The sequence below is a fragment of the Anas platyrhynchos genome, chromosome 2 (assembly GCF_047663525.1).
Source record: "Anas platyrhynchos isolate ZD024472 breed Pekin duck chromosome 2, IASCAAS_PekinDuck_T2T, whole genome shotgun sequence".
NCBI lineage: Eukaryota > Metazoa > Chordata > Aves > Anseriformes > Anatidae > Anas > Anas platyrhynchos.
In genome coordinates, this window is record NC_092588.1 from 43,939,226 (window position 1) to 44,011,314 (window position 72,089).

Sequence of the window (72,089 nt, forward strand, 5' to 3'; positions counted from 1 at the left end):
ATAAAGTGTCAAGGACTAACTGCAGCCCCCGTTCCTCTGTTCTCCTGCATTGCTCGGAGGAGGAAGTGGAAGAGGGTAGATGACGGTGAAGGTGCTTTTAGTTTCTCTTGTTTCTCACTGCTCTATCTTGCTAGTAATAGGGAATACAATTTACTAATCTCCCAATGCTGAGTCTGTTTTGCCTGTGACAGTAATTGTAAAGTAATCTCCCTGTCCTTATCTTAACCCCTAATCCCTTTCCATCATATTTTCTCCCTCTTTCCATTTAACGAGGGGGAGTGAGAGTAGTTGTGGTGGAGCTCAGCTGCCCACCTGGGTAAAAACCCCTCAGTTGCCAATGCTAAATACCTACTTGTATTTTTTTTGTTGTTATTTTTGTTTTCAAAATTAATAGTTCATTCTCATCCAGCACTTCAGCTGGTTAATTTTTACTTATTAAAGATTCTGAAGAAACCTTTCTGTTTGCTTTCTGATGTTTGGAAAAACAAACATTTATCTTCTTTATCTCAAGGCCATGAATTCTATCAGTCTTGTTCCAAATTCGTTTTAGATTGTGTCTGAAAATATTCTACAACATCTAATTTTTTATTCTATTTTCCTTTTTTATTTTTTCATTTTATTCTCTCAAGAGATTCCAGCATTCCCAAAGTAACACTGGCAGATAGAATCGTATACTTTATTAATCAGCCTACCTTAAAAAAGAAATTTCTGGAAATTAGTATTGTCCAGGAAGATATTCATTTAATGGCTAAATTCTTACTGTCTTCTGAATTTCCCAGAGCATTTTGACCTCTGCATCTAAAAATATATAGAGCTATAAAAAAGAAATGCACAGATAGTGACATCTGCCCATTCCAATGATTTCCTGGTATGTTTGAGAACATTACAGTTGACCGAATGGAAATTCTGAGTTTATGTGAAAATGCAGTTGTCCCATTCATTTAATTTCCTTGGTCTATCGTCTCTTAAAACTTGAAAATTCTAAAATAGGTTTGTTGTTGTTTGTTTGCTTGTTTTGTGCTTTTTTAACCTGATTTTTGATGAAAGAGACTTAGGCAACAGCCAACATAGCTTAGAAGCTTAGAAGGCTGAAGAAAGGACAGTAGTGTTCAGATTATTTTAAATAATAGTGGTGTAATTCTTTTTCTCTCTATTCCGACAATCAGAAAATACAGTAGTTTTTCATCAGGTTGTTTTACACTATGAGTTACCTTACCGTACAGTCTCAGCTGGTTTATTGATGTTGTTTCCTTACCAAGTTAAACAGGTGTTTTAAAGAATAATTTGGATCTTTTAGTCCCCTAAATTTTGTCAACTGAGTTGGTCAGCAATTACATTGATGAGTAATAGTATCTGTGTAACACAATGCCATTGAAAGACGTTCCTCCTTTGTCCATGCTGGTGTAATATTTCCTCTTACCATCTTACAGGTGAGAAAGTGTCATGGTTCCGCTCGAGTGGGCAGCTGAGCTCCACCACAGCCACTCTCTCACTCCCCCTCCTCAAAGAGGAATGGGGAGAAAATACAATGAAAAGGGCTCAAAGGACGAGAAGATCATGCAGTAATTATTGTAATGGGCAAAACAGACTTGGCATAAGGAGATAGTAAGATCTACTGCTTATTGTCTGGCTCACCAGGGTTATGGTCAGCCTACAGCGCTTCTTCTCTGCCGCTCCTTCTCGGTCACTCTCGCCCCCTGTGCTGTGGGGTCCCTCCCAATGGATGCAGTCCTTGATGAACTGATCCAGCGTGGGCTTCCCACAGGCAGCAGCTCTTCCAGAACTGCTCCAGATATGGGTCCGTACCACGGGGTCCATCCCTCAGGAGAAAACTGCTCCAACCTGGCTCCCCTACGAGCAGCAGCTCCTGCCAGGTCACCTGCTCCTACATGGTCTCCTCTCCATGGCCTACGGGTCCAGCCTGGAATCTGCTCCGGCAGGGGTCTTCCACAGGCAGCAGCCTTCATCGGTGCAGGGCCACCTGCTCCACCGTGGTCTCCTCCACGGGCTGCAGCGTGGAACCCTGCTCCACCGTGGTACTCCATGGGCTGCAGGGGGACATCCTGCTTCACCATGGTCCTCACCACAGGCCGCAGGGGACTTCTGCTCCAGCGCCTGGAGCACCTCTCCCCCTCCTTCTTCACTGACCTTGGCACCTGCAAGGCTGTTCCTCACTCCTCTCACTCTCCCAGCTGCTGTGTGGTGCAGCGTTTTTTCCCTGTCTTAAATATGCTCTCACAGAGGCACAAAACAACATCGCTTATTGGCTCGGCTCTGGTCAGCAGTGGGGCCCTTACCAAACGTGGGGCAGATTCTAGATCCTTCTCACAGAAACCACTCCTATGGCCCCCTGCTACCAAAACCTTGCCACGTAAACCCACTACAGAAAGTGCTTCTGTAAATGTATTGATGAGGATAGAAAAGTCACATGATTGGGAAAGCTCCTCCACAGGACAAGATTCAGGAAAGCAAAGACTAGTGATGTTACTGAAGTCAGCATTTAACAGAGGTTTAAAGGAATGTTCGAAAATATTGTTTCTGTTCATTCTTCCTGCAGATATGAGAATAGCTGTTTTATTCATTAAATAGCTGTCTTATAAATATCCAAGAGGAAAGAAATAAAGAAACTTGCAAGTTCTTCTCCTTTTTTTAAAGGATTGTTTTCAGTAGCCAACGTATTAATCCATTAACTCTGGAATATTTGGGAATTTCACTTTTCAAGATGGCCAAAACATCAGAAAGAAAAATAAAGACAATTTCATGAGAAAGAAAACCATAAATCAGAAACATTTGTTTTCTAATTATTTTAAATTAAATGAGTAATACCTCTTATCCTTCAACATCATGTCTTAAAGGGTAGTATATTGGTAGAATCATGAGCTTTTCCAGTTTCATATGTAACTCAACATATATGCTTCAACAGCAAAGAAAATTAACAGCAACGTTACTTTTGCAGGAATTCACGTTCAGGTTCTATGTTACTATAACCCTCAAAAAAATCTAATGGAAAACAAAGAATGAAGCTTGTTCAACTTTCCTCTTTCATCTATGGTGCCATTGTGACTTTAGTAATACTTATTCCATGATGACATATGAAGCTAGCTGAGTGCTTCAGCATCAGGCACAGTAATTGTGAATATTAGCTAAAAGACAACAGAAGATGTGAAATCTCTGCAAAGGTCAATATAAGTTATTAGAGATCATACAAAACAGACTTCTTCATGCCACCAATTTCACATTTGAATCAAAATTAAAATTAATTTAGAAGGAACCTACATAAAAAAAAAAAAAAAAAAAAAAAAAAAAAAAAGCTTACTCAATTTACTCAATTCCTTTAATTTGCAGAACTATTCCATTCCATTAGGCAACTAATTTCTACCTGTCAGATACAGATTGAAAGTGGTCCCTCTCTGGAGGAATCTTCCTACTCTACTTGTAGTAATTAGGTATGAAGATCCTGGGAAGATGCCTATGCTTTGATAGTTGCCTGTGCTTTACTCTCAGAGCTCATCAATACATAGGTAAATGCAACTGAAATATCATCTTTAATGGTTTCATGCTACAGAAGGCTTGAGGTTACATATTTTGCAATTAAATAACAAAATTACTTTAATTTTTCCTATAAAATCGTGAAAGGTTACCTTTGTGAAATCCATGTATATGAATCCTTTTTGTTAATCTATAATCCTAATAAGCTTTAGAGACATTATGAAGAGGTCTCGATTAGAATTAGAAGACAAGAGCCAAGAGAATGCAAGTAGTGAACATGGAGGCAACAATAAACAACATGAAGCTAAGTGAACTGTGCAGACAAAATATAATTGTTCTTCCTGTAAATCTCTTTGGATTGCACCTCGATTTATCTCTTTACTTCTTCCCTAACAGTATGTACCAGAATATACGGGGAAAAAAGCAGATGTACAATTTTCTGGAGAAAATTTAACACCATACTTGTCACTAAAAATTACTTCCCTGTGCTTTTCTTTGTAGTTTTGCAAACACTGTGCAATTGTTAAGAAAATAAAAAAAGACATATTCATCAAAATTCATACTCTTTTCATTGTCTGTTTTAACATAAAAACAACCTATTACCAGATCAGATGGAGCTTGACTTGACCATTCATCAGGTTATTTCAGACAGTATTTTTCTCCTTTAAACCTATATATATATATATGTGATATATATATATATTATATATAAGGGCAAAAGGTGGAGGTTGAGGGAGAAATATTACACCGATTTATTACATTATTTCAACTTAAAGCAAGAAAATTGTGAAGTTTGTCATTTTAATAAGTCCAAATTTTAATAAACTGATTCTAGGGTGTATTGGTGAATTACGGTGAAGAAATTAATTGGAATGGAGGAACGACAGGACTTATAATTATCATTATTATTATTATTGTTATTATTTTATTTTACTTTATTTTTATTTTTTATTGTTTTGCCCTTGGAGTATCTTCATTTTCTAACAATCTGAACATTAAATGGATGCAAGTCCCTTTAGGGGCAAACACGAGCCTTACAAAGTTTAAGTAGGAAAATCTCAGTAAATTTCAGTTGATTAAGAAAACAAAGGCTACATCTTACTGTTTCCATATAAGAGGAGTAAGAAGAGGAATTATTTTTTTTTAATATGTATATATATATATTCCTGCAGAGTTTCTTTTATTAAATTGCATATTAAATTGCTTTTATTAAATATCTTGAAAATAAGTTGATATTAGATGAATGCACACACCAAGAATTCCACAGCATGTTTTCAAGAATGGCATATTTTGAAAACAGCAACCTTTTATTTTACATTTTCTGCAGTGCTTACAGTAATTTTGTTAACATTTTAAAATTTGTTGTATCAGTAGGGGGTTATGATCCCACAGCATCAAATTAGCATAAGCACAAGCCAGTTACATACTTTTGAGGACAGAAGGGGCTTGTTAGGAATTTATCTCAGTACAAAAACATTGTTTTGTCTTAGAGGGGAACAAATTCTAAAAAGTTCACCCTGGGTTAACAGGGAAAGTGAAGTTGCCTGAATTTTTACCTGAATTCCTGAATTTCAGATATTGATAGCTATAGATAGGATTAAAAGACTACACGGACTATATAAAAATAATCATTGATCTTGCATAAAACAAATTGGATTGCTAATGAGAAGGCTGGAAAAAAAAAAAAAAAAAACACCCACACAAAGTAGATTGCATACTCAATTCAGCTGGATTTTACATATAGTCATAGTCTTTATTCTACATGATTTTTTTAAAGATGTATGGGTGATCTTTTATTATAATATACATATAAATATATCTGCATCATATAACAGTGTTGAAAATGTCTTAATCATCACTTTCTTCTAAACCTTAGATTGCTAGAATGGAAAATACATTTATTTAAAAGGAATTGAGGTAATATTTTCTAGGCATGTAGTCTGGTCTTTCAGGGAAGTCTCCCAGTGTTTTCTTGCATTCTGGAAGACAAATGTAATGGGAAGGTCATCTCCACTGGAACAAGAAAAGGAAGTACTTTCCAGAAGTGGTTGAAAATATTTCAGCAATAGTTTTTCCTAAGGGAAAAAAAAAAAAAAAAAAAAGGTTTATGGAAATGACTATGTTTTAAGAGGATATTTCAATCTCCCTGAAGTTATTTCAAAGACAAGCCTCTAAAAAATAAATATAGCATTATTGCTTCTGATAGATATCAGTTTGAATTTGTTTACTTAACTTTTTAGTGACTTAACTGTCAGCTCCAGTTGTATGAAAATACTCATTTATGTGTTATATTGCATATTTCTATACTACAAACTGTATATCTTATTAAAACAATACATGGCTCCTAATAAAAATATGGAATTTCCCTTATGTGAAGAAAAATGTCAGTTGTTCATTTTGTCTTGAAACAAAAACAAATTTCAGCATGTTAGAAGATGAAGAAAGAAATGAAAAGGATAGCTGAGACACATCTTTCCTATCTCTTACAGATGACAGATATTAGCAATTTGGAAATACTCTTCACAAATCCTGAAAGTTGACTATATCACTATGCAAGATGATATGATGTACTCATACAAAACATACAAAATAATGAAAGGCACAAAAATATTAAAACTTATCTGTATATTTACTTTTGCTTATTTAAAATATTTTAATTTTAAAAAGGAATAGAAATTGATATTTAATTGCCACAAATTTAAATCAGACACGTGCAAATACTTCAAATTTTTTTATATGTTGATCCTCTGCAACCAGTGGATACCAGATGTCATGTGAAACAAGGAACTTCAAGTACTTCTTTAAATGCATGCACAAGTTATCAAAAAATATTGATATTAATTATCCTCCACAATGATCTCAGACTCAAGAAAACATCAGAAATAATGTTCATTTTGCCTCCAGGTAGGATAAATTTTGCTTAAAAATGTATCAGTAGAAAATAAACATTGGAAAAGGATAATGCAAACTTAATTTTTCAGATGATCAGCTAACCACTAAATTTAAGATTAGTTTTTTCCTCCCCTAAGATATTCAGAGTAGACTAGTAGTCTATTTTCCTATGTCTCCCACCTAACAATATAGCTGTGTAAATGATCAGTGATCTAGTCTCACCAATATCTTAGCACACTTTCTACTATTTTCATAACCTCTGTTTGCACCAAATAGAATAAAAACACAGATAAATTTCCATTTTATGTCTTCCGTGCGTATTTGTTTAAGTTAAATATATTCCAGTTAGGGTTATGGCAAGGAACAGCATGTCCATGTAAAATGATATGGACAGACCTCTTGACCTTCTCCACTAACTTCTCTGTTGCATTGGGGATTGCTTTGGTTGGCTAGCGGTTGGGCAGTTTAGAAAGCCAGCTACCACAGACAATCAGAAAAAAGAAAAAAAAAAAAAAGAAAAAAAAAAAAGACTAAAAATATTTTGCATTATTTATGTGAGAAAGTGGAAGGAGTGTGGGGGAAGATCTGTATTTCCCTCTATTTCCCTACTTGGGCCTTCCTCTACCTTGACTGGTAAGCCACACCCAGACATTATCTGTTGAAGCTGAATTGACTGTACCCATAATTGTGTATGTTTTGTTTATAAATGTGTATGGTTTTGATCAAATATATTTTTACCTCATAACTCCAATTAAAGATAAATAAATAAATAAAACACTGGATTATTTTTGGTAATGGCCATTCATCTTCCCAGTTAAATCTGTCTTTCTTAAACCTATTTTTCCCCATAGCTTTATTGCTCACACGAATAAGGTATTTATCATATGGATTGAATTTTCCTTCTGGGTTCTTCTGACTTCCTGTGTATGACAGGGAGAAACTTCCATATGTTTTTTTTTTAAATGCAAGAAATGGCTTGCCTTTTTGTGTTGCTAGCTTCTCAGTATTGGAGTAGAATAATAATTCAGTTAATCTTCCGGGCAGCTAAAACTCCTAGTGAAAGATGCATTGTTTTTGTCTCTGAAGCTTTCCTTTTTTAACGGTTTTGCAAAATGTTGCTAATTTAATACTCAAGAAAGAGAAAATCAAATGCTGTGATAAAAATTAAGGTTTCCTACAATAAAGAAAAGGTAGGTAAAGGCAAATGATAAGCCAAGGAAATGAATCAACTGCAAAATCTTAACATCTTCCCAGAGCCAAGTGTAACAGAATGCTTATTAAAAGCTCTGAATAAACAGCTTAACCTTATTAAAAGGTAGCTTAAAAACAGATTGTGTAGATAGTCTATGATTAAGTTACACATTATAAAACAAAGAGCTATTGACTTCAAGCCATATTTTGTTAGAGATCTCCTGACTAGGTCTTAGGAAAGTTAACTTCTGTGTACCTTAGTTTATTATTAAAAGGACTTAACATTGTGTGACATCGATGTTATGAACCAGGACATTAATGTCCTGGTTTCAGCTGCGATAGGGTTAATTTTATTTACAGTGGCTGGTATAGAATAATAAAATCATAGAATCGTTAAGGTTGAAAAAGACCTCCAAAATCATCTTGTCCAACCATGGTGCCATGTTCTGTATTTTGGAGGAAAATGATGCTGACAACATACTGATATTTCAGTTGTTAAAGAGTAATGCTTACACAGAGCCAACGACTTTTTATCTTCTTATTCTGTCCTGCCAGCAAAGATACTGGGGGTGCACAAGGAGCTGGCATGAGACAGAACCAGGACATCTTTTTTGTTTGTGTATTTGTAGTGTTCTCTTGTTCTCCTTTTCCTACTCCTCCTTCTCCTTCCATTTTCTTTCCTATTAAGCTGTTGTTATGTCAACCCACAAATTTTACTTCCTTTTTCCCAATTCCAATTTCCCAATTCCATTCCCACTCTGTGGGAATGAGCGAACATGGTGGAATGTGGTGTTGTGGTGCTTAGTTGCCTGCTGGGTTGAACCACAACAGAAGCTTTCTTTAATTCATTCAAAATTTCTAAAGAGTTCTTAGATGCAAGAGATGAAAAAGTGAAAAGGCAGGGATGTTTAAAGTTGATCTGCAACAGCAAGAACAGGAAGGATGTTCTCAATATTTGTGGCTAGCTATAAGGTATAAAAATCATTTTAAAGAAGAAAAATACCAATTAGATGTACATATTGCTGACCTATACGGGACTGACGGTTAAAAGCTAACATGAGATTCTCAATCTCTCTCTCTCAAAAAAAAAAAAAAAAAAAGTTAAATTTCAAATAAAATAACCCAGGTTCCCTGTGTATATATGCACTATTTCAGTCAGAAGCTGTATGAAGATTTTGCAAATTAGTAGTCATCTAGAATAATCTCAAGATTAAGATAAATATACAGAAATTAAACCAGATAGTGTTTTGATTTCAGTTGTGGTATTACTGGAGAAATAGCTACTTCAATCTTTAAAACACTTTAGAGCACTCTAATAATAATCCACGTTTTGTATATGAAACATTTTTTTCCAGAATACCTTGGTGCGCAATGTGTTTTATGTTGACACACGTTTTAGGCAAATTGTTCCTTAAGATCAATGTGATTATCTGATTGCTTAGTGTTAGTTAAAATGCATGATGAATGCATGACAAAAGGTCATAAAAAGTTGGTCCAAATATGATATTTTAAATCTTAGTTTCAGAAATGCTTGACTGCTAATATGCCATTTAGGCTTATGTGACAATCACAATTAACTGGAGATAGGACGTTTATACTCTGGGCTGTAATTAGCTTTCCTCTAATGAATCCTAGCTAACTTCAATATTTTAAATAAAAATAAAATTCTTCTCGGTCTAAGAGTAGTCTCATGTGATGTTTTGCCTTTTTTATAGGTTAATTGACCTAGGATTTGGGGAAATCTTTAAGTTTGGCAAATGAACTTGTGATATATGAAAACTTGTCCATTTTAAAATGCTTTAGGCATTAAACTACTTAGCATTAAGATTGCTCATGTAAGACAGTATCTTTGCATATGTTAGCTATAAGTTGTTCAAGTATAGATTTATACAAAATAGACTTCTCAATCCTTGAATAATTTGACAGCTCATGCTAAAATTCAAAAAGTTCTTATGAATCCTGCAGGTGACACTTGGGTGAATTCTTAAGGTCCTCAAGTGGTCTCAGTAAAAGGAAGAAAGATAAGAAAAGCTGTGGTGGTGAAAAAGCCATCTGTAAGTCTAGCAAATAGAATACTAAAAAAAAAAAAGCCAGTAATTGTCATGCACAGTCGAATGTAACATAACTAATGTATACATATTCAAAATTAAATAAATTGAATGGTTGTTTTACAAGTTTTTCTCTTATAATAATTAAAAATAATAAAGTTCCTAGAGAAATAATTGTAATATCAAATTTGACTGAATGTATTAAAATAGTACCTTATAAAAATGCATACTAAAAATAAAAATGTTTAGCATTTTCCAGGATTTTACTTAGAGAAAATGGAAAGACCACAGATAAAACTGCAGAGTGTTTTTAAAAGACATGAGATAGTAATTCTAAACTGGACACGCCCATTAGAGGGTATTTATACTAGTATCTATATCTAGAGGGTATCTATAGTCCTTATATATATACAAATATATTTTGCAGTTGGTTTTGAGAGCATCAGTAAAATGCTGGAAGGCTTCACTTCTTACTGACTTGTCAGGGGCATAACAGTGTTTCCAATATTATCACAATGATAGTGAGTACCAGGGGTATTATTTACATAGGAAAGCCTATTGCAAGGATTAATCAGGAGGAAAATAAATAAATAAATAATGTTTGCTGTTGCATGTAGTGTTGAGAGAGGTTTGTTTCACTAAAGTAAAGTGCCATGTTCAGGATCAAAGTGTAAAACACAGTTTTGCATTTTAATATGTATATACAAATATTCAACTAATCTAACAAGTAAACATTCACAGTGAACTGTGTCATTTGTGTTTTAACAAATATATGACATTCTTGGAATCTCCATACTATCTAAGAAGTGCCATCGGTGTTATGGGCAGCTCTCATATAAGTAAGTCATTCTGATTCCATGTTACTGTTGATTTTTCTATCTCATGATAAATGCAAAAGCATAACGCATAAAGTTAAATGTTTCAGTTTGCAAAGTGTTTCAAATATCGATTGAAAAATATGTAATACCACCAGCATAATCATCACCATCATGAATCTTATGATGGTTGCTGAATGCAGGTAACCTTTGATGGTTTAAGTGCAGTTACTGTGTTCTAACAGAATGTTCTCTGTAGATTATAGTGCAGCTCTCTTATTATTAACAAAAATTAAGAGTAAACTGCCAGTAACTGCTGTTTATTAAAAATCTTTCATGAAGAATGCTGTTGTATTATTACATAAATTAAAAATGGGTTTATAGAAACCTTATAAAGGCAATAAAGACTTCAAGTGAGTACTGCAGGTCTGGAATTTGTGTTGCAACCATTTTTATCTTTCCACCAAGTTGGTCCTGAGATTCCTGGGCAATGTCACATTTATTTCTTCTAGCTACTCTCCAACCATTTAACTTTGTCTTCTACTTTCTGGAAGCAAGTAGGCCTTGATGGTTTTAGAGCTATATGTCTATAAGATGCTGGTACAAAAAAGAATCTCCAGGTTGAGACCATGGAGAGCTGATTTACCCATCACTTTCAACTAGCTAATAGAAAACTGTTGACAAAAAAATATATTTCAGTGAAGAAAAAATCACAGGAGCATCTATGAAACATGCTTTCTACTTTTTGGCAAGATTTACTTCCATATTTCCTCATTGACATTCGCTGTTTACCAGGCTAGGCATTCAAGACTTTTTCTGTGAATAAACTGAATTTTAATAGCTCCCACAGGGAGACGTTGCGGAAATTGTCACACTATGTTTGATCACTATCTCCATCTGGGTCTCTATCTATGAGGAGTAGGAGACATACCTGCTACTTTAAAGAAAGATGAATCCTTTCTATGCCAGTATACACTATTGTGTAATTATTATCAGACCTGTTTGCATAGGAGTCATTCCCTAGAGCAACAAAAAGAATTTATGCTTTAAACTGTAAGATTAGATTCAGTTTTATCATTTTTTTTCTTTTTTTTTCTTTTTCCCAAAGCACAAAGATTATTAATAGACATAAAACTATTCTTTTTTTTTTTTTTTAATAAATATTTTCTTCAATGTCCACTGATTGTTGTGAATCCTGCAATGTAACAGGAGATTGCATAGGGAAATACAGGCATATCTAGGTCAGCAAGCAGTAGTACTTTTTCTATTAATGAAAACAAAAGGAAATGTGGCAGTTTATTTATCTTTATATTCCCTCCAAGCTCTCTAGCTTTAAACTGCAGAAAAAGAGTACTTTTTTCTTTCTTTTTTTTTTTTTTTTTTCTGTAATACAATATACAAATATATTGTCCCATAAAATTTATGCTTCAAGGCACAATAGCCCTGACAGGACTGATAGAGCTAGGAAGCTCATCAAATGATTCTTTAAATTTTTTAGATAGACAGATCCAAAGTACTTTAAAATATGGAGGAACGAGAGCAGGATTTTCTTACTGGTGTTTCAAATGCAGCTGGGCAATGAGACATTTCTCTCATGTGACTGTTGTCAATCTCCACACTCACCTATGCACTCATGAATATTTTACATCAGTAAAGTAAGGGCTCTTTTCAAAATAAACAGCAAAATTAATGTTCAAAAAGCAGGAAGGTATCAGGCCCTTTATCATAATTAAAACTCTTCAGGATAAAGGTGATTTTAGAAATCTAGTACGAATAAAGCTTTTCTTTACAATTCTCAAAAGAAAGCTACTCAGATTATAGACAAAATTATTAATAGCAATGCTGTAAATTCAAAAATGTAATTGAGACATCACAACTTAAAGAGTTCTCTACAGTGTTTTGTGTAATGATGACAAGGCTCTGAGACCATCTGTCCTGTCCAACTGTCAAGAAGGAAAAACTTCTATGCAAAGCATAACCAAAGACTAATATTATCTAGGATTTCGTTATGAACGACCTGAAATATCATGCCCCAGTTGCCTTAATTACACTGTAGTATTTGAACACTAACTTCACTGCATGCTGCAGAGCTCCTGCAGAGCTCTTCTGTAATTCTTTTCCTTGGAAGTTTAGCAGCTCCAAGGGATCCTGGCGCTCTCTCTGCTATGCTGCTAATGGCTGCTCTGGCTCCCACTGGCACAAGTGGCAGGTAGAGGCAGCCAGCATCTGCAACAGGGTGCTGGAGACTTTCTGAAATGAGCCTTACTGCCCTGCATTACCTAGGACTATTTGACACCTTTGTAGTACCATCCAGATGAGAGCAAGGAGTAAATATGGGTTTGATTGTTTGTTTTGTGTTGTTGATGTTTTGTGATGTTTTGTTTGCTTGTTTGTTTGTTAGTTTTCTGTAATGTTCCTTAACTCTGTGGAGGTGGAACTTCAGAAAATCTCCACAGGAGTTCTATCTGTGTGGAGCCTAATGTGTTGTAGAGGGCTGGCATTCCTGCTTGTCACAAACTCTCCTTCCTCCTCCTCCACTCCCCCCTTTTTTCCCTGTGTGTTTTTTTTTTGTTTGTTTGTTTGTTTTTTCTCCATGTGTTACATTTATGTAGACTTTGATGTAGGAATACATAAACAAAGGGATATAGATGATGTAGATAGGACAGAGAAGTGGTGAGCAGTTGGACACTCTGCAGACAACCCATGTCTCATCAAGCCTTGAGGATACACTAATTTGTCTGGTAAGCAGGTAAGACACACATCTGAGAGAACTTTTAAGAAAGTTCTTGTTACTTCAACTTCTGTTAGCTTGTTCTTGAATTTCAAACAAAGCAAACTTTTGTTGTTGTTGATATTTAGATTGTTGGGTCAAGTCATTCCAGAGTTTTACAAGAGGCAAAGTTAATTGTTCTACTGGGATTAGATGAATTTTCAGAACAGTTTAGTAGCAGTCACCTAATGCCTTAAGGTCTAGCTATTTACAGCCTGCACTATAAAAATTTGTTTTGAAAGGATTTCTGTTGAGTGCCAAAAGTTGAATATCCAGAATGAGGAATTACTGAGCTCTGGGAGAAGTGAAATTCTGTGTTGAGTTCCAGGCAGCCTGCCTTCTAGACTCTGGGGAGATGTAGAAGGGCTTGGGAAATTTGTCCCAACCCACACACATCATCTGAAATGGAAGAAAAAGAAAAGAAGCCAACAGCTGTTGCTTCATTGGCAAAGTCTGCATACACTTTTTTTTTTTGGTATGGGTTACCGAAAAACAGATGATTAGGAGATATAAAATAAGCAGCTGGCACAACTTAATTTATCACTCTGTGAGCATTTTGTCTAATACTTTTAACTGTCAGAAGAAAGACCATGTAGATTATAATTACCTGGAAAAAAAAAAAAGTTTAAATGGTGGCCACTGGAAAGTACAGTAAACTGAAAGGGTCACCTACGTTGTATGTTAGTAAATGAAGCAATGATCCTCTACCATTAAGTTCATTGTCTGATGAGCCATTACTTAGGAGGTTCAAAATGTCTGGCAGGTTAAGTTTATAGAAGCTACATCAAAGCAATTAGAGAATTATAAAGGGTATTCAGCACTTGAGCTTTATGACAAATGGTCTTACAACAACAATTGGTCAGTTTATCTCCTTTTCTGTCAAATATTCACCTTCAGTGAAAGCTTTGCATGCATTTTAATTTGTCTTAAATTTATGCATAACTAGATTAGTGGTTCCTGGCAATCATTTGTTTTGCTTTTCTGCTTTCAGCCATCTATTTTTTTATTTTTTTTTTTACCACCTGCTGTATTTGCCTTCTGCTCAGAATATGCTGTTGACACTTACTAATAATGCAGATTACATTTACTTACTATGACAGGCAAAACATTAAGTAAAAACAAAACAATAGAATCCCACATTCTTGTTCTCTAAGTAATGGCTTAAATGCCAATAACAGATTTATAAGAGCATTAATTCATTAACAAAGCAGGTGTCTTGTTGGGCTTAAATAAAGGCAGTGTGCAAATCTGACTAAAAGTTATCTCAAGCTTTTAAGCATTTATTTATATATATATATATGCCTTATAAATATATTCTCAGGTCAATTTTGAGTTCCTGGTATTCATGAACATTTTCTGCTATTCAAAATATAAATGTTCTTAAGGAATAAAAATTAGCTTGATTCAGATCCTATTTGGCTAAATCCCTACTTTTACTATTTATTTTCTATCTCTAAATTCTCTGTTGATAATTGTTAACTCTTTGCTTGTGATTTAAAACAAGCTAAAAAACAACACACACAAAAAAAAAAAAAAAAAAAAACCAACAAAAAAAACCACCACCAACAACAAAAAACTGTTTGTGGCCTTTAAACTATGGTGATCAAGCCCAGAGACAAGCTTCATTTATTATGCATCAAAGACACGGTTAGAGTGATAGCAGAAAAGTAGTAAACGACTGCCCTCTGAAACAATGTACCGTTGACAGACAGTATCCTCCACACAACAGCCTCCTAAACCTCCTGTGTGAATTGCAGCAGTCTGCTTTTTCCATGTATTTAAATTGGAAGATGCATGAATTACAATGATCATGCAGAAAAAAGAAAAAAAAATAAAAAAGAGTAGTGATCCATTCTGTATTACAACAGGATTGTTCCATAATTGGTATTGTTAATGGGTAAAGGTCTGTATTTTATTTTATTTTTTGGTGAAATCTAGGTCAAGACAGAATAAGTACATTAGCCCCCAGATACAAATATAAGGACTATTTTACATGGAAATAGGGATAATTCAGAGTATTACAGAAAAGGAAAAGGAAACCTTCAGAAAGACAAATTTTCATACAGACAAAAATGGTATGTTGAATATGTATAGGTAGCCAGTATTCATAATATAATGTAGTAAGTCAATAATGCAGAATTTCAAATTAACTGATGTACTTTTAAGGGAAAAAAATGCATGAATATAGAATTGAGTTGTTTAAAGATGTTATTTTTCTTTTCTTCTGAGGTCTTTCCAAAAAGCTATTGTTAAACATACAGATTGCAGTGCATAATATTTTACTGTAACTAGGGAAAGAGAATTTTTTTCCTGATGCATTAGACACCTAATTTGAGAACCTCAGATAACTGCTTAGGCTCTTTATGTATCCATAGAATAAAAGTAGGTACCTCCAAAGAGCACCTCAGAGCACCTTAATTAGGAGGCATCTACCTCCATTTATTATACAGAGAAATTAGGCTTTTAGCTTATGGAACACTTTTCCTTACCTGTGCTTAGTGACTGTGAATCTTGAGTTATTGGAGTTTTCCAGGAGATAGTTTCCAGGTTGTTTTTAACTGGGGATGGTAGTACAATGCATGGAGCTGGTGTCAAAGAATATAGCATAGTTGCTGAGGGAAAGAAGGAAGCCAGCCGCAGTAAGAGGGACTACAAGAGTCTAAACTAAAGAGAGCGAAGGAGTAGAAATGAGTATGTGTCTTAGTTACTCACATAGAGTGTTCAGGGTCTGTGAAGAACTCTGTCAGAAGCTGGCATTCTCCAATAGGCAGAAAACAAGCTCTAGGAAATAGTGTTCATGGCATGGCTTTGGAAAAGCAACTTTCAACAGTCCTTAAAAATGTATGTTATATGGCAGTGGGTGTTAAGATGCTATAAAATGCTGCTTTAACAGAAACGGCAAAATGCCATCTGGAACAATGCAGTGATACAATAAGACTGAGTGACTGTGGTCTGGTGTCTCATTCTGGTATTTCATTTAGAAACTCAAGTGTGTAGCTTGTACAGTTTTGTGAGTATCTGAATTAACTACATGTACTCACTCAAAAATGTTTGCAACAGAAGGAGAGAAAAGGAAGCCATCAAAACTGAATGAATACATATGAGAAAATATTTTAGGGAATACTGGGCCAGATCTGAAAAAAAAAAAAAAAAAGAAAAAAAGAAAAAAAGAAACAGAGACATGGGGAATGTTAAAAGAAATACCGAATCTGACATATTTAGAGGTGACATATTTCAAAAATGTCAGAGTTTTTCAGAGATAACAGAGATGGGAGTGACAGAGATGTAGGATAGAAATTGGAAAACAAAAGCACAAAGGAGAAAAACAAATGTGCCTCCTGACACAAACAGCTCTGCAAATCTAGGCTTAAGCAATCAAAACAGTACAGCATTACCACATTACCAATTAAAAACTCACATGTGATGACACCAGATGCCAAAAACTTTCTGTTCAGTGACTTGGTTTATATGACCAAGGTGTCCTAGTACATTTTGCACTGATACATATAAAAGACTGCAAACAGTATGAGAGTTCTTCATCTCAGAATGAATTGGTTCAAAAGCATATTAAATCCATGTCTGAATGTGTTCTGATAATTTGTATTCTTCAGGCTGTATGCATTCAAAACTGTTTCTACCTTCTCAGTACATGAGGTGTTTAACTACTGAGATGCAACAGTAAAACAAAACTCTGCCTTGAAACTTTGCTGCACACATGGAGAATCACAACAGAAAGTGGACAGAGGTAAAAGTCCAAGGCTTCTGAATTTACCACTTTAGAATTTCTGTAATATGCATCATGCAAATGTATTTGAATAAGAAATGAATCTATGTCAAAGGCACCACTTCCTCTGCCATTGAGTTTTGTTTCCCTATTAAAATCCATACGTGAATATGTCTAGCTTTGGTCACAGAGTACAGAGTTTTTCTAAAAGTTGCTGCTTTAATGTAAGTTGCTTTCATGACTATGATTTCATATTCACTTTCCTTTAAAAGTTTGTCAGAAATTCCACAGGCACTCACCTTTTTTTTTTTTTTTTTTTTTTTTTCCCCTAACTGGTTTCAGTAGTAACAACAGCTTTTGTGATAATGATTTGGTACCATTCGAAATTTCCGAAGAATTCTGTTTAACATGCAGTAGTTAAGGACCTCTGCTCCATGAAGTCACATTCTGCCACCATAAGTCTTCGAAGTATTTTAACATTTTGCAGTTGAAAGCAATATGATAAACTCGTTGTTTTAATTTAGAATTGATTCATGGATTCATTCAAAACTACAGTCTTTAAGAAGCCAACACATCAATTTGGACTTCTGGATCTCTGAAGTCAGAGAAAAAGGGATAGCAATTAGACAAAAGAAAGCGAATATGGAGATCTTATCCTAGCATTATTATTATTATTTTCTAAAGGAAGTCCAAACATGAAAGAAAACAGAGAAGAATTGTACAACAAAAGTAGCTTTTATCTTTTATTTGCTATGAGAAACAGAACCCAGAAAAATCTTTGAAAGATTCAAGAACAATAGTAGTATGCCACTAATTACAGAACAAACAAACAAACAAAAAGAGCAAGGTAAAAGAAAAAAAAATATGCACATGAAAAAAAAAAAGAAAATGAAAAAACTAGGGAGGCAGAGAATGAAGCAGAGAATAATAATTCATTCGAACATTTTCATTCCTATCCTTTTGTTTTTCCCCATCCTACTTCCTTTGTTCTTTGCTTGTGGTATTTGGAGATATGAAGATTGAGTTCCCTCTTCTGAACACTGACTACAATGCTGTGATTGACTTGTTGTCTGACACATTTTGCAAAAATTGAGCTATATATCACGTATAAATTGTTCCGCAATTGGCTTCATTAAAATACTATGACGCATTTAAAAATTTTCTGGAAACAACTTGTAATGGCAACATCATCAGAGCACTGAAGTGTTTTTATTTCAGACTAGTGAGGATGGTTGACCCATTCACAATTCTATGAACAAGTCATTCACAGCCAGGATGTAAGAGACTGATGCCATCTTAGTTTTCCTGAATACCCTTCTTAGTTCCAGGGAAACATATTAGATAAATCCAAATTCCAAACAGAACCAGTTATACCCCTCACACTGATGATAGTGCTCTTTCATTGTTTAGAAACAACAACAACAGAAGTATATATGTGATATTTAAACATAACCTTGAAACAGTATATCAGCTTCACCATCCTCAAAAGACCAACATCACATTCTTGTCTGTAATTCACAAGGCAGATACACTACCATGTAATTGCTAAGAGTTCGTCTGCTTAGGCATTACAAAACATAGCATCAGTCAGTGGTCATGCAGAAAGATATGAACGAGCAACAAAATCAAGAGTATAACTCATTTTCAGGATGACCCAAAATCTGCATTTCCCTACACCGTTTATTATTATCATTATTATTATTGTTGTTGTTATTAAAAATTGTATTATTTTGCTAGTATTCCTTAACACACAGATCCTTTTCTAAGGCAAAGAAATCATTCTCCTTGTATTAGTGAAAACTTTTATATTAACTTTTCACTCTAACAATCTTAATGTCATCCTCACCATTATTCCCTTTGAACCTGAGTCACAAGTAAGTTCTCTGCACTTGAGATCCCTTAGGTACCTCTGATATGAGAGGTACCTCTGATATGAGATCCCAGATAGGTACCTCTGATATGAAAAGAGCTGGACTCTATGTTCCAGATGGTCTCAGTGTTCTGTTCACTTCAGTTTGTGACATGCAGTCCTTTTTATTTCCTGGTTAGCTATAGAAATTGCACATTTAATACATGTACATCTTAGACTTCAGAACATTTGGAGGTTGCCAAAAAAAATGCCAAAGAAAATACTGTAATACCCACAATGTTATTTCAGTTCTTCAGAAGGCACCTCAAATATTAAAACATTTCCTGTGATAAGTCCATAATGGATTTTAAGTGTGATAGCTCATAGTCCATAAGAGTAATAATATCAGCTTTAGAGACATTTGTACAATGGTTTATCTATCACGTGCAGTATTTCAGGCAGGAAACTTGTAAATTTACTATTGCTTCTTTTATTAGTATGCTTAAAATGGTAGGAAGGCAAAAAGTCAGTTGTGGACTAGGGATTGCAAATGGTAAAAACAATTAACAAATACGAATAATTTGTTTATGAAAGATCATTGCAAACTTCTATTTTCTGTCTGTTATCATAATAAGAGAAAGCTAGAGTGCATTCTGTTGACCAGCTCAAGATCATAAGTGCAGATATACACATTTTCTTTTACTGTAACCTTGATAACACTTGAAATAATTAACACCTCGTTAGATCCACTAGACAAATGGTGTTAGACAAATAGACAAATATGAAGGTAGAACTCCTACTTGTTATGAATGTTTTTCTCAATAAAAATACATTGAAAACCCATGGAGACTTTCAATGTTAATAGATGTTTAGATAGGAAAAGAATGCTCATGGTTTCTTAGAAATCCCAGTCACAGACATGCTTGGAATAGGAGACTGATTTTTAGCTCAAAATAAGAAAGACCCCTGACACTGACATGAGTCTAAAGTCCTGTAAAGAAACTATAACTCAACAACCTCCTAAATTAGTCTTTTCTCAGAACAGAGATTTTTATTTTTTTTTTCTGATGTATCTTAACAGTTTCTGCCTATTGAAATTAACCCTCTGAGAAAGCAGGGTGATAATTCAAAACAAGTCTCCTATTTATGATGGTATATCGAACTTGGGGTTTAAATGAAAATGAGATCCTGAAATGAGAGAAAATTTTAATTAATATATGTCATTCATGTACCACGTAAAGCATGGAATGATCGCATGATGCTTATTTTGCTTCTCAAAGTAAAAATCTATTAATTTATTTCATACAATGACAATTTTAACTTTTTTTTTTTTTTCAATCATATGCCTTGGGGAAAACACACACAAATATATACACTATACTACAGATCTCACTAGATTTCCCCTTCTCTATTTTGCAGTATAGTATTTCCTAACTAAAAGTGCCCCACAGGGACTGCAGATAGAAGTAATAAAAGTATAACTGTCTGAATGTCACCAGGATAAACAGAGCCAAAAGAGGTCATTACTCCCTAACAATTACTGTATGCAAACAGGCATTAGATCAAGAGATCTAATCACCAGCTCCATTAAATTGAATTTTGTTGCATATGAAAACGTTTAGCATGCATCAAATCTTTGAACTACAATAACGTGTTTACAAAATTGAGTGAATATAGGTAGACATTTGAAGTATTTTTTAAGTGTTCAGTTTCCTATTATTCCTCAGTTATACTTTACAAACCTTTTTTATGAGTGTATAATTTATGTTAAATTTTTCAGACTGTTTCTTGGTTGATCCCTTAAGAGAGTTTCTGTTTCTCCTAGTAGTGGGAATATAACATTAGATTATCATCTTTTAATATTGTCAGCCTGATGCCAAGATTGAACTTCGAAATAATCTAAAAGAATCCGAGAAGCGCCACGTAAAACCAGATATGGATTTTGCAATTCCATTTTCCATAGATTTGAGCCTGAATTTTACATATGAACAATATCAGACTATAGGTTATTCAAAATAGGCATTCAAATTTACTTGTCCCATCCTTTTTACTCTGATGCACTTTTGGAAAAGAACAGGTGATCATTTTAAAGTGCTGCAATCTAACTTTTGCAGTCTGAGTACCCCATTGTCAGTAACAATGACAGTTTAGAACAGGGCTCTTATCTTTCTTCAGAATCCTTTAGATTTTGCTGAAATTGCTAGTGCATAATTTAGCTCTGGTGAATGGTAATGGGAGAATCTTTTAGAAATGAAAGAGAAAAACACTGATTTTCACAGAAGTGCATTAAGAACTTAAGCATACATAACCAGAGGCTGGTTTCAAAATATATTGAGTGTTTTCTTTTTGTGTTGTTGAGCATACTCAGCTCCCAGTAAAATTCAGCTGAGTCTGCAGATTATAGCAAAAAAGGTGATTTTTGACACTTTTTTCTTGAAAAGGGTCTGACAAATATAAACAACATAAGCATAAATGTGATTTATTAGGATTTTACCAAGAATGCTTTCATTTGATAACAAGGGAAGGGAAAAAAAAAAAAAAAAAAAAAAGAGAGAGAGTTCAAGTGAAGCATAAAACCTAAAAGCTTTCAAGCTTTTAGGAAAAAAAAAAAAAAAAAAAAAAAAAAAAAAAAAAAAAAAACCTTTTCTTGTGAAGAATTAGGTTCCTGTAAAAATTTGTGCTCTAATTTGGAGAGCCTACCAAGTACAACCACACTGTAAAAGTCTGAAATTTATACTTCTAGCTACTTCCTGAAAGTAAGTTGAGTATTCTGCACAGGAAAGACACGGTACAAATGTTTCTGGTTCCTTTCACAGCCCTCCAAGAGTTGCCTCTGAAATTATGGCTTAATACAGATACAGACTGAGGACTTAGGAACCTGCCTCTTAAAACTGTATTAAGCGTGTGATTTATTTGATTACTAACCATAGGTTGACCTTTACTTCCTGTTCCTATTTGTATGACACCACTCCAGAGCTATGAAGGGGAACAGTCTTTTGTTCCACAGGTCAAAATTCACTCACTCAGTTACTGATTTTAATGAGTTGTTAAAGCTGTCAGATGAAGTTGGCAAAGAAGAAACCAGATAATGAGTCCCTGAATATCCATATGAATCACCACTGTGGTATACTGGGAATGCTAAAACACAGAAAAGAAAGGGCTGGTAACCACAAAAGTACAACATTATTACAGAATCATAAGGTTTGAGAAGACCTCCAAGAACATCTGGTCCAACCATAACCCTACCACCAATGTCACCCACTAAACCACGTTCGTAAGCACCACGTTCAACCTTTGCTTAAAGACCCCCAGGGACGGTGATGCCACCAGCTCCATGGGCAACTCGTTCCATGCCTGACTACTCTTTCTGAGAAGAAATGTCTCTTAATTTCCTGCCTAAATTTCCCCTGGCTCATCTTGAGGCCATTCCCTCTAGTCCTATTGCTAGTTATCTGTGAGAGGAGGTCAGCCCCCAGCTCCCCACACCTTCCTTTCAGGTAGTTGTAAAGACAACATTGTTCCATTGTTAGGAAATCATTATACCTAAACATGTTTCACTGAGGCATAAAAATAATAATAAAAAATAATAATAATAATAATGAAGAGCTAGTGTTATTTTAATGCTTTTTGGAAGGTGGAAGGCAGGATTTCATAGCCTTTGTGTTTAATTTTAAAAATAGTTTTGATTTCTCAATGGTAAAAAATGAACCAGAAACAACTTTCCTTGAGAAAGAAAAGACCAGAACACTGTACTTCATATGGTAGTGACAGTTACTTCATGCTGACATTACTAAAATCTTATTGATAACGAGTTGTTCCATAGTGACTGATTAAAGGCATCTTGAAATACTCGTTAAAAAAAAAAAAAAAGGCAAAAAAAAAAAAAAAAGCAGCTAATCTAACAGTATTTGTGTAGTTACGGCAATGAAATTATCTTTTGTAGCACAAAACCTTCTCTGTCAATTGTACCATTTTTCATTCTAAAAAGAACAGAACTATTAGAGTAGAAAATTTAGACCAGAGGTTTTAAAAATGCATGTATAAGCTTATGTGGCAAAAAATATTAAGAACATATTTTAAAACTATTAAAAGCTTTGTTTCAATAGCTAGAAGCTTCTTTCCAAACTTGTTAAAAGACATTCAGGATTTCTCTCTGTTCCTAACAAGCCTTGAAGGCTTATAATTTAATTCAAAGTACTAAAGTTGTATTTTCCCAGGCTCAAGACCCCTTGAAGCCTAAGTAATTCATAGGAAAATTGAATTTTCTTGTATATGACATGGCATAATTTCTTTTAACAAAATTTGAATAATGCCATGAAATCTTTGGACTTCACCAACTCTTAACAGTAATTATCTGTCCCAGTCAAAGGCTTTTGGAGACATGAATTGGTTATAAATCACTACAAACATTTTTGGTGCACTTCTTAATTAGCTCATTTGTAGGACTTACTGATTAAATACAGCTTATTTATTTATTTATTTAGTCTCATGTCTGTCTGAAATAAGCTTGATAAGACAAGGACTTCTTGACATCTGAAAAAAGTTGTTTTCAACCACTTTTATGTAAAATATTTGCTCTTTAATTAATCACAGTCTAATACATAATCTCACTTGTGCCAGAAAAACAAAAAAAAAACAAAACAAACACACACACAAAAAAAAAACAAAACACAGAGCCTCAGGTCCTTCCTACAGATTCTGTATACAACTTTTTTTGATTATATATTCCCTTATGCGTTCAGAAATTTGAAATCCTTTTTGTAAACATGCCAGTGTATGTGAACTTAAGTTTATTAAAAAATCTACCGACTCAGTACTGATATTACTAGCTAACTCGATGAAAGTTAACTTTATTGTTAAAAAGTTGTTTATTTCTGTAAAAACTAAAGTAAATGCAACACTAATAAAAAAACTGTATTGTAATACATTGAATCTTTCAAGTCAGTTGTTGTATTCATTAAAATATAGCAAGGATGAATGCTTCAAGATTAAGATCTTTTATGATGATACATCAAAGAAGCTTCCTGATAAATTTCATTATTTGGCAATAACTGCAACCATTTTGCCAAAGTCTTGGATTATTTAGTATGCGTTTTCTAGATTATTTAGTATGCCTTCTCTAGATAATTAGAATGTAACTTACTCAATAGGTACTGTAATTTGTATTTCCATCTTTTTTTTTTTTCCATCAAATTTGTAACAGCGAATAACTACATTTTTTAATTATTATTTTAACCAGTCCACAGTTAAACAAAAAGATATTATTACAAATTTCATAGTCAGTTTTATATGACATACATTATATTAATAGTAAATCCATTTTAATGTAGCAGTCACTAGGAAGAGCTTAAGAATCAACAGTAAAGAAATGTGAAGTAAATTTAGAGGTTGATTTTCTTTGGCAGTTTTAATTTCCTTTCTTTGGAACCCCGTTTTCCTAAAACTCTGGAGGCAGAAATTAGAGGATGCTAAGGAAACTGAGAATGTTTTTGTCTGTCCTCTTGTGACTGCATGTGATATCTGTAGCAATCCCTGATGTACTGTTCAGAAACACAAAGACCAATTACAGACTGAAAACTGATAGTGTGAATTATGGTATTCTCTCCAGGCAAGGTGGAGAGAAACAATACATCCTTGTTCCTCTTCAGAGGTTAGTGGCTGTGGTGAGGCAGTATGTTTTGCATTATAGTGTAAGAAACTCTTCCTTAATGCTATTGTTCTGCTATGTCTGTATAAATTTCTTTGCTGCTGTAACTCATGTATATCTTATCATACAGGGAATTTATGGCACTGGCTTGCCTAGAATGTCATGGAAAACAGCAACAAACTCACAAAGGCATTCAGCTGTTAGTTCTCTGAAAAGAAATTCATGTGTTGCTACATATGCTTTACCTCTGTGCATATTTTAGAACAGCAACCAGAATTTGGGATCATTCTAACTGAATGCTTGTATTACTATTTTCAAAATCATGCTTCATTTTCTACATCCTCTCCTAAACCTAAAAACAGTAAACATTTGTCCAACAGGCAAAATGTCCACAGGAAAAGCAGCTGAGCCATTCTCCTGAGATATTTTGCCAGTAGTATATATAATATAAACAAATTACTTTTATTCACATGTAAAGGAAAATGTAAGCAGCCGTTCTCTGGAGAGTTTGGGGGCCGTGGAGGATATGTCTCTCTGAAATCCAGAATTAATTTTCAAAGCCCTGGAGAAGCTGAGTAACCAAGGAAAATCTTTGCACGTCTATTTCAGGCAACCCCCTGCTCACTGTGCTGGCTGTGTTAAACTCCACGCTGGTGTGCTTAAAACCCTCACGGTGTTACATGAGGAGCATGAGGAGCAGGCATCCAGCTCTGGAGTGTCAATTCTGTTCTGAGAATAGCACCAGTAGTAGGCCTGGTTTCCATGTGTCTATGTGACTTGCTTTGTATATTCTGTGTTTTCTGTCATAATTAGTTTCTGTAGTTTCCTAACTATTCCAGATATTCATTTTAACTAGAAATGTAGGACTGTTCAGGTACTGCAGTGATGAGGCCTGTATAAAGAATGTTTTCTCCAGTTTAGATAGGATGGAGTTGACTGAGTTTCAGAAACTCTTCTGTGGCCTTAATCAGTAATTTTATTATTATTATTAGAAATTAGGAAGGAAAGAGGGATAATTAAATTTCTCCTAGCTTCAGGCTCCATCAAAGATATTTAAAAAATACAGCTACAAAGACATATCTAACAGAACTTTTTAACGATAGAAAACTAGTTAAACAAAATGGATAAATGCTTCCAACTTTTTCTAACAGATAAAGCACATTCTAGAAGTACTTTGAATTAATTCAGAAGTATTCTACATTAGAAATGAAACATAATATGAAGATCTAAGAATACGTTACTGTGCTTATCTATGTAAATTGCTTAATATCTTTCACATAGAAGTCTTTAAAAAAATAGAAGTTACGATTTCACTGTACTTTCTTTTGTGTTAAATCCATCCTTTGTGTCTTTTATTTATACTGTCCTGACCTACAGTCAGTGACAAACATACCCAGCAGTCACAGCCCAGTTGCTTTCCCACTCCATTAAGTTAAACAGAACATGGCTATAAACCAGTCACCCATCCAAGTGAATCATCTTTGTAATTATGCATGTTGCAATTATTATTAATTGATCACAGCAAAATGCTAATTAGAAGGAACTGCTTTACGGAATTGGGGTTTCTCCAGTCTTGGGCTTTTTGGATCAGAGGCATCATACTGTTTCACAGCATTTATATCTTTTCTTCCTACCATTAGAAAACATCCTCATCAATTTATATCATGTTTTAATCATAGCCAGGCAGGCACTCGAGGCCACACACAATGAGCACTTGGCTGCACTGCCTGTACCTGAGGGGATATGGCTGAAGGACCTGCTGGAGCAAGCAGACTGTCACATCCTATTGTTTGGATGTGATTGAGTGATGCAGTACCACATAATGCTTTAATGGAAAATTTTAAAAAGTAACTCTCTCTAAGGAAAAGCATTATTTTTAAAAAGATGATCTTATGCTCCCTTCCCTTCCCTTTGAAAAATACCAGGTGAATTACTATCCACTCTGAGTAATTACTCTGGTGTTAGGAAATAATCAAACATTTAAAATTGTCCATCATCCACAATAATGATGGTCTCTGCTATTCATCCGGATACTTGGGATTCTTTCCCAAGGAAAAGAATTTCTGTAAGTCAGGTCTTACAGATATTTTCCACGGCACTTAACAGTTAGATTTGAAGAGAGTGAGGAGAGGTTATGATTAGTATCAGATTCAAGAAATGCTGCTGACTTCTGAAAGAGTTTATGTGATTGTATTATTCCATGTTTTTACCATTCACACATCTGAGGATTGGTACATTTTATAACTTGTAAATAGCGTATTTTAATATTAAAAAATAAATCAATATAATAAAAAAGTATTATGCAGTCAGGCAGGGTTAATCCCAGTTTTTCTATGAAATGTGTATCTTTCTATCTGAAAGTTTGAGTAGTAACCAGCTTTCTGTTATGTATTTTATATTATATCAGTAGAAAACCTGTTATTCTAAAAGTAAATATGCCTTGACTAGCCCTTTATTTACACATATATTTACATATATTTATATCTTCTCTAACTACTAACTGACATGTTGGAAGGCTGAAATATTTTGATTTTAAGGGAAGTAAATTGGCTTCTTGGCTATTTCATAAACATAATGGGGGGGGGGGGGTAGGGGGAGAAGCAGATTTCTTATAATTACCTCTTAATATAAAGTAATAATCAATTACTTTGCACAATATATCTATGTTACTAATGCCCAAGCTCAAGCAGTGTCACAATATTGCTTTTAACAGGTTGAAGATGACACCAAAATTCAAACCCAGTAGTTTCTCATCATGTAAGCTTGTGAGTAATTGGTGAACTTCAAGCTGAAGTTCCTGTTTTCACAAACTTGGTAAGAAGTTCACATTTTCATAAAATGACGCCGGCCAACTGCCATTGACTACAGAGGAGTTATGTCCTGTGCCTAACCAATGGCTAGACAGAGGAGCAAGGATTAATATTGGAGTAAGACTTAACTGTTCTTTCCTGGCATGACCAAGTGTTTCTTGGTCAAAGCTGGAATCACAAAAGCTTGCAGAAAATAAATAAATAAATAAATAAATAAATAAATAAATAAAACTGAAAATGGAAAAAAAAAAATTTTCCTCTATATTAAGTGTAAACAGAAAAAAGATCTAAAAAAAAAAAAAAAAGTAGTTGCAATATACATTATATACATTTATGTGCTCTGTGCATATATAAAGAAAATGGTTTATTTTCAACTCATTTTAGTCCCAGTTTGTCTTTCCTCCCTTCATCTCTCCTGCCCCCACCCTGCCACCCCTCTTCCTACAAACATTTGTTTTCCAAACACACAAGTGTGTTTGTATACTTTTGCATTTTCGTACTTCTGACACAAATGCCCAAATATGCTGCAGTATATTTAATTCCTGGAATAAAACGGTAAATGAAAGCCATTTCTCAGTTGCTATTTCAATTTATTTATACATGGTTCCTGCCAGACCCCCTGCTCCTGCGTGGGCTCCTCTCCACGGGCTGCAGCTCCAGCCCAGGGCCTGCTCCACCGGGGGCTCCTCCACGGGCTGCAGCGTGGAGATCTGCTCCATGTGGGACCCATGGGCTGCAGGGGGACAGCCTGCTCCACCAGGGGCCTCTCCACAGGCCGCAGGGGAACTGCTGCTGCCTGCCTGGAGCACCTCCTGCTGCACTGACCTTGGTGTCTGCAGGGCTGGTTCTCACTTCTCTCTCTCCCAGCTGATTATGTGCAGCAGGTTTCTTTTCCCCTTCCTTAAATCCGCTCTCCCAGAAGCACAATTATTGCTTATTGGCTCAGCTCTGGCCAGCAGCAGGTCCCTTTTGGAGCTGGCTGGAGCTGGCTCTGATCTGACACGGGGCAGCGGCTGGGCTCTGCTCACAGAGGCAACCCCTGCAGTCCTGCTGCTACCAAGCCTTTGCTATTTAAACCCAGTACAGTGTTTAGGGTGCCGTAGTATGCTGTTTAACAGAATTCTGTCGCTGTTGGGGGTTATTGGTATGGTTTCAAAGAGTGTACAAACTCGTCCTATTTTTATTTATTTATTTATTTATTTATTTATTTATTTATTTATGTTGTTTCACCTTCTTAGCCTGGTTTTTGTCTCTTACTGTTTATCTTCCAGAGACGTTAATTGTGTACCAAGACCTTTCGTGGGAGGTAAGTAGGACAAAGGAAGTTCTCGGGAGCCAGATCTACATTATAACTGATTCAGATATTATTCTTTCATTCTGTATTAGAATAGAAACCTCTGGAATAAATAAAGAAACTAGAGTGGTGCATGGGTTAAAGTGACATATAATTTGCAATAGCAGTCAGTGGTCAAAAGTAATTTCTTCTTTGAAGACTAACACAAATTCAGAAGTATTCAGTTGCAGTCATTCTGTTAAACAGTTCTTTTTTTAATACTTATTCTAATGAGATGAACAAAGCTGGAGGGTGCATCAAAGTGGAAGCTTCAACTAAATGTGGCATTGTCATAGGAGTTTATATATTTCAAACTAATAGCTGAACTTTAATATATATCTAATATATATTAGATTTAGTCCTAAGTTTTAAAGATAACCTGGAGAAAAGGCAAAACATCCGTACAGTTCTAGTTCAAAGCATGGGTATTCAACAGAGATTCCAAATCTCCAGCTTCATTTTTTCCATTAGAGCTATGCAAACTTTTTCAGTATTACAATAACATAGGTAAGGAGAAAATATGGCCCATGTTGTCATGCTTGTCAGTGACCTCTGTCAAAGAAGGTAGAAAAAATGTTAATAGTTCATTTCCATGTAAATTTTATGTGCTACAACAGAGGTTTCATGTTGATTTCTCTTATCTCACAAACACAAAGGTTCATACACATTTTAAAACCTATAAAGCATTTTCTGTTTAAAATACAGTCATTATGGTGACACAATGTGTCACAGATGGCAGATAGTAAAAGGGACAGTTTTGCGAAGAATATATACAGAAACTGCATTTACTCAAACTGTTTGACAATACATACAGTCACAAGGTCAGTTTGTATATTCCCTCTTCACATTTGTGAACACTTGCATATGTGGGAAGCCCTGTTACAGTAGGTGAGATAATTCATCTGGATATCTCTCAGCATCAGAAAAAGGTTAATCACCTGATAGTAATCAGTTTATAAATGATTTGACAAAGAGAAAACAAGGATTACAAAGGTACACAATCTACAGGAAATAATTTCATCAGTTACATTTTTGAGGAAAAGATGTTTTATTAAAAATGAAACAGAGGGTTACTGCTATAATAAATAAATATTATCAAAGGACAAAAGGGCACATATGAGAGAGGATATAAATCCACATATCATCATGGTCTATCACAGAATAGTATCTGTAAAAATGATACTATGTAAAAATGTAAAAAAAACTCAGACTCAGAATAGGTTATGAATATCTACTGGGTCACTGTTGCTACTTGTCATCATGTTTTGCTCACAGTAAATCTTGCAGTCTATAGAATTTGAATTACTTCTTTTTACTGGTACTGAGAACTTTCCATGATACTGATTCTTACTAAAATTCAGCGTTGCTTCTTTCTTTACAGTCATCTCTTATTACAATGTTTTTATTCTGTCGTAACTATGATACTGTTTACTGAAAATGTAGGGAAAACAAATGGAGCTGGGGAAATTTCATAAAAACTGGCCATATCAGAAGCGAGAAAAATATCACAAATATATAAATACAGATCTTGTATATTTGGTTAGCTTCTTCTCCACAGCTAACCATTCTTATAATAGTAGTTCTTTGTTAGTCTGTACTGCTGGACTTTCAGGTGCAGAGCTGATCCCCAGAAGAGTCCCTATTGCCTAGGGAATCCAGCAATCTCTGTACAGAAACCACAAGGACGGAGACCTCAGGCCTCATGGAGACTAAACATGTCTGTTCTCCATTATGAATTACAATGAAGTCAAGTTTAAAAAATATTGAACCTCTTTATGAAACAGAAACTTCTACTTTATTTCCTGCACCTCTGTCTCTCACCCAGCTCTAAAGAACATGACTAATTATTGCTGCAGGGCAAGCAAGCAGAAAGAAAGTGAAAGTTTTTAATGGTTTCTATTTTTACACAGAAATAAATGATAGCACCCAGTGGGACTATATAGGAATCTAGATGGAGAGAAGTCAGTGGTTATCTTGCAGAACTAGAATGAGCATGACTATATCCAAAGAAAATTATGAATTATCTATTGAATAATCATTTGAAACAATGGTTATTGCACAAGAATAAGACAATGAAAAACAAACAAGCAAAGAAACCAAAACATATAGATCATTTTTTCTACAGCTGCTATGCAATATAGAAGTAGATATTTTTAACTTTCCAGAAAATATACCTTTCTATTTCTGAAAAGCCATGAAAAACTTGACCTGTATGTTCACTAAAATCAGAATGAGTCTTTAAGAGTATTCCAAATAAAGCATTTTGAGAACAGGAGTATTTTTGGTTAGATGAAATGCTTTGTTATTATTTATTTTAGAAATAAGAATCTTGAATACAAACTCCTGAAATGTTAAACACTTTCCTGTGAACTCTCCAGATCAAAATCTGCTTCTTTTTCTTCCATTGTGTGCATTCAACTCTTTGTTTCTTTCTGCACATCTTCACTTTAATCCTGATGTTCCACTTCATAAGCAGCTTACAAACACCATCCAGCTTTAACACAGTAAGCTTAAATGTTGTCACTGCTACAGCATGAAGGTCAAACCAAATGCCTAAATTCACTAGTGTCCTGGGATAACATTCAGACAAATAAATTGATCTGAGAGCAGTGCAACATCACTTGCAAAGCTAGCCACCTGAAAGAATGTTTGGATATATCCACAAAATCTGTCCTAATGCTTGCATTTGAAGGTTATGACATATCTTAAAGATCACAGTAATCTTTTAGCAAAAATCTCACAGGATCAGTGTAAGCTTAGGAGTCACTACAAGCTATAGGAAAAAAACAAAACAAAACAAAAAAACTAATTTGAAAGATTGATAATTAATATGTTGCTTTGTAAGAAATATTTGCAAAGAGGCAAAATGACTATCTAATTGTAATCACTAATAGGGAGATTGATTTTCTGCTATTAGATTTCTCTTGTAAACAAACATGGAAAGTCAATATACATTTAAAAAGCTCAAAAAACCTATTGTGTTCATTTTAGTTATTAAATTTTCTTAGGATTTATCTTCTGTAAAATTGAAAGACTTCCTTAATGTTATTGTTTTTTTCCCCTTGAGTATTTGGGCATGGCGTAACTGATTGTAGTGTTTAAAGAGAGAGCTCACTTTCAAAATATGAGTATTGAAGAATGCTGGCACTGGAAACCTGAATGAGTTCAGCGTCTACCTTCTACCTAAGGTAAAAAAAAAAAAAAAAAAGCCAAACCCATGTCCAGTGAAGACAGTTTAAATTTAAAGCTATGCATATGAAATAAATATCTTAAATTACCTCCATAAGCTTCTGAATGCGTTTGTCAGAAGAATTCCAATAAATCATATCTGTATAATAGCAGACAATCAAACTCAGTGGACTTAGGATAATAATAAATGAAATCAAAATTTAGCCGTTGCACAGAACTAACTCTCAGGGTGTGCTTTCAGTCTTGCTTTTTCTTTGGAAGTCACTAGAGATGGAGGACATCTTTTATTTGCATTGCCCCATGCTGCAGAAATTGTCCTCCTACCAAGTAACTTCCTCTCTTTGTGTTTCACCCCATAACCCTCTTTTTTTCACTTTATCCTGCAACTGAATCATCCCTCTTCTCAGCACAGCGCACATCCTTTCTGTGCTCACTTCGGGCTAAAGGCGAACACTTGCATCTCAGTGCTTTAGAGTTTCGCTGTGTTTGTTCTTTTATGTGTCTGTATCACCATACAGTATGTCACTTTTCCCTAGCTATCTGTATGAGAGTAACTATGACTAGTTCTGTAATGCATTTGCTCTTTATACTGTCTCTCTTCCTGTAAAACATTTTATCACAGTTTGTATAAAGGCCTTTACAAAATGTGGAGAAAAAGAGGCAGACTCAGTTCTATTCATTTCTTCAAAAAGAGTCGAGCATATTCTCATGCTTTCTTTCTTTGAAAGATATGATGAGAGATTATACCTGCCATATGCACAGAGTCCTATAATGTTAATATGGAGGAAGGTCACAGCTTCTCATGAACCCTGCACCCCACAGAGCATCAGGTCCATACACAGTGGTCTTCCCAGCATTAATAGACCGTGGGGATTTGTTTGATCGTATGAATCCTCTCAAGCAGTTTTTATCTACAGCTGTGGGAAACTCTACGCCTTTCTTGTTCATCTTTACTGGGTTCAGCAGCATCTTGAAGTATAAGTGCCACAGAAACTGTAAATACAGCAACACCCTTAGAGAAGTTCCTGTTTCTCTTAAAACTCATTATCTCTAATATTGTCACTTTTTATTGTCATGCGTCTCCCCTCTGGCCATCCCTGCAAGCTGCTTAGACAGAGAAACCCATTTCCAAGATTTCAATAAAAAGAACTTCTATGGTCTCGTGTAAGAAGCTCAGAGATCTAGATCCTCAAATATAACAACCAGAATGGATAGACTTTGTTACTACGACTTATTGAAACTGATCCTATTAAATCTAATCAATACAATTGATATTACTTTGCCATCTAGCAAATTACAGCTAGGCTGAAGTGATCTGATGCAGAGTGAATTCAGGTGGGAGTTAGACAAAATATTCTATACCAGAAGACAGCAATTCTACTTGTTAATTGATGGGTTGTTAGCATGACTTTAAACAACTTGGCAGCTGGCTGGCAATCCTTATTCAGTGCGTGAGTGCATATGATGTATTGATATTTAAAAGGATATAATCCACTTACAATCCATATAATCACATTTATTTCTGATATTTTTTTCTACCTAATCTTGTGACAATCAAGAGCTAGAACTATTGGTAACAGAAGAAATTAGAAGAAAAATATTTTCTGTAATGTTTCTGTTTATTTAGCCTGAGAGCATTCTGAAAACAGAGAATTTCACCATTTGACCTCTAGAGCTCTAGTTGAAGGAGTAAGTCTTGTTGAACTAGGAAAGAGATACCCTTTTCCAGTGTCACTAGTTGCTTTCACAGCAGCAGCAGGAAAGAAATAAGAAAGTGTCTCTTTGAAACCTAAAGAATATCAAGCAGATGTAGGAGTAGGAATCATTTTGGGATTCGTTGTTTTTCTTTACAGATTTTATTTACTACATTTCAAGTCAGCTATTATCTTTTCATTCACTGCTCCTTGTCTATCTATAACTTTCATATGACCCCTTTCATATGAGAGTGCTGTATGCATACTTCATAGTCTTTAATTTCTTTATCCTTACAACTCTTCTGCACAGAAGAGAATTTTATTCATTTTAGTAGTAACAAAATGAGGGAAAAAGAGAATAAGAGATTTCCTCAGTGTCAGTTATGACATTTATTGCAGAACAGAAAGGCTTGAATCAAGCCTCAGTGTTACCAGGATATATACAAACCTAGAGTGTTTCAATGGAGATATAGGGAGCTCTTATTTTCACACAAAAAATAATTTATTTTATTTTATTTTTTTAGATAAGGCAGCCATGTGGTAAACCCCTGTCTTCACCAAATGAATGTATTTTTATTTTTATTTTTATTTTTATTTTTATTTGTATTTGTATTTGTATTTGTATTTGTATTTGTATTTGTATTTGTATTTGTATTTGTATTTGTATTTGTATTTGTATTTGTATTTGTATTTATGACAAGTTAACACTGTACGTGGACAGTTGCTAGATGTGATCTGAGTTGTTAACCTGAAAAGAATGACATTGACTAGAAGATATGCTCAAGGAGTATGCTTCAACATACTACAATCCGTCACAGAACTATTATAGAGCTAGTCCAAAGCAGGACCCCCTAAAATGTACTTTGGATGGATCCTAATCATTAGCATGCATTATTTCCAAGTGCACAACAAGTCCTATGAAACCACTCCACTCTATCAGGTTGACAGGCCCTCTTTCAGGTATGTTATTGTTTTGTAACATTCACAGATTGAATGAATGCTTATCTGTATGTAGGGTGGCTGTGGACATTCAGAATTAAACAGTCTGTGTTAAAACAGATCCCCACTGAGAACTCTTTTAAACAAACTTGATTATTAATGTATTTAGAGCAGATTTGTGGAAATTATAACGGTTCTTCTAATCTGAGCAATATTGATGGAGAATGGCAATGAATGATTTCCCCTTCCTTTCCATTGCTATAGGATAAAGAAATATATTATAAAGAGGAAAAGACCACTCACACTTCAGTTAGAGTGGAAGAACTTTTTTTGGTGCCACCTGTTATGAGATCATGAATAGCTTCCAAAATCCCTAATGTATGGCGTGCTTAATGGACATTCCATGTTTGGGGCATCTCAAAATTTCTCTTAAGTCATTAAGGACATTACAATTCTCTCCCTCACAGGGAATAACTAGTGGTGAGGAACTAAAAAAAAAAAATTAATATGAGATTATTAATTTCCTTAATTTGCAGGTTTATGATAGAATTTTTCACCCAAATGAAAATTTAATTCTTTGAGGCAAAACGTGCAAAGATATCTGCGCAATTGCAGCATTCAAGGTGATGAAAGACCAGCGATATGATGAGGTTATTGTAATTATTGCAGAGCTTGCAGGACAAAACATCTGGAAGAACTGTTAATTTCATCACAGCATATTCCCTATATGTGTTAACTTTGTCAAAAGCTTTGAAAGTCAGTATCCATTTATATTCTCGGCCACTGTTTGCAAAAGTCAGTCTCTAAAGAGTTCCCACAAAGACAAAGAGAGTAGAATAAACCTGGACGCTTATTCACATATTACTCACACATGAAAGGCAATTATGAATTTAACTAGGGGAAAAATGTAACATCTATTCAATAATCCATTAAAAACACAGAGCTGTAGCTCTTGAAGACATCTTAACATTCTGATGGGACAGTACTATTTTATCTTTGAATTATTAACACTTTTTATTTAATATGGACTTTTAAATTGCGAATATTTAATTTGAATATCTGATGATACATAGGCTAAATAGTTGCTTTCTGGCACTGGAAGAACATTTTTCAGAAGAACAGTTTTCTGTCATAAATTTCTGATTTAAAATAATTAAACCATTCTGAGGAAATGCTACGATTCCTATCAATTAATGTTTGACTCCCCAGAGACTGCAGACTATAAAGCTCCCCAGAGAGAGAGAGAGCCTGAATCACAGTGTAGACAGGAACAAACTAGAAATTACTATTTCTATTCCCTTATTCCCTTGTTCACTTGAAATATTTTTTCCTTAATTTATTTATATGCAAGAACTTTTTTTTTTTTTTTTTTCCTGTCCTCATTAGAAAAATAAAAATCTGGTAACATGTATTCATTTATTTTTGTTAGAAAGGAAAATCAGTACAGTGGTGGTATACTGTATGGCCAAAGTAGGATAAATCCTTAAATATTGCCATTTAGAGACTTTATGTTTTGTATATAGTTTGCATGGAGTAAGCACACAGCCAATAAAAGTGATAGTTTTCTTCCACTGTTGCTAGGGCTTTTTTTTTTACATCCATTTTACAGGAAACACAGAAATTCGGGTTTTGGTGTAACTTTTTTGCTATTCGGGTTTTGGTGTAACTTTTTTGCTATTGTTCTTGGTGAGTTTACCGTTTTATCAACCTTCATGAAGACAATAACTTTCATCTTTGACACAATGGGAATTTACACCCTGAGATAAGTTTCAAATACCTGGAAAAAAGATTGTTAGAAAAAAATAAAAATACAAAATATGTATTTAAATAAATGTATTTACTAACATTTACAATCTGTAAGAAGATTTTTTCAAAGATATATCTATTGGCATTCTGAATGCTGAGAAAAAGAATAAAATATTTATTTTGCTTGTGTACAACTAATTCTAAGTTTAAGACTACTATCTAGCTAATATCCATAGGCACATATGTAATGAAATATGTTCAAGAAGTATCGGTGAAAGTAAGTAATGCTGATTTTTTCACACATGAATGTCACATTCTGCAGAACATTCTGAAATTTTATAAAAAAAATCCACAGTTAAGAAAAATGTAGAAAGTTTATTTTTAAGCTAAATTTTTCATTTAATATTAAAGTATCAGAAGAAATCAATTTAAACGTGTTTTTGCTACTTGTTTCTTGTTTGTGTTTACTGAGTAAGTGTCTGAGATTCAGAACAAAAGATTCCTGACTCAAAGATCATGTAGGAATAAGAAATATAAATAAATGAGGAATGTGATGGATGGAAGAAGGGTAGGACATAGAAAGAATGAATAGTAAGTGCAATCTTGGTTGAATAGTATGTTTAATTGGTGGAGTAAACCATAAACAAAATGGAAGAAAGGGAAAGGAAGTGAGAAGGATCAGCATGATAAAGGAAAATAGCATTGTGTATAGAACAAATTTAAGGAAAGAAACTGAAAGAGAAAAGATCAAAATATGATAGACAAAGTGTGCTTAGAATTCTAATAATATTTTTAATTGGACAAACGCCATGTATTGGCTGGCTTTGGATGTATTCATGTCTGGAATTTTTGGCAAATCTTTGCAGATTTTCATGTGTCATCCGCCTTTTTGTCTACACATGTGATTACAGCACAGTGCTGCTAAGAGTAGTGTATAATACTAATTTTCTCTGTACATTTTTTTTTTTTGCAACATTCTGTAAGGTTGTATAGTGTGTATTAGAATTAGCAAATGATTCAGTAATCTCCAGATGGAAAACTGATGGGAGTTAAAACTAGCAAAGATAATTAAAATGAGCAAATAAATAAATAAATAAATAAATAAAGCACTGGAAATATTTTACAAGTAGTTGGCCATATTCATTCACAGCAAAACTGTGCTTTCTCAACACATAGTCAATTTACCCTGAGGGTCCACCTTGAGGAGCTGGCTGTCCTCCACACAGATAAGGAGCCTGTCCCACTCATAGAAAAAGCCTCCGGTCCCTCTTCCAGGGCCTCCCAGTCTCACCCAGTGTCTCCAATCTCTCTCCCAGCACCCCTAGTGCCTCTTCCAATTCTTCTAGTATTATTATGTCAGGAAAACTGACAGGTTCAAATGTGTTAGTTCATCAGGGTCAAACATGTTAGTTTGAACCATAACCGTGAATTTGGGTCATGATTTAGCAAATTGCAAGTCTATTGCACTAAGACTGCAGTAGCCTCTGTTGATGCAAAGGTTGTTCATACAGTAGTGTTAACCACTTCATGCAGAAGTGGTTAACTCCAATTAAAGAACAGCAAGCTCTCATGATTGGAAGCATGGGAAAGCGTGATTGCTCTGCCAATGTCTGTATTACAGTGAAAGTTACTGAAGATCCATTAGTTGAACAATTTAAAATTGAAAAGGAATCATGAGTACAACGGTAATGTATTCAGACTGATTTTATCCATATAGGAATACTATTCATGCTGTGCTGTCTACATACAAACAGTCTAGATACTGTTTGATTTGGAAAATTAAACATTTATGTCATTTATTGATATAATTATTCCACATCTTTGGAGAATTAGTGAGTGCTGATCAATAGTTTGGAGGTTAATCAGTACTTTACTTCTTGACTCCAGTTAAATTCAGTTCAATTAAACAGAATTGATGCTAATTACTGTCCTGATTAAGCAGTGGTTATTACCATATTACCATTCAATATCAGTAGGCTAAATCTGTTTCCCAAGAGACATCTCAGTAAAGCAGCTACAGTGACATAGCATGCCCCAATTAAACAGTGTATATTGTGATAATGTATTTACATAGAACCTTTCATGCTAATACAAGTCAGAAATATACAGTTTTAAAGAGTAGGAAGCATATAGCCAAGACATAAATGATTGCACATTAATGAAAAGATTACAAAAATGCCTAAATTAACCCTACATCAAATGCCTATGACTCCCATTATCAAAAAGACCTTACATTTTCAAGACTCAGTTGATAATGTACAAAGAAACCTGTGTTCATCTTGAGGAATAAAATAAGACTATCTTTTCTGAAGGAGACTTAAGTATTTTAAAATCTGATTATTGGTTAAGTTTTTCACATATAGGCTTTATGTAGTTCTTTTTCTCTCTTTCCCTGTATTCACTCTAACTGTTTGGGGGATGGGAAGTGACTGTAGGTGTTGAGATCAAATTTGTACATGAAGCAGGATTTGTGCCACACAAATGAGGTTAACAGTTCCGTACTTTTTAATGCTGTGGCTGCACTTATTATTGAATTCTAAAACAATGCATAAAACAGCATACAGAATTGCCACAAAAAGAAAAATAATTATATCACAATCATATTTGCTGAATTATTTATTTCATTTTGTTGCTTTTTTTCTATACACCCACCTTTTCTGAAGGAAATCTTCCAGCATCTGGAGTAGCTAACAATGATTAAGGAACAATGTTTTACATTTTCAAGCTGGATACAAGCATTAAATAATTAATCCCTGTATGAATGTCTTTAAATTAGAAAAATATAATTATCTAATGTGTTTGTATTTGTCAGATATCTGGTGAGTATAGCTCAGCTTATCCAAAGTTATATGCATAAAGCAAGACTCATTTCTCAGTTCAGCACAAAGTGTATACATTAGAAGATAAAAATATTGTTCTTCCTGTGATATCTTCTCCCTGTCAAAAATTATTTTGTCCTAAGAGACTGTTCTGTTCCACTTCAGATGAAAAACTTTTTATCTTTTAGTATTTTTTAAATGTTTGTCACATAATGTACTGATGATGGGGTTTTGTTTCATTTTTGTTTGGTTGTGTGTTGTTGTTTTTTTTTGTTGTTGTTTTTAACAGATCTATTTTAAATCCTTCAAACACAGTATTATATTTTTCAGAAAACATTATGTAAGATCCAAGTTTGGCATAACTTGCTAGGCAATAAGTTGCAATATGAGTTATCTGAGTTCACTATGATATGATTCTTCTACGCAGACAAAGTAGGCCTTAACAAAACTTCTTCACCATACCTCTACTTCAGAGTCAAACAAATGACAGAAACAAGTATATTGGGTTTGATCTGACCTGGTGCTATATTTTATTTTTAGATTATGTAAATTGTTTTGGGTAATTCAAAGTAATGATAACAAAGACACATTATAAATCAATCAAAATGCAGAGAGAATCTTAGACAAGAAACACTCCTAGTCAAAATAATTATTTCCAAATGGGAAATAATAAAAATAGCCCAATATTGAAAGTAGAGCTCAGTTTGGAATGCCATTTTTTCAGCTTCTTTGTTTAAAATACACACATTTGAAACTCAGCCAATGGAGGTACAGTTTTTAGTGTACCACAAACCTCTTCTCTTTCTTCAGAAAGAATCCAGGACAATTCTCTTTGTGATTTTCTACTGCAAATACAATTCACAATGAAATTTTCATTGTTATTCATTGCTATTATACCACCTATCCTCTCCTGAAGGCCTTGCAGAAGAAGAGTAACTATATGATGAGAAATACACTCATTATGTTCTCTATGGCTGGGCTAAACTCGGGTTTATCCAAGAAAACAAGACTCTTAGTACAACAAGAGTCTCAAGAATAAAGAGGTGATGTTTGCTCTTGGGTTGCTATCTGCCATTTTTACATGAGAAGCAACAGCGAAATGAAGACCTACAGCCACTCCAGGTTCAGCCTTTCCAGGGATCCCTGCAGGTTTTCTTGACTGCACTGAATAAAAACATCAGGATTTTGGTTTGGCTTCCCTGTTTAGAAAAATAAATAATATAGGAAGAGCTGCAGATATGTATACAGAGAGATAGATGCTTAATTTAGTACTTAATTTAGGGAAGGGGTTCATAATGAAAAATGAGCAACACTTACTGGAAAGGCACTCTCAACAGATTTTCATATTTGCATAAGCTTATAATAAGCATTAGTGCTTTCAGATACGTAATTGAACCATAAGCAACCTCTGAACCTTTGGAGATGCACAGTACACAAACTATAGTCAGGCCTCTTCTCTGAGGTTTAAGTACTTCAATTAATTATTTATAAGAAAATTATGTGCTTTTAATGTAATAGTTACACCCCTGTGAGACTGTTCTAGTGAATGTCTTTTTTTTTTTTTTGGTAAGAGTTACTTTCTTGAGAAATGGCAATGATTTCACAGAATCACAGAATTGAAGGGGTTGGAAGGGACCTCAAAAGATCATTGGGTCCAACCCCCCTGCCAAACCAGGTTCCTTAGAGCAGGCTGCCCAGGTAGGCATCCAGATGGGCCTTGAATGGATTGTTCATTGACTGAATGATTGATCCCTGGGCAGCCTGTTCCAGTGCTCTGTCACCCTCACCATGAAGAAATTATTTCACATGTTGGTGCGGAACTTCCTGTGCTCTATACTGTGACCATTACTCCTTGTCCTGTCCCCGCAAACCACTGAAAAGAGGTTGGCCAAATCTCTCTGTCTCCCACACCTCAAGTATTTGTAAACATTAATAAGATCCCCTCTCAGTCTTCTTTTCTCCAGGCTGAACAGATCTCAGCCCTTCCTCATAAGGAAGATGCTCCAGGCCCTGTATCATCTTTGTGGCCCTCCGCTGGACTCCTTCCAGGAGATCCCTGTCTTTTTTGTACCGGGGATTTGCTGGCTTCTGAAATTTTTACTCCTACTGCCACCCATTTTGCCTGTTTACAATCAGCCTAGCTTTCATAACAACTGAAATACTTGTGAGCAATACAAGTACTTTACTACTCTAAGAAAGAATAGACTGAAAATTAAATATGAGGTGGTTAGCACCAAGTTGAATAATTAAAAATCATCTTGAATACTTTTGCTTTTGATGCACTATGGCTCTTATACTGGAATGCAATATGAGTATTTTATTATAGATCATAATGAGAATAATTAGTTAAATATTAGTGAACATACATATTTGCATGTGCATGCGTCTGAGCTCTTGGCAGATTACACAATTATCACGCTGTGTTTGCTGATTATGATTGCTGATTATGCTGGTTCTAAAACCTAATTCTTTATTCTGATAGAGTCTAATAATTCACTTATTTACAAGTAAGAAATGTGTTGTGGATGTAAAAAATACAGAACTTCTATCAGATGATGGTGAACAAGCAGACATGAAAGCCTTGTTTTATCCTCTTTTGTGTCATTTTCTCTTCCTTTGTTAGTCTATAGGGGGGGTTAAAATATTTCAAGGGCTCCTTAGTAATATTCCTGTATGGAAGAGAAATCTGTATTGGTAGGAGACTGATTAAGGCATTCTGCAGTCAGGTTATGAATAGGAAGAACTGCTGAGATAAATTGGGAGAGCTGATGGCTATGTTCTGATTAATGCAGGAATCACAGTGGACTTTGGAGTCTGTCTCTGAAGTGAGGGCAGGTCATTCAGAATCTATTTCTCTATGTTTCCATGTTATTATTATTATTATTTAATCTTTTTAATTCAGGGCACTCTAAATCCTATATCTAGTGGGTATAAACACATAGAATGTCAGTGAAAAAAAAAATATGGGTTATTTTGTTCTCCAGAATAATATACATATATCCATCTTCCAGGCCATGGTTAGCTCCAGATATTAATTATGTGCCAGCCCCAAGTATTAAACTCATCTATGTTTTGTGTAGCAAAGGTCTTCATTTCTGTATAAAGTGAGTCTACTATTTTCTTGAATATTGTGCTATATTATATTGTCTTTAATTGCATGTTTAAATTCAACAACATCTTAAATCTATTAGGCATGTGCTTATCTTTTTCTGACTTTAATTTGAGCTCTTTTCACATAGTTGTAATTTATTGCAATATTTATAGTTTCAGCAAAATCCCATTGAAGGAAAGAGGCACCTCTAAGTAATAAATTTCCAACTGCATGCAACCAACTAATATATATATATATATATTAAAAAAAAAAAAAAAAAAAGAAAAAAAAAAAAGAAAGGCAGATGATTCATTTAAATTCATCCTTAGTTTATGCCAGGCACATAGTTCACTTGTGAACAGCAGCATGAGCCTTCAGACTGCTTAGAAAGCTGTAGGATTTATCATTTTGAGTTATGTGCATTTTGGCAAGTGAGTGTACTTACTCTGTCTGTGACATTAGGTCTTTTGGGGTAACAGATGGAGACAACGATTTTTGAGCTTTTTATCATTTCAGCTAACATTGTCTGACACAATTTTTTAAACTTGAAGACTATTTGGAGAAAAAAGGTACTCGAGTGCCAGATTTTGGGAACAATAAAAAAGCAATCCACCTTCAGTAATTTGGTGTTGTTGTAGCAACACAATCCTTCTGCTTACTAACATAAGTGAAATGAAGAAACCTCCTGTTTATATTTCTCCACCCTTTTGAGAAATCTGGGGCAATTTTTGAAATCACTGAAGCAAGCACTGAGGAATGGCTGTCAGACAAAGTGTCAGCACAATCAGCTTAACTACCTGCATTGAAATTAAATGATCATAAAACAAAACAAAAAAAAAAAAAAAAAAAAAACTGCTTGAAAATATCAAATATATATAAATTGTTTGTTCTGTTCTACTCTGCACTGCTGCAGCCTCACCTTGGGTACTGAGTACAATCTTGGTCACTACAATACAAGAAAGATGTGAATCTAATAGAGACTGTACAAAGCAGGGCTATAAAGATGGTGAAGGGTCTAAAGGGGAAGGAAGAAGTACGATGAACAGCTGAGGTCATATGGTTTGTTCAGCCCAGAGCACAGCATGCCGAGGGGAGGCCTCATGGCGGTCTGCAGCTTCCTCACGAGGGGAGCTGAGGGGCAGGCGCTGAGCCCTGCTCTTGGGGGACAGGGACAGGACCTGAGGGAACGGCATGGAGCTGGGACAGGGGAGGGTCAGGCTGTGTGTTAGGAAAAGGTTCTTCACCAAGAGTGTGGCCAGGCACTGGGACAGGCTCCCAGGGAACTGGTCATGGCACCAAGTCTGCCAAGGTTCAAGAGACACTTGGACAATGCTTTCAGATGTATGGTCTGACTTTTGAGTGGTCTTGTGTGGAGGCAGGAGGTGGATCCCTTTCAACTCAGGATATTCTATGGTTCTATGATTCTAAGATTCTATATCTTAATGTATTCCTGGGCTATGGTATTTCCATACCAAAGGATATATGGACCAAGATATTCCATTTGTCTAAGCACTAAGTCTGTTTATGCTTTCATAGTTGAATATTAATTGCATTCATTATAAATATTATAGTACTTAAAGATCATCTACAAAGATATGCTAGCTGACAATCTGAGATGAAAGTGATATTCCAGCAAAACTGGAGAGTACCACAATACTAACAGCCTGAGCTGTTACGAGATTTGTTTACGTTCAAGGGAAAACAGCTGATGGATAAGCTAAAGGGTTCTTCCAGAAAGGAGGGTGACAGAGCAACATAAATGTTTATCCAGATAGATCAAAAGAGCTTTAGAAACTTATTTAAAGGAAAAAAAATAATAATCTTAAAAACTTTAAAGTTTAAAAATCTCCTGCCCACTGAGAAGAACCAAAATTAATTATTTGAAATGGTTTTATAATATTCAATATGCTCGGGGTACCCGTAAATATGAACTCCATGTGCTCTGCAAATAATTTTTTTATTAACATTGTTGTATTGGAAAACTGTCCATGCTGATTCAACAGTTCATTAACCCAGTTTATCACAGTCAGTGGAAACTAGACTGGTGAAATCACAATTGTAACAGAGCTGTGTATATATTGATATTGTAACTCAGTGCTGAAATGTTTTTCCCCATCATTTTCCAAAACATACAAGTATCATATTACTGTGTCTTAAAAGCAGCACAGATTCTGTGTGTTATTTGATGGGTCCTTATTTCTCCACCACTTTTATTACCCTGAAAGCAAAACAATAAAAAGCACAGCAGACATTAAGTTAGTTAAAGTGACAAGTGTATATGTGCAGGTAGACTGCACATTTGTTAAGAACTTTTTAATAATATGAATGTGAGATAGGTACCTACCTATCTCACTACCACTAGTAGGTGCCTACTAGTGATAACATTTATGACAAGATTATGGCATGTGACTGTGTATTTTAGATGCTTAAATTCTTTTCATTTTATGAAATGTTTAAGAGAGTGATTATCTCCCCTTTCACTATCATCTTCCTCATTCTCTTTTGTCCCATATTCCATTTGCAAACATCTTGATTTTTTTTTTTCTTGTATAGTGGGTTTACATAGCAAGGTTTTGGTAGCAGGGGGGCTATAGGGGTGGCTTCTGAGAGAAGAATCTAGAAGCTGCCCCATGTTAGATAAGAGGCTGCTGGCCAGAGCCAAGCTAATAAGCAATGTTGTTTGCACCTCTGTGAAAGCAGATTTAAGAAAACTACTGCTGCCTCACAGTTGGAAGAGAGAGAGGGGTGAGAAACAGCCTTGCAGGTGCCAAGGTCTATTTATAGAAGAAGGAGCGGGAGAGGTTCTCCAGGCAGGCAGCAGCAGTTCCCCTGCGGCCTGTGGAGAGGCCCTGGTAGAGCAGGTTGTCCCCCTGCAGCCCATGGGTCCCACATGGAGCAGATCTCCATGCTGCAGCCCATGGAGGAGCTCCTCGTGGAGCAGGTGGACCTGCATGGACAGAGGCTGCAGCCTTTGGAGGACCCCTGCCAGAGCAGATTCCAGGCTGGAACCCATGGAGAGGAGCCCATGCAGGAGCAGGTGACCTGGCAGGAGCTTCTGCCTTTGGGGGCCCCAGGGGGCCCCAGGCAGACCCTTACTCCATCAGTCACAGTCTAGTGGAAAATAGTTCCACCTGTTACCATAACTGGGCAATGAGATGGGCAATGAGCTTGTCTGTAAGGGCAAGAACAGACAACCAAGACTCTCCTTCTCCCACAGGGAAGCTGACCAAAGTGATTATAGCTCTGAAAGTTGTGGTTTATGAGCACAGCTGAATGAATAAGCCTTGTCTAAAAGCAGGATACATCAGCTCTTACATTTGGCAATGTTGCTTGGCTTCCAGGCAATTTTTTTTTCCTATCTGCATCCTTAAAACTTACATTATTCAGCTCTGAGACTTATACTTCAAACCATAAGAAATATTAAGAGAAAAAAAATATTTATTTTATGATTATGTTTCCAGCCTGTCCTTGCCCCTAAAGGATTCACAAGTTTGAATCAGTTTTGCAAACTAGTTAGAACTTCAGAAATAATTTATGATATTCAAAAACCATTAATCATCATACAATCACTTCATATCTGAAGTAAAAATTTTGTTCAGATGAAAAGAGAAAGAAAATTCAATTTCTGAAAAGAGTTTAATTTTTTTAAATTCATGTTTTCATTACATTTTGGAATGAAACCCAAATATTTCAAACCTCTATAGGGAGACATGGATTCCCTGCATCCATAAAAGCTCTGGATCTCCTCTGGAATGTTACATCCTTGAAGTCCAAGTGCCTAAGTAGTCCCTTGGGCAGTCAAGCATTAATTCTCAATAAATTGTGAAACCCTTCGGATTCACCATAAAATTCTATGAAAATGAATACATTTCTGTTTTGCTGAATTGACAAATTCCAAGGGAGGAAATGGTACATGTTCTTCAAATTGCAATACAAGTATAAATTTCATTGAAGTTTGTGAAAAAATGTGAATTGGAAAAAAAAAAAAAAAAGATCTATAATTGGTTTTATATGTAGCTTTAGTAAATGTCTCCTATGGGTGTTTGTCTTTAAAAATATACAGGAAGCAAAATATTAAAATAGAAATAAATTAGATGCAGGAGTTCTTATACAATTTCCATGCAAATTATGTGGAACTCTAATTGCCCCCTGAATATGCAACTAGAGAGAGAAAAAAAAAAAAAAAGGAGAAAAAACAGAGAAACCATAAGTTTAAGACTGTAAATCCAATGAATTGTGGAGTGATTCATTACAAAGCTTGATGTGGCCTTAATTTAAAAGTTCTTATAATTTATTAAAGAAATCATTAACTTGATGTTTACTGCATAAAAATAAGTGTCAGATCTATACTGACACTCTAGATAAATAAAACAAGATCTAACTTCCTGTAGAACAGCCCTAGGCAGAGAAAATATTTTGTTTGTTTTGTTGTTTTTTTTTGTTTGTTTGTTTTCAGGAGAGGATGGCACTTGGAGTTTGAGTAGAAAAAGGTTTGTTGGTAGTTCATTTTCTTTTCTCTCCCTCCCTCCACCCCCATGGAGTTTAGTAATTTTATCCAGCAGTGAATCACTGAACAGGATTTGAACCTTACAGTGCATAGCAATAAATAAATAAATAAAAATGCACACAGAGGCAGAAAAAAAAAAAAGTAGCTTCGCAATTTTGTGAAGCTCCTTGCTATACTAGAAGCATAAGTAAATATAATTTTGGTGTCCTTATCTCCATATTACACACAAGTTGAGGGTTTGTCAATATTCTTCTAGGCTCTTTTGAACATTTATCAGTCAGCATTGGCAGCTGTGACAGGATGACTGCTTGCTGAATACCAAATGTAAAAACACAAAGCTGTCATTTTTCAACAGGTTATTATTTTGAAAAGATTATTATTTAGGATAAGTTTTCTACACATATTTAAGTCAGACTTTCCACCATCTCTGAGTTCTAGGACGAGGTAAAATACTTTGATGCAAATTGTATTTGTAAGCAGTACAAGTAATATTAATACTTGTGTATAAGTGGATCTTTGTATTAAAAAGGCATTCAGTTATTCTCTAATATATCAAAGTCTTAGATACATTACTGTTTATACAGTATAATATATATGCTTATTATCAATAAACTGTAAATGCTTTGAATGGAAACTTCTATAGAATATAGTAACATTTTTAGATTTATGTATAGTTTTTTTTATAAATATATAAATTTGATTGGGATTTCTGACTTTTATTACATAGAAAACATTCACCGCGCTGAATGAAATGAATGTCAAGGTTAGAAATGAATAATTTCTGCAGGACTTGGAAATGCTTACTTCACAAGATTTTAGGAACCAAATGAGGGTGCAATGGAGAAAAAAGAAAAAATTCTTACACTACAAAATTGCAAATGTGCATTTAGAATAGAACTGTTTTCTATACCAATATATACCAGGTTATATTTGTGAATCTGAGGTGGTCTTTGTTTATGTGAATTCTCCACTGCCGAGTGTATCAAAGAAAATAACTCAAAGCTTAGATAGAAACATTGTTCACAAAAAGAGAAAAAAAAATCTCTTCCAAAGGTTTACCAGTCATCTCACGGCAAATAAGATATGATGATGGCAATGATGCAGCACAGAAAGCAATAATATAATTGCAGAAGGGGCAGTCAACTCGTGGAGAGTACAAGGAAGTTGCCAGCATATGGAGAGAAAAAATCAGGAAGGCTAAAACCCAGCATGAGCTTAACCTGGCCACTATGGTTAAGGAAAAAAATATATATGTTTTTACAACTATATTAATGGTAAGAGGAGGTCCAAGGAGAATCTCCGTCCTTTACAGGTGGGAGCATGACTAGCAAGGATAAGGTAAAGGCTGAGGTTCTTAATGCCTTCTATATATTTGTCTTTACTAGTCAGACCATTTATCCTCCTGACCTGGAAGTCTGGGAGGGGGAGAAACTCCCCCCCCCCCCCCCTTGTGGACCTCTCAGCACAAGAAGGACAATGAGGCCCTGGAGTGTGTCCAGAGAAGGGCTACAAAGCTGGTGAAGGACCTGGAACACAAGTCCTATTGGAACACAAGTCCTATTGGAAGTGGAACACAACAGCCAAGGGAACTGGAGTTGTTTAGTCTGGAGAAGAGGAGGCTCAGGAGAGACCTTACTGCTCTCTACAACTACCTGAAAGGAAGTTGTAGGGAGCTGGGTGTTGGCCTCTTCTCACAGGTAACTAGGAATAGGACTAGAGAGAATGGCCTCAGGTTGCACCAGGGAAGGTTTAGGTTGGAAATGAGACATGTATTCTCAGAATGAGCAGTCAGGCATTGGAACAGGTTGCTCAGGGAGGTGGTGGCATCTCCATCCCTGAGGGTGTTCAAGGAAAGGTTGGAACTGGTGCTTAGGTACATGGCTTAGTGGGCAACATTGGTGGTAGGGGTATGGTTTGACCGGATGATCTTGGAGGTCTTTTCCAACCTTAATGATTCTATAATAAAAACAGATTGTTTTTTAATAACAAGATACATTTTTATAGTATATCTTCGAACCACAATTCCATCAACCAGATACAAAGAGATTATTTAATTAATAAAATTACTTTGGAAAGATGCTGGAAATATTTCTTTTATACCTTCATTTTGTTTTCCTTTACTCCTTCCCCCGCCCCCCTTTTGATGTAGTGTGCTTTAAAAATAGATGCAATACAGTCTCTTTGCTCTTACAAAATTAGTATGTTTATAAAGTAAAATAACAGTGGGTTTAGTGCCTGAGAAAATAAATTAGTAAAGGTTTCTGGGGATAGGGTAAAATGATCATTTTATAGGCATTATATTTTATGAAATATTCCACATAGCTCATGGTACTATTTTATTCTGATGTATCTTCTATAACATTTGTATAATTTGGCAAAGAATTATAAAAATATATTTCTTTATTTTGGTTAATATTTCAAAATTATTTTGGTTACTTTTTTCCATCCATATTGCTTTCAATACATTCTTTAGTTTCATTAATATTTTATTTGGTTGCAATTGGTATTGTTGCTGTTTCTTAGTTGGTAAATGCTATCCTTAAACTCATTTTCATGATGTGGAAGTTCAATCTAATGAGTACAGGATGAAAGTCAACAGAAAGGGTTGTATACACTTTCAAACCCAAATTCACTAATAATGTGCATAAATCCCCCTGGGTATTGCTTTATAGTATATATATAAACAGTCTTGTTTAATTACTCCTTGGAAACTGTAAACTTAAATCTGTTGTCTCACTTAATTAGAGGTTTTTCTTTCAATCCAGCTTGTATTTTATTGGTTATTTTCAGACCTCTATTGTTAAGATGGCAGAATTTTAACTATTTCTTGATTTGCATGTAAAAGCATCATCAATGACACTACAAAAAGGAAAACAGCTTCACTCTTTAACATAACCAAGGGTTTGTAGCCCAGTCTTATAAAAAGTAAATCCTGCATCTGCTTGGTTTCTGTTTAGAATCTTTGTGTTTCCTAACCGATGTGCCATTTTATACATTAACAAAGAGGAAAAGTGAGGCTGATTGAAAACATTGCTTTTGGCTTAAAAACAATGGATTAATCTGACTGTGAGATGAGTGTTCATATTGTTTGTTGTTTGTAGTTATTCAGGAAAGAGTTGAGTAATTTATACAAATATCTGTGCATCTCCAAGAGTTCAGAGGACATTAGAATAGGTAATTAATTATGCTTAACTTCATATTTGAGATGGATTAATCGTTATTTTCCCACTTACAATTACCCTTTCTATCATCATAGGGCATAGTAGCTGCACTTCTCGTAAATAGGCAGAGTGTAAACATTGTACACAGACATGAAGAGAGCACAGACTAAATGTAAGCTAAGCTAACGTATGTGCAGAACAAGGGGGGCAATGAGAACATGAAGCTTTTTAAGAAGTTTCATTGACATACCAGAAGGAGAGTTTTTTTCAAGCTTTTTGTTGGGTTTTCAATTAAAAGAACAGAATTCGGAAAGATGAAAAGTGGTTAGTCCCACTTCTCAAGATACAGTCTCCTGTGTGTGAGAAATAGTGTCTGTAACTACTTATTTGAAATATAACACATGAGCAGGCAAAAGCAGAAGTGGGATCTGGTAATGAGTGAAAGGTGATAATACAACATAGTTGTGAAGGGCTTTAAAAGTGAAGAAAGAAGCTTATACTTGATTCCCTAGAAAGGGGACAAGCAACAAAAAGAGAAAAAAGAGAGCAGATGGGACTAAAATTTAGAAAACGGCCTTCACAGGAGCATTAAAGGTAGGACATGGTTTTATATATATGTATATAAGTATATACATGATATGTGTATATATATACTATATATATATAATTTTATCTGGAAAATCATTCCAATGAAAAATCTTTAACATAAAGGCAAGTGAACAATTTATAAACAATCAAAAATCTGACAGTATATTTATATATAACATTTTTGCATGCAAACAGGAATGGATCATGAATAATTTGATAATCAAAAAGAGACTGCATTAATATACTACTAGTAACAAATAAGCCAACTATATTCAAGAAAATATTTCTAAACCTGTTTTATTTTGTCTTGTTTCTGAGCTCTTCACAAACTCTCAAATTTATTTTGCCAAATGATAGTTTGTATCGATCATGTAATTATCTTTTTATTTGTTCATGACCACTATTTTCTTTTTCTTTCCCAATGTAAAATAATGAAGACATCATAATAAGCACATACAGCAATCCAAACCCACAGAGAAGAAATGGACAGAAATCATGCCCCAAGGGAAATATTTCCATATTGTTTATTTTTTTTGTGCATTGTCATAGACTGTAGTTAGAGATAGTATCTAAATAGCTTCATGTAATTTACTCCAGGTTGTTCTAGAAAAATTAGCCAAGATTAGGCAATAGTAATAAACATAGAACAATAACTTCCCTGGATAACATTGAAAAATGAATGCTCATAAGCTGGAAACCTTCCTCTCTGTCAAAATGTTTAATCACAAAATTTAGCAAGTCACTAGTATTCAGTACTAAAGTATTGCTACATACCACCTTCAGAACCTTGATGTGCTCTACTTAGCTGGGCATGTTTGCCATTGTGAAGCATATGTCTTGCAATAGTTGGTATGGAATGACACTTGCTAATGTATCATTACATCCTGTGTGTGGCTTAGCTGCCTTCCAGATCCACTAGAAACTCAAAACGTGAGTGCTTTTCCTGACTATTGACGTTGTTTTATATATACTTGTTTTTTTCTTTGTTAAGAGTGTCCTTTGTCTAGCTGACCTACCTTACTATTTATTTATTTGTTTTGGAAGCATCAAGGATAGTTGTTGTCTTGTTCTTTATCTTTCCATGTCTCTGGATATACCGGAACTGTTCTGCATTAAGTGCTACATTTCATGGAAAAAAAAAAAAAAAAAAAAAAAAAAAAAAAAGCAAAAAAGCACACCTTTTTCTTCCTGGAATAGTTTTTAGGGTGATGACTTGTGATATATGTATTGTTTTTATTGTAAGATATCTTTTGAGGATAGGCCTACTCATTCTAGGGGTTAATTATCATTTATGATGAGAAATACATTGTTTAGTATAGATAAATTATTATTTATTTATAAAATAAATAAGTAAGATGAAAATAAGATTCTGTATTTTTTTCTGGTTGTGGTTTTACTTATGTATCTCTATGATTGATTATTTTGCATGAAGATTATATTAATCTACGTGAAATTATTGAATATGTTTTTGAAGTGTGTTCACTGGGGCCTCTTCATCTCAATTACATGAGACACTGGTGCATGGGATCTTTCACATTATTGGGTGCTAAATGAAGTAGTTGATGCCTTAGGCAACACAGTACAACGGAATTACCTAATGTGACTATATCCCAAAGCAATGCATGCCCTGCTACATCTTTTGACTAAATTGTCTCATGAATATGCAAAATGTGGTTAAATTGTGGAGAACGTAGAATTATTTACAATTCAAATACCGTCACCCAAATGTATATTAAAATTAATGACTTTTGGATAAATGCTAATGAATAGGAAATAATTCTGCTTTAAAAATAAGAATATTCATACATCAATAATTGATGTATTTTGCTTTTGAAACTAAGTATCTTCATTTCTAGTTAGAATAGAAAGAATGCTACACTAGTTATTAGTACTAAATGGTCCTTTATTATAATTTATATTTATGCCTACAAATAACTTTATGTTGCTTTTCTCCTCAGCATGGCCGTAATAAGAATAATTTTATACATAATTAGGTTTTGCATACCCAGATCAACACCTTGACACAAACATTATGCATGACTAGATTAGACATACTAACTGTCAAAAATACATAATTCAGGTATCAACCAACAAGGGAATAGTAGATATGCTTCAACATCTTTGTTTGTGTGTAATGTTGGCAGAGATGAATGGAGTTCTGTTCTGAATGATGGGAAGAAAACAAAACAATACAAACAAAGAAACAACCACAAAGTTAGGAATTATGCTGAACTTGTTATCTTAAAGTGTACACTTACACTCAACATTGTAATAGTGCAAGCCAACATCTATCATATGGATTGATAGCATATCAAATCATTACTTTGTTAACAATACATTTCTACTATTCATATGTCACTGTTTCTTCCACATATACTTTTGTGATGGCTAAAACAACAAATCACTGATTATGTCACTACAAAATGGTATAACACTGCTATAGTTCAAGTAAGATAGATTAATAAACAATATAGTCCAATAGAACTGAAGCCTCTGTAAAATACTCTTTAAATTTCAAAAAAATCTGATCCTAGTTATGTTCATAAATGTTCATAAATGGCTTACAAACACTAAGCACCAAAAGAGAGCTTCCTTAATGAATCTACTCTGTTGTGATTTTAAAATTCACAGTTTAGTATAGTTTAAGCATATTTCCTGAATCACTTACAGTGAATACGTAACAAGTGCCAGAACAGAGCCTAAATGAAATAAAAGGATCCTCTGTTTCACTTGTCAATAAAACTGAACTTACAGCTTAACTTTGGAGATGATGTTGCTTTCTTTCCTTACAAATACTGAAAGGTCATGGTTTTGTATGTAATGTAATTTTCAAAATCTCATTACTTAATAATGCTTTGGGCATTTGGGCATTGTTCTTTTTAAGAGTCCAGATAGAGCAAAACTGTAGAATAATAGAAAGTTTTGGGTTGAGAGAACCCTTAAAGATCATCTAATTCTGACCTCCCTGCCATGAGCATGGACACCTTCCGCAAGATCACGTTGCTCAAAGCCCCATCCAGCCTGGTCTTAAATACTCCCAGGGGTGGGGCATCCACAGCTTCTCTAGGCAACCCGTTCAAGTGCCTTGCCACCCTCTGAGTAAAGAATTTCTTCCTAATATCTAATCTAAATCTACTTTCTTTTAGTTTAAATCCATAACTCTTTGTCCTATCACTACACTACCTGATGAAGAGTCCCTCTCCTGCTTTCCTGTAGTGCCTCTTTAGGTATTGAAAGACCACTTCCCAAAGCCTTCTCTAGGCTGAACAACCCTAACTCCATCAGCTTTTCTTCATAAGAGAGGTGTTCCAGTCCTTTGATCATCTTTGTTACCTTCCTTTGGACTTATTCTAATAGGTCCATACCCTTCTTGTGCTGGGGTCCCCAGAGCTGAATGCAGCACTCCAGGTGGGTTCCTATGAAAGCAGAACAGAGGCGGAGAATCATATCCTTAGACCTGTTGTCCATACTTCTTTTAATATAGCCCAGGATATGATTGGCTTTCTGGGCTGCAAGTGCACATTGTGGGCTCATGTTGAGCTTCTCATTGGAGCATGTTGAGCTTCATCACTGGAAAAGGTTGCTCAGAGAAGTTGTGGCTGCCCCATCACTGGATGGACTGTGTTCAAGACCAGGTTGGATGAGGCCCTGGGCAACCTGATCCAGTGGGTGGCATCCTTGAGAGATTGGTTGGAATGAGAGGGTTGGAATGAAGGAGGGGGGAAAAACCAACAACACCAAAACCACAAAGAAACTGATTCTCCATTCCATCACATTCACTATTATACTTTAAAAAATAGCTAGAGTGTCTCTTTATTTAATTGGCTGTTTTAGTTTCTGTAGTGTTCTGAATCACAGAGACGCATGCTGATTGAATTACTTTATAACCATTTAGTATTAAATTCAATATGTTTCCACTCTAAAAAAATAACAAAATAAAGCTAAGAACTGCAAGTAGAGAAACTTAACTACAAGAACACAATAGCCACTGTTTACAGTTGAATCTAAAATTGATGTTAAACTGGAGAGAAATTAGCGTTAGAAAGTAACCACTTACACATCAATTTATTATATCACAAATCTCTGACTATAGCACAATTTCTGAGTCACATAATCAACCAGCCTTACAATCTGTTATGCCTGTTGCTTTTTGATATGACCTACTGAGTGCTAGAGTTTTCTCTACATCCTGCAATTTTTTTAAAAGATTACTGGAGTACTTCTATCACTAACAAAATCAAATTCAAAATGCTGCTTATCGCTCCCCTAAGTGAGTAAGTTGGCTTTCAACTGTTGGAGACATTTAATTTATTTCTATCTCCAAAGACTGCATGGTCTCCAGTCAGTTTCTGGCTGATCAAAGATTTGGATGACTCAAAGCATCCTTCTGGAGCATGAAATACAAAATTTATTCAGACACATTTTCTTTCTATAAAAAAGTGAGATTGTATACGTTTTTTTTGGTATTACTACATATATGTATATTTACTGTATAAAGAGTATATTCTTACTTTCACTGCTTAGACTAAGTGAACTGCAAAAAGTGAAGTTCAGCTGTAGTTGTTGCAAATATTTCAATTTTACCAAGAAAAAGAAAATATATTTATTTGAAGAATATGTTGCATAATTTATTATTATTATTATTACTGATATTATGCCTTCAAATTTATTTTCTCTTTCTCTCTCTCTCTCTCTCTTTTCTTTTTTTCTTTTTATTTTCTTTTCTTTTTTTAGCCTTCTTATTCAGGAGGTTCCAAATCTGTAAAAGTGATCTTGTATTTTGCACTATACAATATACATCAAGAGGTCAGTCCATAGATCCTAGCTGATACATGTGTAGAAGGAAAATAAACAAAATATAAGTTCCCAAATATTCTTCTTATACTTGAGACAAGATTGGTTTAAAAAGGCATCATGATGGAACTATAAATTAATAATCACTTATAATTAATTTCAATGAATTTTAGTATTCATCTGTTGACTCTAAGTCTTGGGCATAGTCACAGGTCTGTTCAGCTTGCATAGGTCCACTCTGGTGTACTTAACTGATGTTAAAAAAAACAAACAAACAAAAAAAAAAAACAGAAAAGGATGGAGGATAGTGGTATCGTAAAGTATTGTTATTTCTCTGTCACTTGCTTTACCTTGACTTTTTATTATTATTATTATTATTATTTTTAACAGAACTAATGAAACTTGAATCAGAAATATTTTCATGATACAGAAGAAAAACTTCTTAGAAAGCATATTTCTAATCACTCTGGTGAGCAAGCAAATGGTCTTTCCATTGACAGTAACAACTGAACTAAAATCACCAAGAAAGGCAGGAGTTTCTTTGTTGTACGCTAAGTCTTCAGCTCCTGTAACCAGAGCATAAGTGTGAACACACAAAATTTGTGAGGAAAGGGAATTGATGAGAAATTTTTGTTAAGTTATTAATTTTCACTTAAGTTATTAATTTTCACAATTAAGTTATTAATTTTCACTAAAGCAATGGTAGAATTCATTTTTGCATACATAGGAAAATAATTGATATACATGACAGAGCTGAACCTGCTAAAATTCATAGCTGAGGCATAGATAGGCAACATGACCAAGTAGCACTGGGCTGAAATAAAGATGTGTGATTTAAAAACAAACAAACAACAACAACAGCAACAAAAAGTGAAAGATGTCTGAAAATTTTACCATAGGAGGGAACTTCACCTGGACTACTATCTAGTTCTGGTCCATATATATATATATATATATATATATATATATATATATATATATATTATTTTTTTTTTTTTTTAAAAAAAAAAAAAGGACAGACTGAAGAGGGTGAAGGATGTAAGTCCTTTCACCAAAGAGAAGAGAAGGTTCAGGGTGCCCCTCATCATAGTTTTCCAGTACTTAAAGGGTGGCCACAAAGAAGATGGAAGATCTGTCTTCACAAGGAGCCACACAGCCAAGACAAGGAAAAGGAGGCACATGCTGCACTAAGAGAAGACTTGTCTTGACACTGGAAAGAAAATTTTTACATTGAGAAGAATCAACCACTGGAACAACCTCCACAAAAACATGGTAGAGTACCTATCACTGGAGGTTTACAATATGTTATTGGACAGGGAGCTAGATAATCTCACCTAAACTTCCTTTTCCCACGGAGAGCTTCACTTGATGATCTTTTGAGGTCTCTTTTAACCTGTGCTTTTCTTTGACTCTGTGAAACTTGCTGTTTGTTCCCAGGTTCCCGATTCCATGTAATTGTTTCAGAAGACAGCTTTAATAGGAACTGATGCCTTCTAGCATTCAGAGCTCCTGGGAACCAGTAGCTGGGTGAGGCAGGGATTCTCAGGGGAGATGAAAATGAGTAAGAGAATTACATTACTAATTTACCAATTTACATTACTGTTGCAATGGAAATGACTCAAGCACAAATACGAGCTGGTTGGAGAACATACTGAGAGCAGCTCCAAGGAGAAGGACTTGGGGGTATTGGTTGATGAGAATCATAGAATCAAAGAATCATAGAATGGCTTGGATTGGAAGGGACCTTAAAGATCATCCAGGGATAGGATTAGAGGGAATGGCCTCAAGTTGCGCCAGGCGTGGTTTAGGTTGGAAATTACACAGACTCACTGTCGTGGTTCTGCTCGAGTGGGCAGCCGAGCTCCACCACAGCCGCTCTCTCACTCCCCTCCTCAAAGAGGAATGGGGAGAAAATATGTGAAAAGGGCTCAAGGATTGAGATAAGGACGAGAAAATCACGCAATAATTAGTGTAACGGGCAAACCAGACTCAGCATAAGACAGATAGTAAGATTTATTGCTCATTACTAACAAGCTAGAGAAGTGAGAAACAAAGGAAAGAAACCAAAAGCACCTCCCTCCCCATCCACCCTCTTCCACCTCCTCCCCCCGAGCGGCGCAGGGGAACGGGGGAATGGGGGTTATGGTCAGTCTACAGCACTTCTTCTCTGCCGCTCCTTCTCAGTCACTCTCGCCCCCTGTGCTGTGGGGTCCCACCCACGGGATGCTGTCCTTGACGAACTGATCCGGCGTGGGCTTCCCACAGGCAGCAGCTCTTCCAGAACTGCTCCAGATATGGGTCCGTACCACGGGGTCCATCCCTCAGGAGAAAACTGCTCCAACCTGGCTCCCCTACGGGCAGCAGCTCCTGCCAGATCACCTGCTCCTGTGTGGTCTCCTCTCCACGGGCTACAGGTCCGGCCCGGAATCTGCTCTGGCAGGGGTCTTCCACAGGCAGCAGCCTCCGTCGGTGCAGGGCCACCTGCTCCACCGTGGTCTCCTCCACGGGCTGCAGCGTGAAACCCTGCTCCACCGTGGTACTCCATGGGCTGCAGGGGGACATCCTGCTTCACCATGGTCCTCACCACAGGCCGCAGGGGACTTCTGCTCCGGCGCCTGGAGCACCTCTCCCCCTCCTTCTACACTGACCTTGGCACCTGCAAGGCTGTTTCTCACTCCCTTGACTCTCCCGGCTGCTGTGTGGCGCAGCAGTTTTTTCCCTGTCTTAAATATGCTCTCACAGAGGCGCAAAACAACATCGCTTATTGGCTCAGATCTGGAAAACAATGGGGCCCTTCCCAAACATGGGGCAGCTTCTAGATCTTTCTCACAGAAACCACCCCTATGGCCCCCTGCTACCAAAGCCTTGCCACGTAAACCCACTACACTCACCCACAATTTCTAGGTTGGAAGAGACCTCAAGATCATCAAGTCCAACCTCTGACCTAACAATACCAATCCTCCACTAAACCATATCGCTAAGCTCTACATCTAAACGTCTTTTAAAGACCTCCAGGGATGGTGACTCCACCACTTCCCTGGGCAGCCCGTTCCAATGTCTAACAACCCTTTCAGTAAAGAAGTTCCTCCTAACATCCAACCTAAAAATCCCCTGGTGCAACTTTAGCCCATTCCCCCTCGTCCTGGAGATAGGAGATATTTCTTCTCAGAAGGAGCAGTCAGGCATTGGAATGAGTTGACTAGGGAGGTGGTAGCATCTCCATCTCTGGTGGTCCCTGAGGAAAGGTTGGACTTGGTGCTTTGGGACATGGTTTAGTGGATGACATTAGTGGTAGGGGTATGGTTTGACCAGATGACCTTGGAGGTCTTTTCCAACCTTAATGATTCTATGATTCTATGAAAACAACCTCTCAAGGTTCAGTACAGGTTTGGTGACAGGCAGTGGATTACAGCTTATCTTCTGATTTCTAAATCACTGCACTCCAATGTTTTTCCATGACCTCTTTTGCCTAATTTGCTGTGATACACTTTCATTGAGCAGGAACTGCAACTAGCAGAGCTTTTTATTTATAAAACCTTCACCAAGTTATAAAACAAAGTTTTCTCGAGTATCTTATCATGTCTTGTGTTAAAACAGCTCATAACAACAATTTGCATTCATGATATAAGGTTTTATAAATGATTGTTAATTAATAGTAATAATTGTTAATAAAATTAACAGTTTTTGTTAATTAAAATTAAAACAACCATTCATTTAAAATACAGATTGTTAATTAAAATAAAGCAGCCAGAGGAGATAAATAAAAGAAATGTTGAGGTACATGTTGTGTCAGCTAGGGAAACAAGTGAATAATATGATTTATCACAATATTATTGGTACTTGGGAAAATAAGTGCTTTTGGAACAACCCCTAAGGGATCAATTAAAAATGTGCCCCAAATTATCAAACAAAGCTCTAGTAATGAGCTCTCCTCAAATGAATAAACTCCTTCAGCCACTGTATGTGGCTAATGAAGAGCAAAATGTAAAATGTAGCTTATGCAGGAGTTTTTATGTTTAATTCTTGTACACTCAAGTACAGTAAGTGACAAAAAGTATATACACTAAGGATTAGATTCATTAGAAGCACTAAATGCCTGTTTAGACAACTAACTCTAAGAGAGTATTTTGCTGCAGATCCCAGTGGGAGAAAAAGTTCTTTCAGCTGAGAGAGGAACCAACACTCCTGGGGAAGGGGAAGAAACTGTGACAGTTTGACACTTACAGTTTCTTTTTGGCATTGGATGTTTTCCCAGACTGCTATTGAGTGTGTTGCTGTCTGTAAATGCTGTTCTTAAGCAATGACCCCTGAGCGTCTCATTACCCTGCACCTAGGAACACATTCATTTTTACTTCAAATAGCTTGTCCCAGAGGATATGAAAAACATATGCTAAAATGCAAACAAGAATGAGAGGTCAGGAGTGGAAAAAACTTTGTGAGCTGCTGGCACAGAAGATATATCAGCTGCTATCTGACTACCAGGAAAATATAAATTAAGAAGCAAAGTACAGAGTCCTTCTGTTAGATGTTACAGAAGAAGAAAAGAAAGCACTTACCTAATGAGATACTATGAGAGTTGAAGGAATAGACTCAGAAAGGGATGAAAATGTAAAACCCAGGGAAAGATAAGACTTAAAAAGAAAAAAAAATAAATGCATTTGTCATGTGCATGCAAAAATGCAGCTACAAAAGTGAGAAATTAGAGGATGAAGGGAATGTAGAGAATGCTTGAAATCCTGCAGGAAAAAAAAATAGCACAGACTAACAATGAGACAAAACCTATGCTACAGAGAAGACTTTCTGGATTATAAAGAATTAAAACACTATGAATTAATGATTTAAATCATATTGTTTATTGTGAAATCATAAGGTTTCAGTGATAAATAGAAATAGTGAGAAAAAAAAAATACTTGGGTGAGACAAATCAAAGTTGGACTTTTTAAGAGGGGAGAGAGAGAGGAGAGAAAATACTTTAGCCTCACGGCATTGGGTGATATATAATATATGAAACTTTATCTTTAGTTTCATGACACATGTACATGGCACATCTAAATCAATGAAACACCAACAGACTTCTGTATAGGACATATTAGGACATATTATGTCTAGGACATAATATGTGATCAGCTTGGCTTTGTCTGGGGTGTCTGTATTTGAATAAAGAGTTATTTCTGTCTATAGAAAATTATTTCTGTCTATTGTGATATCTTTACTATCATTCTTACAGATTTTAGCCCAGAATGGAGGAAAGGAGAATATAAACAAAAAACCTAGAGATAAGATCTATATAACTAACACAGAGCTGTTATCTTGGTAAATATAGAAACAGAGTCATAACTATGTACAGAATTTCAACATTATGTAAATACATCTGAACAATCACAGAAGGTCAGGCATGATCTGTTTTTCAAGAGACTGATGAACTCTTGAAGGAATAAATTGGAGATAAGAATTGGTAGGGATCTGTACAGCTGCTGAGAGCAGAAAAGTAGTCAGGACTGTAGGTGTAGAGTGAACCTTTGTCAAAATGACGGTACTGGTTATCTCCAGTGCCCATGGAAATGTCCACACCCAAGAAACAAATACAACATGATGACCTGCCGTACTGGCTTTATAATTACATCCCTGAGAGATGGAAAATAATGTAGATGGAAAAAGAGATTCGGACTCTAAATACACTTCCCATTTATTCTTTTGGATAAGCCCAGCAAACACATGCTTAAGTAGTAGATCTCATGCTTTAGAAATGTGCAAACTGGATAGCAAATCAATAATATACTTACATTTTATAAAGGCTTTCACAATTATGATAATGAGTTTAGTGTTTGTTCGTTTAGCAAATAGTGAATTAGACTTGAAATAGCAACTCTAATTTACTACTGAACTTTACTTAACAGGGTAGAGCATAGAGATTTAATAGATTTTTATTTATTTATTTATTTTAATAACTAAAAACTAACTGCTGACACTTTTTTATGGAAGTATTAGAATGAGAAGGAAAAGAGAAGGCTCCAGGGAGACCTTATAGCGGCCTTCCAGTACTTAAAGGGGGCCTAAAGAAAAGCTGGGGAGGGACTCCTTGTCAGGGACTATAGGATGATAGGGAATGGCTTTAAACTAAAAGAGGATAGGTTTAGATTAGATATAAGGAAAAAAATCTTTCCTCAGGCACTGGAGGAAAAAAATCTTTCCTATTGAGGCACTGGAACAGGTCGGCTAGTGAAGCTGTGGATACCCCATCCCTGCAAGGTCCTTAAGGCCAAGTTGAACGGGTCTTTGAGCAACCTTGATCCTCGATCAGTGACTGCCTGATCTAGTATGAGGTGTCCCTGCCCATGGTGAGGATAACTATATGATGTTTAAGGTGCCTTCCAACCCAAACCATTCTGTGACTCTATACTTAATTAGCTTAGGTAAATAATTTATTTTGCATTTTCTGAACTAACAGTTGTTTGCTGGATGTTTCCCTTTGCAGTATAACCAGGTTTTAAATTTAGTTAGGAAGGATTAATTTCTTCCCTATCTTATTTTCACTTAATATTGCAGAGATTAAAATGCATAATGTCAAGAGAAAGGAAACAGTAGTTCTGATATTATAATAATATTTTAATTAAATTATTATTTCATTATCAATTAATAAAGAATAAAGCACATAAACCAGAGATTCTGAAATAGTTTTTGAAAGATAACCATTTGAAAATTACGAAATGCAGGAAATGTAACAACTACATACCAAGCATAAACAGCACAATATGTTTGTATTAGAAGTTTGCTTACAAGGACTTCAGATTCAAAATTTAGCTCTGCTTTGCCATATTCTGTATTAGCATTTCTGAAGACATTACGGTGTATCATATTGTTCTCAGCTGCAAAATAATAATGAGTAGTTCTTGATGTGAAGTTAGAGTGAATATTTATTTATTTATATTTTGTTAAGGATTTCAGATGGAAGATGCTACGCTTGAGAATTCAGCAATGAAAATTGTGTCACTACTTTTGTGGCAGAAGAAAACTGGGACCTTAGTTCACATGCCTGCATTGGCCTTGTTCACATTCTTGTCAGTTCTTTTGCTTAATGAAAAGTTACTTCAGTGTGAACCATAGACATTTCTATTGAGGGCTACAGACACATTTCTCCCAAGAGTAGGATTCTCTCCACAACTTCATGCATGACACCATAGTGCACCATACACCAGTGGTTCTCTACTGTTGCACCAACATTTTGCTCCAGCAATGGATATTTATTGAAAATATTCCAACCTCTGTTTATTTTTTTCTGACCATTGCTGATCGGAAGCAGCCAGCTTACTTAGCTCTACAGATCAAATCAGACTAGCTTGGACAAGTTGATCTTTCCTTTTTCACAGAAAAATTAGATTATTCATTCCATAATAGATTTTTTTATTTTTTTTTTATTTTTTTTTATTTTTTTTTTTGCTGTTGCAGTGTAGTGGGTTTACATGGCAAGGTTTTGGAACCAGGGGGCCATACGAGTGGCTTCTGTGAGAAGAGTCCAGAAGCTGCCCCACGTTAGGCCCCATGTTAGGCCTCACTGCTGACCAGAGTGCTGACCAGAGAGACCAGTAAGTGATGTTGTCTGTGCCTCTGTGAGAGCATAATTAAGACAGGAAAAAAAAAAAAATACCTGCACCACACAGCAGCACAGCAGCTGGGAGAGTGGGAGAGTGAGAGGAGTGAGAAACAGCCTTGAAGGCGCCAAGGTCAGTGAACATTGCAGGGGGAGAGGTGTTGCTCCAGGCGCCAGAGTAGAAGTCCCCGGTGGCCTGTGGTGAGGACCATGGTAAAGCAGGCTGTCCCCCTGCAGCCCATGGAGTACCATGGTGGAACAGGGTTCCATGCTGCAGACCATGGTGGAGAGCATGGTAGAGCAGGTGGACCTGCACTGATGGAGGCTGCGGCCTGTGGAAGACCCCTGCCGGAGCAGATTCCGGGCCGGACCTGTAGCCCGTGGAGAGGAGCCCAGGCAGGAGCAGGTGACCTGGCAGGAGCTGCTGCCTGTGGGAGACCCAGCGTGGAGCAGTTTGCTCCTGAGGGATGGATCCTGTGGTACCGAGCCATACCTGGAACAGTGCTTGAAGAGCTGCTGCCTGTGGGAAGCCCACGCTGGATCAGTTCAGCAAGGACAGCATCCTGTGGGAAGGACCCCACAGCACAGGGGACTAGAGTGACTGAGAAGGAGCGATGGAGAAGAAGCGCTATAGACTGACCATAACCCCCATTCCCCAATTCCCCTGCGCCACTCAGGGGAGGGAGATGACCCAGATTTATAACTTTTCATGAAATTTGCAGACATTACAGACACTGCACATGCAAAAGCCATTATTAATAAGTGTAGAGTTTGAGACTAACTGTACTGTACGAAAGCAAAGCCTCTGAGCCTCCAATAGAGGCTTTAGGGCATACAGAGAAATGTGGTTGATTTAGGTCTGCTCTAAAGAGGAGAGAAAAACACAGTAAAAGACTGCAGTAAATGGAGCGCAACTGCAAAACCTAAATTATGAACTACTTAATCATAAATAGTCAACAAACAGAGAATGAATATGAACAACACAAATAATTGATCTGACTTCTCTAAAAAAATTAACAAGGAGAGGTTGAGTGAAACCAAGGACTCACAAAAAAAGAAAAAAAAAAAAAAGATTGAGAAATCTAGGATATAACATAGAAAACAGATGAAGTAAAAAATAATATCACTGTTTCCAAAAGAATAATAAAAAGAAAGGAATAAACCTCTTCAATGCCCTGCTAATTCTCACAGATCTGTGCTCCCTATGGGAACAAAGATATAAAGCTTGCTGACCTGAGAAATATAAAAACACATCAAAAGTATAAAAGGTCATACCAAGTTTCAGGAGTAGCTTGATCTACATGCTAGTAAAAGATAAAAATCAGCCTCATTCTTCCATGGTAGTAACTTAGAAAAAAAGCTGTTAAAACCAGTCCCCAAACTGTAAAAATGAGATTTAAAGGCAGAAATGGAAGAGTATTACTTCATTAAATGAAACAAATTAAAAATAGGGAATAGTACAGATGGAGCCTGGGGAAAAAATAATAATAAATAAATAAATAAAAGAATCAGAGAGAAAGAAAGGAAAAAACTTCTCAGTAGATGTTGATATCAAACATTAAAAAATACAGAGATTTAGAAAATTATTTCTTAAAGTTATGTCAGCCATAATTTTAACAGCAGAAATTGCATTAAGTATAATCAGAAAGAAAGAAAAAGCTCATTATCAAAGATTAGCTTTGAAGTATTGGGCTATGACAAAGGTACTGCAGTGGATGAAAGCCTGCTGTATTCAAGACATAATAATTCAGCATTTCTCTCCAAGGCACTCTCTAAAGTTGTATCAATCAAAACAAAAATGCATTTAGAAATAGGGTACATAATGCAGAGCAAAAGACTATGAAAGCAGTCTGAATACAGAAAAGCTGGGAAAACTCCTTCCAACTAACTTAAACAGAAGCTCTTATTAAATGATTGGTGAATGAGTGTAACTAAGCTTATGGGAAGTACATGTATATGATGTCAATATGTAGTCTTTGTCACTTTGTGGTTGCTTTCTTGTTTGTTTGTTTTTGTTTTTGTTTTCTTGAAGGAGTAGGAATAGGGATAGAAGGTAAAACTTAACACTGAAATGAAAGAAAAAGTACAGCCATAAGGTTGATGGTTTCACTGGCTCAGTAGGTCCTATGGGACTCATCTGCAAGGCAATTAGGGTGTAAAGTGATCACAGTTCACCTTAACTTTCATTTTATCGGAAAAGAATCTTAATTTTCTAAGGCTCAGAGCTGAATAACGTGGATGATGTCCCATCAGAATTTTCTGACAAAGTCATGAGGTACTTGGAATCTTGTAGCTGAATAGCAGTGTGCGTCAGAGTAATCATTTTCCTTTTCCGAAACATTTTAAAAGGAGAACAAAGCACTACTACTATACTTTCTAAACCAAGTTCTGTAAACCTAATGAATAGGAACAGACAGACAAGAGCATTTTTTCAAAGCCCAAATCCATAATTACATTTCTAATGAAAAGCTGTAAATGCTGAGTATATCTGAAAAACAGTCTATATTTCCTATATAGTAAAACTGTTCAACCCAGAATTTTCCACAATGAAACCCTTTTCTGTCTGTCCTGCAGTCCAAAAAAACTGTTTATACCTCCAAAAACTTTTATTCCTATTCCTATTTATTCCTTTTATTCCTATAACAGATATTTAATGGATCAGATCTGTCACTGACAGATAGTCTTCTGTCCATTTCTGTTAGCTTTGAAAATCTGTAGCCAAAAATCTGTAGCCAGTGATGGGCTGCTCCATTCTTATTTTGACCTGTTAGTTACTCACAGCTATTCCCCATCCACCTTGTCAAATCTGTGCCAGTTAACTAAGTGAGGAGATAGTAGGTTTTATTTATACTTCCCAACATGGAATAAATTGGTGTTCCAGGAAACGCTTTTGGCAAGCACAAAGTAAGCACATAGTAAGGCAGTAAAAGCTCTGCCTTTCTGAGCATGTATCTAACAGTCACACTTTCCTAGAGATATATCAAGCACACATCAAACTCTTACTGGATAAAAGAAAGAGTGAAAAGATAAAACTTTACTCTGGCAGCATGTTGACATGGTCCAGATTCCTATTTGGCAGCAAGGTACGAAATAGAATTATACAAGGGAAGATTAGAACAAAGGCAACTGAGGTCAAACTGTGTGCTATGTCAATAACCCTAGAATGTAAAAGAAAACATAGCTCCATGCCTCCTGAATAGAAAGAGAAGATAAAAAAACTGTGCTTAAACAACAACAATAACAACAACAGAACTTCAGTAATAGATTATTTTGAAAATGACCCTCTTCCAGTTCATTTTCATTCTTAGGCCCTAGAGCTGGACCTGCACACAGATATACTGCATAATCTAATGCGAGCCAGTTTTAAGGAGGTTTTGATAGGGTACATTCCAAATTTGCACAGACTACTCTTTTATAAAATGTTTTAAATTACACAAGTAGCACATCTGTACAAACTGAAAGTTTCTACCAATACTTTGGTATTACTTTCCTTTTGTTAGTGTCAGTTCCTTAATTAGGTGTTTATTTTCTTTCCCTTTTCTCACTTTCAGTAATTATCTCAAGAGTAAGAGTAGATTACAGAGATGTCTATGCAGACAGCATACCCTCAAGCCCTCTTAGCTGGCTTCTCAAGCTTTGTGATCAGAGATCTATTACACTTAATTACAGCTGGAGCATAGAAGTTAGACTCTGCTTGGAAATGTGGTCCTGAGTTCTACATCTAAGACCTTGTGCTCTGAGGTTAGAGGCAGGTGTAAGTGCAGAGCCACTATGCTCAGCGTGTCTGCACAAACTGCAACAGACTGATTGATGGAGGAACTGTTGCTTACATGAAAGGATGCTGCTTCCTAATGCTGATCAGCAATATCTTGTCTCTGTAAAAGACCAGGGCTTCTGGCCTCCAGGTCCTGCTGGAACAGTGACAGGACAGTAGTACTTCTAAGTGGGCATATACCTGCCTTTCTAGCAGGGACGGTTCTTCACTGTTAAATTCTTTGATCTCTGATTTATGATAGATATCCCTTGTTTTTAAATCAGACCTTAGAATCCTGTCCCAGCATTATGAAGGAAGACTGGTAAGGTGGTTCCATTATGCAGGGCTGTGATAACGGAAGTCTGTGCTCAGGACAGCTACAAAATCCTCATACAATGTGGATAGTTTGAAGACCAAACCGTGGAGAAAACAGGGAACAGAGTAAAATTTCTTTATCTAAGAGAAGCAGAATCTATAGTATGAATGAAATATGCTGGAACAATTGTATAGCTGTATATTATTGTCTCTGTCTACTACAAATATTCTCTTTGTCTAATGAATATATTATTTTTCTGATGAACATTGTTTTTGGAGTTATTGCTGGGGAAACGATAGGATGGAAAAAAAATTTTCCATCTCATTGTTCATTATTAGAAATGTTCTGTTTCCTTTCAATACAGTATTATAGAATTACTTGTGGATACACTATGTTCAGATGACCATTTTGTCCAAATAGATTTTATGTTCATATTTACAGATTATTCTCAAGAACATGGGTTGTTTTAGGTTTTTAAGAGTTTTCTAATTCCGTTGGAATGTTCAGCAAACTAGTGTATGCAACAGGAAAACTTGCTTTGATAGCTTAGCCTTTTGGGAGAAAAATGCAGTCCCTATATGCAAATCTACTTGAAGAAGCAGTACAGTATTAGCTGTCACATTTCTTGAAGATGTTGTTAGAATTGGTGATGGAAGACAATGAGTAAAAGTCTCACCCACTTTCTCTCCCTCATTAAACTTTCTCTTGAGCAGCATGTGGCACTACAGGTAATGAGTTCCATCTGTGTGTCACCAGTCTCACCTACAGAGAAAAAGCATTCAGATGTTGGAGGCAAAAACTGACTTCAGAGAAGCCAAAGTTTTCAGCTAAAAATAAACCTTTACTTTCTGAGTTCTGCAGGACTCCCATGTATTGGTCCATGTTTGGTACTCAGAAAAAGCTTTTAGCAAAAATGTTATCAGGTGATGTGGCTAAATAGTGAAACTAAACTAATACTGAAAATTTACAATCGACGATAATTTTCTTCATCTTTTGGATTCTTGAATTTTTGAATTTTGTGTGTTATCTGACATGACACAACAGAAATTAGCAAATGACCTGAAATTGGTAATATTTTGCTATGACAACTGTTTAGTATTAAAATGAAGAAAGCAGACAGTCGTCAACAAATGAATTACTGCCTTACTTTTAGTCAGTCTTTTTGTTCCATCAAAATTCTCGTTGAAACTTTGATTTAGGACTAGAATAGTTACTCTGTATGTAGAACAGTGGAGTAAAGTATCTTGTTTCCCCTGACATTTTAACAGCTTTAGTGGTATATATTTTGATGCCCTCAAGTGTCACCAAGTAATATTTTTCTTTGCTACTTTTTTTTTTTTTTTTAACCAGGATTTTCTCCTTGATAACTTTTGATCAAATCTGCATAGTAGAATTATCATGCATTCTATATTGTGCTGAATAGTCTGATAACTTTCATTTAAAGAATCACAATATTTCATGCCCAACAAGTCTGAGGTCTTTCTGAGATAATCACGTAGTCATTGAAACTTTCATATTACACCTATTGCTGCATGGAGAGTCCATAAATTCAGTTCCCTGATCAAAAATGACTGGATACAGAATTTCTACAGCTTATTTCAGCAAGCTGCTTATTTAGGTAGCTTTGGCAAAACCTGATAAGTCTGTGAATATAGAATGAGGTTTCCAATTATTTAAAAACAGCAACCTTAGATATAAATTTTAGTAGCGTGTTTTAAGGGGATAGTATTTCACAGCAGAATTTAGTATGCAGTGTTTAGATGCTGCATTTTAGATGGTTCTAAAATTATTTATTTTCACAGCCTAAGCAACCTTAGAAATTGTTGGTTTTGCTATGTTAGCATGATAATACTTATAACATAGCCAGTCATGTCTTTTGCCTCTAAAATGAATGTGTATCACCTGCCGTGTTGTCATATCTCTAAGAATACTAACAAATTAGTTAAATCTAACGTATGAATTCTGTCTCACTTCAGCTACAAATATCTGTAGATGGAGTGACTTTATTTAACCTGGTGTATTTGACTACATTTCATAGAAAGATGTGTTATAATTTCAAGTTCTTCAGTTACCGTGAAATGTTATCTTTAATGATCTTACCCTGAAAGCTATGATTTTTTTTCAGAAATGTTTGAGCAAGGAACATCATTTCTTGTATTTCTTCTTGTATCATAATCACCACATCTTTGCTTATCAGCACTGAAACACATAGCTTAAAAACACATACACACAGATAACACTTCCCTCACTATTTTTCCTGTGTTGATAAAAAAAGAAAGCAATTTAAGTGGAATTTAGATACATATTGGAAAGGCCAAAAAGAGCTGATGAAAACAAAACCATGTTAGTACGTAATAAGGCTGTGAAAATGGCACTGCCAAGATTAATTCATAAATATGGACAGCCACACCAGGGACTGACTTTTTTTTTTTTTTTTAAAGAATTCCTTACTTTTTAAGAATTCCTTAATAGACACATCCCAGTGATTATTAGAAATTAGAAAGTCTCATCCTATTACAGAATTTGAAAAATGTTTGAAACCTAGACTGATCAAATATACCCTGCCTATGTCAAGTCCCTAATTTCCCAATGTTACTGTGTTTAACTTTTACAATATTTCTACCTCTTGGGCAGAAATTTGCTTCCATTCATTCTCATGTCAGATGTGAATTTTCTACAAAATTCAGACAAAACAGCCAATCCTTCTCTGATAGTGAAGTTGAAGAAAGTCAGGAATCTTCATGGCCTAAATTATTTCTAAATTATTTCCAACAGTTTCTCCACAGAGGAAATTGAACCATGTTCTGGATAAAAAGAGGCTGAAATCTGGCAGTCTTCCAGTATAATATGCTGCTTTCTCATCTACTGAAAAGGTTTAGACAAAGTACAAATTCATAGTTTGCACAGGGTCACTATAAGCAGGTTTATACCCAAAACCTTCATAACTCCACAGTGAGACAGTCTTAGTTTAGTACTGCTTAAATTTGTTTTGATGCTACAGTTATAGTACCCGTTTTGCCAGTATTGTCTAGTCCTTTATTTTCATATATTTTTGCAATGTTTTGATCAAAACACTTTGTATGAGTATTTATTTTTCACTTCTTGTTCTCTCAGTTGTAAAAGAAGCCTAATAACATGAATGTAAGGGTCTCAAAAATATGGGGGGTGGGGGTGGAAGGGGAGGAGGAGCTCAAGGATGGAGGGGTCTTGAAACCAGGCAACTTGTGATTTTTTCATAGTTCAAGATGACCATTAATTTGTTCCTGTAGGTACTAGTGCCATGTAAAATATTTCAAAGCAATATTGCAATACTAATGCAGTGTGTATCTTGTGTATTAATAACTGTGTATTATCAGTCAATAAAAAATGATGCCAATTTTCATCAACAATGTAGTAGCTTATTGCTGAATAATATCTAGCCTTAGAAAACATTCTATTGTCTTTTTTTTTTTTTTTTTTTTAACCATTTTACTGGCATTTTTCCCTTTTCCATTTGTGTTTCAGGACACTGATGGAAGTTATGAATCCAGTATCTTTGTTCAAAAAGTTTTGAAACAGTTTCATCTATATTTTTGTTTTTGACAATATACTTATGTTGTATTGACTAACCACATTGCCTTCTTAGTAAAGAGCAAAAATAATTAAGTTTGTTCATTTTTTAATATTAACTAACACTGTGATCAAACTGTTCTTCCAAAAAAAAAAAAAAAAAAGACAGGAAATATTTTGGTTAAATAATAAGAATATTAAAAATATTCCCAAGACTGATTGATACTCTTTTTTTCTATAGATAAAAATACACCATAAGTAGTAAATAATGTAGACAATTGGATTATTTGTGTGTGTGTGTGTAGTTGATTGTGTGTTTTTTGATGTGAATTAGAATTGTCCTTAGTAGTTTTTAATAGATGACTATAGAATGAAATTTGTTATCGAAATTAGGGACTGCTATGCTAGAACAACATATTCATCAATGTTGACTCGTTCTTTCTTTTTTTTCATGTTCTTTTAAATTGTGTGAATTATCTAAACTGCTGTGTAATCCCTTCTCAATCATATTTCACAATGATCTGTTAAAATAAATTATTTTAGAAATGTTGAGATTATTTTCAACCTAAGTATATAGCAAATTTTAAAGTATCTCAGTTACTGTTAGGAGTAGAAGATAAGGACAGAAATGAGCATTTTTATGCTACAATTTTTCTTAGTTCCTCAAAATGTAAGATAAGTTCTCTTGACCTGAATGTGATATGAATTTAATCACTGAAACAGTTTCATTGTTCATAATTTTATTCTTCTAACTGTTTCTTCCTCATTACATTACCTAGTTGTCCTGGTTTGTGCTGAGATACAGTTAATTTTCTTCCTAGTAGCTGGCATGGTATTGGTTTGGATTTAGAATGAGCTAATAACACATTGATAGCTTAGTTGTTGCGGAGCAGTGCTTTGAGGACTTTTGGCTTCTCACACTGCCCTTCCAGACAGTATACTGTCTGGAAGTATATATACAGTATACTGAGGTTACACAAGAAGCTGGGAGGGGGCACAACAAGGACAGATGACCCAGACTGACACAGACCAAAGGGATATTAAATAACATATGGCATCATTCTCAGCAGTAAAATCTGGACTAAAGAAGGAGGACGGGAGGGATGTTCAGAGCTGTGGCACTTGTCTTCTCAAGATAACGTTACTTGTGATAAACCCCATTTTCCTGGAACTGGATGAACACCTGCCTGCCAATAGCAAGTAGTGAATTAATTCCTTGTTTTGCTTTGTCTGTGCATGTGGCTTTTGCTTTATCTAGTAAACTGTCTTTATTTCATGAGTTCTCACACTTTTCTCTTTCCAATTCTCTCCAACATCCTACCTGGAGAGAGTGAACGAGTGGCTGCGTAGTGAAGATCTGCCAGTTTGCTTAAACCACAACAGGACAAAATGATAGTGAGTAGCTGAGGTAAGAGAAAAATAGAACTTACAGAGGCAAAAACATCTTAAACACCTTGAATCAACTTTAGAGTGAGAAATTTATTATATGCACTACCATCTAAAATCAAGACTTTACAGGATCTTTCCATATTTTATTAAAGTTTAAGGAGGTTTTTCCTGAAAACAAAAAATCAAAAAAAAAAAAACAAAAAACAAAAACGAGCAAGCTTAAGAACGAGAAAGCTATTTCTACATTTCCTCCTTTATATTTTGAGAATTAAGTCTTACATGAGAGAAAACAGAACAAAACAAACAAACAAAAAAAAAAAAAGTGTGGTCTTCAGGATAGGAATTAACAAACAACAACAACAACAAAAAAAGGCATTTATCTCTAATGAAAATCAAA